The sequence below is a fragment of the Zeugodacus cucurbitae genome, chromosome 6 (genome assembly GCF_028554725.1).
Source record: "Zeugodacus cucurbitae isolate PBARC_wt_2022May chromosome 6, idZeuCucr1.2, whole genome shotgun sequence".
Taxonomy (NCBI): domain Eukaryota; kingdom Metazoa; phylum Arthropoda; class Insecta; order Diptera; family Tephritidae; genus Zeugodacus; species Zeugodacus cucurbitae.
In genome coordinates this window covers 17,017,049-17,089,137 of record NC_071671.1, presented here as the reverse complement: position 1 = coordinate 17,089,137, position 72,089 = coordinate 17,017,049, and the positions used below count along the sequence as shown (strand labels likewise).

At 35.2% G+C, this 72,089-nt stretch overlaps 2 protein-coding genes and 12 non-coding genes across 15 annotated transcripts; 9 read left to right on the top strand and 5 right to left on the bottom strand.

Moving 5' to 3' along the window:
- The first annotated feature begins 5,550 nt into the window (after nucleotides 1–5,550).
- On the top strand, nucleotides 5,551–8,558 carry LOC105213259 (integumentary mucin C.1). 2 transcript variants are annotated; one of them, XM_054233986.1, is made up of 3 exons: nucleotides 5,551–6,335; nucleotides 6,366–6,464; nucleotides 8,165–8,558. In XM_054233986.1, exons 1-3 carry the CDS (start codon nucleotides 6,170–6,172, stop codon nucleotides 8,455–8,457), a joined length of 558 nt encoding a protein of 185 aa, XP_054089961.1. In that variant the 5' UTR covers nucleotides 5,551–6,169; the 3' UTR covers nucleotides 8,458–8,558. The 2 variants fall into 2 exon arrangements, with proteins under 2 accessions (XP_054089961.1, XP_011184261.1); XM_011185959.3 differs by having other exon boundaries at nucleotides 5,573–6,464.
- A 15,331-nt stretch (nucleotides 8,559–23,889) lies between these two features.
- Trnav-uac (transfer RNA valine (anticodon UAC)) lies at nucleotides 23,890–23,962 on the top strand. Its single transcript has one exon. It is a non-coding gene; the product is annotated as a tRNA-Val (tRNA).
- Nucleotides 23,963–38,406: 14,444 nt separating this feature from the next.
- On the bottom strand, nucleotides 38,407–38,488 carry Trnal-aag (transfer RNA leucine (anticodon AAG)). The gene has a single exon. It is a non-coding gene; the product is annotated as a tRNA-Leu (tRNA).
- Nucleotides 38,489–40,441: 1,953 nt separating this feature from the next.
- Trnal-aag (transfer RNA leucine (anticodon AAG)) lies at nucleotides 40,442–40,523 on the top strand. The gene has a single exon. It is a non-coding gene; the product is annotated as a tRNA-Leu (tRNA).
- A 9,943-nt stretch (nucleotides 40,524–50,466) lies between these two features.
- Trnav-uac (transfer RNA valine (anticodon UAC)) lies at nucleotides 50,467–50,539 on the top strand. Its single transcript has one exon. It is a non-coding gene; the product is annotated as a tRNA-Val (tRNA).
- Nucleotides 50,540–50,832: 293 nt separating this feature from the next.
- On the top strand, nucleotides 50,833–50,905 carry Trnav-uac (transfer RNA valine (anticodon UAC)). The gene has a single exon. It is a non-coding gene; the product is annotated as a tRNA-Val (tRNA).
- A 226-nt stretch (nucleotides 50,906–51,131) lies between these two features.
- On the top strand, nucleotides 51,132–51,204 carry Trnav-uac (transfer RNA valine (anticodon UAC)). The gene has a single exon. It is a non-coding gene; the product is annotated as a tRNA-Val (tRNA).
- Nucleotides 51,205–51,393: 189 nt separating this feature from the next.
- Trnav-uac (transfer RNA valine (anticodon UAC)) lies at nucleotides 51,394–51,466 on the bottom strand. The gene has a single exon. It is a non-coding gene; the product is annotated as a tRNA-Val (tRNA).
- A 290-nt stretch (nucleotides 51,467–51,756) lies between these two features.
- Nucleotides 51,757–51,836, top strand: Trnal-uag (transfer RNA leucine (anticodon UAG)). Its single transcript has one exon. It is a non-coding gene; the product is annotated as a tRNA-Leu (tRNA).
- Nucleotides 51,837–52,604: 768 nt separating this feature from the next.
- Nucleotides 52,605–52,818, top strand: LOC114804112 (small nucleolar RNA U3). The gene has a single exon (XR_003752392.1). It is a non-coding gene; the product is annotated as a small nucleolar RNA U3 (small nucleolar RNA).
- A 1,395-nt stretch (nucleotides 52,819–54,213) lies between these two features.
- Trnal-aag (transfer RNA leucine (anticodon AAG)) lies at nucleotides 54,214–54,295 on the bottom strand. The gene has a single exon. It is a non-coding gene; the product is annotated as a tRNA-Leu (tRNA).
- A 2,052-nt stretch (nucleotides 54,296–56,347) lies between these two features.
- Nucleotides 56,348–56,427, bottom strand: Trnal-uag (transfer RNA leucine (anticodon UAG)). Its single transcript has one exon. It is a non-coding gene; the product is annotated as a tRNA-Leu (tRNA).
- Nucleotides 56,428–60,550: 4,123 nt separating this feature from the next.
- Trnal-aag (transfer RNA leucine (anticodon AAG)) lies at nucleotides 60,551–60,632 on the bottom strand. The gene has a single exon. It is a non-coding gene; the product is annotated as a tRNA-Leu (tRNA).
- A 6,888-nt stretch (nucleotides 60,633–67,520) lies between these two features.
- On the top strand, nucleotides 67,521–69,071 carry LOC105213252 (cyclin-dependent kinase inhibitor 1C). The gene is made up of 2 exons (XM_029040995.2): nucleotides 67,521–67,665; nucleotides 68,395–69,071. Exons 1-2 carry the CDS (start codon nucleotides 67,663–67,665, stop codon nucleotides 68,977–68,979), a joined length of 588 nt encoding a protein of 195 aa, XP_028896828.1. The 5' UTR covers nucleotides 67,521–67,662; the 3' UTR covers nucleotides 68,980–69,071.
- Nucleotides 69,072–72,089: the final 3,018 nt, after the last annotated feature.

Genomic DNA, 72,089 nt, shown 5'->3' with positions numbered 1-72,089 from the left:
TATAGAAAATTTTAGACAGAGATGGTAAATACCCGAAACTCTCTCGTTTACTAGAACGCTTCGATTTCCAAGAGAACAACAAGTAGTGTTCAGAAGGACAGAGAATAATAAAGGAGCGAATACTGAGCGACAGTTCAGTCTTAACCTATTTAATTAATATTTGATTATTCGGTGTAATACTGTTATAAATCAAAGCAAAAAAAAAAAAAAAAAACATGAAAAGGTTTGAAAAAATTAGTCAAAATCGAAATACGAAAGAGACCCTAACTAAACTCAGCTGGTTTTGAAAAACCTTATAATGAAAATTTTATTTTGAGCAGTGTTGCCACCTTTTTAATAAATTTAATTCTATTATTTTATAAGCTGAAGAAATATTACTAAATAAATTAATATCAAATTAGGGAGGATTGAGAAGGTTTACAGTGAAAGTTCTTTTTTAACAGGGTTGCCATATGTTCAATAACTATATGTATGCAACAAAGAAATTATTACAATATTGGGTGTTGAAATAAAAATATTTGAAAAGGCTTAAAGTTGATAATAAGAATTTTGAAAAAGGTTGCCGACTGTTTCAAAATTTTTTTTCTAACATAAGTTGATAAAATTCGCTAAAAATTACAAAAAGTTCAAAGAATAAAATTAAGTATATAGAAATGGTGCCACTTAAATGAAAATTTTCTTTAAAAAATTTTAGTACTTCCGTCGAAGACAGAAAGGCTTGTCCGCCATTAAGCCAAGTGTACTTGCATAAACCTCTTTCTGGTTTCATATTTTTCCAATAATTGAATTTTCTTCCTAGTTTTGTTCTAATGCTGCATCTTATTAAACCCCACGTACACCCAACTATATGTTATCCCATACATAAATACTCGCATTTCTTGCCTTCCAGTTATCCGCTAAAATAATATTATCTCTACACCATGTCTATGTCTCATCGATGTGGTCGAGTTGTTTTTACTCACCTACGCTTTTTGTACGCATATCTACACGTCCACATATCTTCCAACTAGATACTGTCATTTTGCCACTGATAAATGACGTGGAATTATGTTTCGCCGTGAGGCGCTTAATTAACTCATTCAACAGCAACACACTGGCAGCAAAATACACACAGGATACTCGTTCAAATATTCATACTCACATATGTAGGAGGGTAAAAGTAGAAAGTGGGAATATTAGTCGACGAAAAGCTATGCGGTTGATTGTAATTTCAGTATGTGCATTGTAGGTGAAGGTGAATGTCATTAGGTGAGTTGAAAGGTGAGTTATGAGATGGATATGAAAGTGATATCAGCAAACTGCACAAATGAACCATGTTTTGGTAGCATATCTAGAGGTGCATACAGTGGTCAGTTGGGGGTACTTTACTCTTAGGATAAAAGTAGTTCTATCAAAACATTTACATACATAAAAGCGAGGAACTGGTAAGGAGGGAATGTACATAATGATCAAGTTTATTGAGTAGGCTCCCAAAATCTTCACTCACTCTTAGCCAGATCGAAACGAACAGACAGTGATGTCGCTAATATCATTTACATATATTCCATATTAAACAGAGATATAAACATTAAGATTCGGCAAAATCATATCAAACGAAAAACGAAAATTTAAACGTTAACTTTAAATTTATCAAACCGTCTATAAGAAAGTGAGAAACATTTTATTTTAATACCAATCAAGATCTCAACGAACAACGATTAGCAGAAGTATGTTTTCAACTTACTTGAACTACAAAACACTCCACAGAATGAATATTTTACGACTTATAATGCAATTTTGGGGACGAAGAAATTTAAGCTTTATCTCCCAAAAGCTCCTAACTATAAACCCGAAGTCGCTTCTCGGCACATAATGAAAACCCCGACCTAGTTCATACATCTAGCTTACGATAAAAGTATTTTCTTATTCTATTTTAGATGAAAACCATTTCTTGGTTAACAACACAGCAGTATGTTCTAAGTACAACTAGGAATCGTTCGGTGCTGGTTTCCATCTCGTAGAAAATATACTACAAATAATCTCTGTCAGGCTTTAATCACAGACGGCCTAAGCTTAGAGCCTATCTTTTTCGGCTATCGTTGAGATTAATGAGTGTAAGCTCAACTGAAAACTTGAAGAAGATATTTTAAATAACAAACTTCATTAAAGATTTCGACCGAAAATCATTATTTTATTCGGCAAAATTTTGTAAAAGATGCAATTCAACACAATAAGGCACTTAAAACCACAACTCTTATAACTACACTCCAAAGAAAATTATAAATTTGTGGAACACAAAATTTTAATAAATTCCCTACTTTAGTTTTAACATTTTTTAAGCCGGATAACGGCAGCGTCCAGCTGCAAAGACACGTCCTTTGGTGCAGGCATATCCATGCACCTGCAACAACACCAACATAATGAATGTAAACCAAAGCAAGCTGTTAAGCCAAAATGAGCGATTATAATTTCTGTTTTCAGCGATGTTGTTGTGATTGTGTTGACTGCGGTTAAGAAGCATGTTGGCGAACCAAATGTTGTGTGCCACTCGATGAAGCTGCTGAGGCGGGTGCAGAATGGAGTTGCAAAAGGATGTATTGAAGTTGTAAAGGACGAATTTTTCGATTTTTTCCGCGTATATTATGCTCACAATTTTTAAATATGTTTTTTGTAAATTTATTTTTATGGTTTTTAACCTTTTTTCTCTATTTAGCACTTGCCACTTCACGTTTCGCTTTACAACTAATTGTTGCTTTTCGCTTGCCGTTTTCATTTAAATGCCTTTAGGCTGACTATAAGCCGTTAGCTGCTTGGACGACGCGCATTATGGACGCCGCACACCCCACCTTGTTAACTGTAACTAATGCGTTTACGACAAAGTATTTACGGGTTTGTATTAATGTGCTCCTTGCTGGTGCTTAATTAGAATTTCCACTTTAGCGCGATTAAACGTATTAACTATAACTATCGCATCCCAGGGGTGCTGTAAATCTACATACATATTTACAATGTTTTTTACAACTAACTTAAGGTGTGTTCAGACGGGGCATGTAAAACGCTTTCAAACAGAGTACTTTTCGAAAGTGTTTGCATTTGCAGACACACTTCGCATTTAAAGAACTTTTCAAATGTTGGCTGTTTTCAAATTTGACCCAAGCTGTAAATATATGGTATAGAAAGTAATTTAACAAACTGTAGATTGTATGTTCAATTAAGAAATAAAGCTTATGATTTCTCGAGAAAATGAGCCCTGGGTTATAGGGTGCAATAAAATGTATGCCAAGATGTAAAATGCTGAGTAATAGTACACAGTGGTGTGTAAGATACGATGCCTGTGTTCTGCAGAAAATAAATTGACTAAGAATATCTTCCTTTGGTTGCTATTAACTCGGAGGCTAAGTTTCGCTATTGATTCCAAATTAAATGATCTGCTTTTCAAAAAGTTATTGTCCAAGATATTGGAAATTCCATACGAAACTTACAACATAATCACAAAGAAGCCAAAATGTATGGTAAGTTTTGATGGAATGTATTGTAGGAATGGGAATCTTCTTCTAAATGCCATTAACTGATTGATTGAACCACTGATTACATAAATCAGGAATCATGTCAGTCCCATCATTATCGGAAACTCGTTTTCTTTCAATGCTTGTGTATTTCAAAATAGTGTTCATCGCACGAATTGGGAAGCATAATTGAAAACTTGGCATCTCAGCCTTAGTAATTCTGGAAGAGAGGAAGAGGGTCAAACCGGGATATATTGATAACATTTACCATGGGCGTCTCCATCAATATCACATCGTTAAAAGGCTTGGCGTATCGTATTGTCCATTTAACTAAGCAAATGATGTTGATATGCTGAATAAGGCTAAGTAGGGGTTAAGTTCGACAGTACTGTTACAGTCAAAGTATATTTTCGGCGCTTTTAAATACCCAAGAAAATTAAAGGAATAACTGAACTCAGTTAAATCTAATAAAGAGAAGCTTGGCTAAAATCCTAGATGAGAGGTTTACAAACAACACTATTTTAATAATATTTACTTCACTGTATTATTATCGAAACAGTATGTCAATAATCAGTTTACACACAATGATAATAGACACACTTTTTCACTTTCCGCAGCAAAATTGCTTTTTACTTCAGTTTAACGTTTCCATGTCTAAACTCAATGCAAAAACCAACAAAGTAGAACAAAAACACAAGTATTATTCAATCTTGTTAGTGTCAAGAAACTCTTTACATAAATCGTTTTTTTATTTCTTTGGCATGTGTTACACCGTTAACCGTACTTCACCGTTACGTATTCTTCGTAATGACATCTAAAATGAATTTGTCAATAAGTGGACGATTATCATATCTAAATACCCAGTATTGGGTAAAAACGTTAGAGAGATATTAGAAATGTTTTCTTTAACCTTTTGAAGAGTGTATAAAGTATAAAATCGGACAGAAATGAGGAAACAAAATGAAGAAAAAATTACTAGACGTGTCTAGGTTCTAATGCAAAAATTTCGACTATGCCTCTTACAAAGGAGTTTAACGAAGAGTGAAATATTCAAGACGACGACATAGACATAGTCCAGCGAATAAAAAGACAGCGGCTACGCTTTCTGGGTCATATTGTTCGAATGGATGAAAGTGCCCCAGCTCTGAAAGTTTTCGATGCAGTACCCGCTGGTGGAAGCCGAGGAAGAGGGAGACCTCCACTCCGGTGGAAGGACCAGGTGGAGAAGGACCTGTCTTCACTTGGTATTACCAATTGGCGCCAAACCGCCAAAAGGAGAGATGCGTGGCGCACTGTTGTGGACTCGGCTATAACCGCGTAAGCGGTTTCTACGCCAGTTAAGAAGAAGAAGAAGAAGAAATATTCAAGTGCCCCAGGCCATGCTACGATAAGATATGCATCAAGATCTGCATCAAGATCTGCTATCAGAAAACCATGACAAAAGAATAATACAGAATTTAGAGAACATATTGTTTATGGACCAAGGCAACAAAATATGAATTTAGGTAACCGATTTTTTTCGGACGAAATGAAGTATACGGACTTGGAAAAATGAGCTGTAGCTGGGTTGTTAAGCACATTTTTGGATTCCAATATACCTCTCATCGAGTTTTTTTTTTTTATTTTACATTAATGTTCCATGAAGCTATCTTTAAAATATTTTGATTTCTGGTCTACTTTTTGAGCTGTTTACGAACTTATTTACTATAAATAAGTTACTGTTATTAATCTTTTACTCAATCTCAATTCATACTCAGCCTTATTGAAGAACCCTTTATAGCAATCTACATTGAGCGCGTAATCAAATCGTGCTGATAATAATTTTCAGGGACGAAGCTGACTGACTATATAGTTTTAATTTTTTCTGGCGCAGAATCTATAAATATATTTATTAACATACATATCTACTCATATGTGTGTGTAAGTGTGAGTTATATTAAAGCTTACATGAGATTGAGCGCTTGATAATAAGCGTTTAAGTCTAAGTAAATATTTAAGTAGAAGAGTGAAACTGAGTAGACTCGCACTGACACTAGAGTGTTAAGTGCAACAATAATATTTCTGCTCAAGCGCAATATTGTGGTAAAGTGTTGGATTACAATAAAAAAATGTCGTAATAAAATAGATTTATGGTGTCATTTGCCATTCTTTAGAAGAATTGCTCATATGCAACTGCGGTTGATTGCAGGTCTCTTCGCTAATTAAAACTCAGAAAAAACCCCACTATTTATTAATATTATTTTTATACTTGTTCTGTGGTTGTTGTTGCTTTGTACTTTTCTTGCATCCTCCATTGCCTACTCACTAACGGAATTGCGCAAACTAAAAATAAATTTCGAAAACAAAAAAAATTGAATTACGCTTGTGATGATTAGAAGTGATGATTGTCCAAGCTGAGCGTGCAAACGGAATATTTTCGATCGGCGTAGATCAGTGCGAAAGTGACAGTTGATGGGAGAGCGTCGCGTCGAACGCAACACGGCACGGAAGACACAGCGAGGCAGCGAGTGGCGGTGGTGTGATAAACGAAAGCAAACACATGAAAAAATATAAATATTAACACGCAAACAAATACAAAAACAAAAACAAAAAAATACAATTTGTCTAAACAAATAAACAATATCAATTTCATAATAACAACAAAAATCAAGAAAAAAATATCAACTTACATCTGTGTAATTACAATGCTGTCATCAATAAAATCATCAGCATTGTTGTTGTTGTTGGTGTCGATTGCAACACTGCTTTCATTAGGCGCTGCAATGAAGTTACGGCATATACACGAAACAACAACAATAGCAACTGAGGCAGAGACGCTGCTGCCAATAACAACAACAACAACAACAACAAAAACGGCGAAGTCATCAAAAACAACAACAACTACGCCGAAACCGGCAACCACAGCGAAATTAACAACAAAGAAGTTGTTGCAAAGCAGTGCGCCGAGTCAGCAGATAGTCGAAGATTACGAAAAAAGCGGTAATTACCTGAAACGTTTAAGGGCATTATATTAGTATTTATTTCAATGTTTAGTTTTACAAATAGGGGTGACATGGAGATAGGGTGTGGGTATTGGATTTTCCTACTCATAAATGTCATGAGTTATTTTAGGAAAATGTTTCAAAACTGAATTTGCTCGAAATTTCAAACAACCGGAACTTAACGTCACGATTCAACGAAGAAACGTAAGCGTTCTAACATCAATACGGCTTAAGAAGTTTCTAAGAACAATCATCTGACTTCTAGTCAACTTAGTAAAGTCCATTAGTTCGCCTAATCATTTATTTGTCAGATCTACGCCGATCAGACTTATTTGTCAGAAGCTTTATTGACTATTTCGGCAGTCTTAATACAAAACGGAAACTCGATGTGATCACCCGGAACTATTAGATCAAAAAGTATCAACGAACATGTCAGAATACAAAATTCATAAAGTTCCAGGGTTCAACTGGAAGTCCGCTGAACATCACTCTACCAAAAACGCCATCCAAGACGATAGTAAACTTATCTCCAAGTTTACTTTAGCGAAATTGATCATACAAGCATGCGCCTGAAACAACCCCGTCTCCCGGGAACATCAAAAATCTATTTCTGAATTACATTGACTATTTCCAAGATCACATACATGGAGTCCGATGTCTAGAAAGAGTTCAATCATGGAGATATCACTAAAAGCTTCACCGAGTTTCTCCTAATTAATGTTGTCTTGAGTGAACAACACAGCATATAGTTGACAAGAGTTCAATTTGTACCCTCCTGAAATTACTTTCTCGATACCGTATGTCCAACATTTAATAAGTCTATATATAAACATTTAATTAATTAATATGAGCTCTTTGAATACCTCTTTTGATTTACTCGTAAAACACTCCATACTACGTCCCACCTTGTTCAAACTGGGTGTTTCCTTGACCTCCGGTTAAATTATATTGAAAGCCTTCCCTGATTACTTACCGCCAAATATGGTATATGAATCATTTGAAACCATTCAAATTTCCCTTCAATGATAGTATGAGTCCGGAACCGAAAGAACCCGGATTTGAACCTAAGCTGTCATCTCAGCAGTCACTGTGATTATAATTTTGTTCTACACATTTTCTGCTTTAAAATCAATACCTAAGGTTTGAGGTCTGGCAGCATTTAAACTTAAAACGACTTTGGTTGACTAAAAATTATATTTCCGATTTGAGGTTAACTAAATAGTTCTGAGAGTTCTAATGACCGCCTTACGAATTTTAGTATGTTCATATTTATTCATTAAATACTCCTTACTATGGTCCCACTTTATTTAAACTGGATGACCTTACGGATTTTAGAATAGTTATATTTAATAGCAATGGTAATGTTCCTGGTAATTCAAGACACCAGGAAACCAGTTGGCTTGATTTTTATAGATCGCTCGAATTTATTCGATGGACATAAGTATATTCATAGTTTATTGGTACCGAGGTGACATTGACAAATATTAGATCTTACATTTAGCGTGAGAAACGACCAGCCATTTCATTGATGTATGTGGAATCGTTCGAGCAATCAGTTATAAATTTTAACTCTAGGTTGATTTGGAGCTCACTTATTTGACAAATATCATAACATATCAATCATATCTATCACATCTTCACATAAAGATTGCGTTTCTTCAATGAACGAAATTAGTTCACTCTCATATTTGTTTTTAGGTAAAATTTTCTTCCCAACCAATAACGACTCCGATGAGAATAGCAAATTTGACGTTTATGGCTTGAAGACAACACCGCCACCAAAAAAGGACGATAAAGTCAAAATAGAACATAAAATGGCCACTACTGAAGCGTCCGTTATTGCGACGACAAAATCCGCCACGGACGCCACCAATTCAGTTTCGAATTCGACATTAAAATCTATTGACGACCGTTTGGGCATACTAAATTTGGCGCCACACTGTCCCGATGGACAGGTGGTAGTTAATCAGCGTTGTCATAAATCAGCTTAATAACAGAGCAAATGAGAAAGTGAAATTAAATACGTAATAATAAATACTAGTACTATATGTATATATATATGATTTTTGATTAAATTTTGAAATTAATATAATTTGATTTTTATTAATTTTAGTACAAATCTTAGGAGCACTTTAGGAAGCCGGACTTTGAAATATCAGTTGCTTTTATATCTGAATATGGCAAAACGAAAACCGAAGTTCCGCATTTGCTAGATTGTTGCATCTATGGTAGAGTCACAACAACTAACTGGGATTAGAGAACTTTAGAAATACAGTACTCTCTTGAAAAACCAAAATAACACTGTATAAGTCTCCCATCAGACCATGCTCTCATATTTGTAACTATCTATATGTAAACTATGCTAACAATCGATCATACGTTTTGAGATTCTTTAGAGAGAAAGACTCTTCATGTCACAAAGCTCTTCAAAACAATGTAATTATTGTCAGAAAGTGGTATTTCAAGTTTATGGTACAACGAACTGTTATTTGCGTCTCTTCTTTGTTATTTATATACTTAAAAAATGAATGGGAGTAGATCGGGTTTAATGTTATTAAAGCGTAGGCGTTGTATATATTGAAAACATTTTTTTATACATTTGTGTGTTTGTTTACTTGATTTGTTTGCCTTTTCAGCTTTCTTCTATTTTGATTTGCATACAATTACGGTACTCAAAGCATCAATTCATTGGAGCTCTTCTAAATTACTTCAACACTTTTTCGGCTTTTCTGTGGTCTAAATTTGTTTGAAGAGCAAGCCGCTTTCAGAATAAAAAAATCAAAATTTTTTTTAAATATAATTCTTATACAATCACTCTTCGGATTGATTTTTTAATATAAGATCCGAGACCCATTACATCGTATATGTTACTTATAGAAAATCGAGTTATGAGTATAATTCAAAAAATATATATTTCTAACTTTTTTACTAAAAAAATATTTACAATTTTTGATTCCGAACGGTTTTTATAATAATTTAGTATGTTTTAAATATAATCACAGCTTGTCTCAGAATATTTTGTTTCATAAAATAATAGTAGGAAATTTACTTCATGCAAATGGCAACCTCCCTCATTATTCAACCACTCACTTCACTCTCTTGTGACACCTTTTATTGGCCAAAATGAAGCCCTCCGGACAGTTTGGCAACGGTTTTGTCTCCAAGATATTATATGGCTTTATTAATGTGTCCGCTGCTGTAGTTTCCACCAAATTCAACTCGTCTGCAACAATTGTTGCCGCAGGCTCCGCGCTAACTGTTGTTACGTCACCATAGGCCTCGACCACTTCACCAGATTGATCTATCAGGTAGGCACTGCAGCCAATAATGAAGAGCAGAAGGAGATAGAAGTAAAAGAAAATCGCATTGACAGGCATTATCTTTGTAATTAAGCACTTTTTTATTTTTAATCTGAATTTTTGATTGTAGTTGCTGTGCTTTGAAAGATTTCGAAATGTCCAAAATATTAACGGTATTCTTTCAGTTTTAAAGTCACTCAAACTTAAGTTCAACTGCAAGCATTTAATTTGCGCTCTGCATATTTATAGATTTCTTAGCACAGAAATTGAACGCGCTTCCTCGTGCTCGCCTTCACCTTAACCCTCAAACCGAACTTGTGAAATTCTGAGATAATTTGCTGCGTGTATTGAGCATTTGCTGCCACACAGTAGCGGTGCGGTCAAGTGCAACTTGAAGTGGCATGCCGCCGTAAGACACTTCACTAGACACTCGAAGCAGTAGTGATTAGCACAGCTCTTCAGCGTGTGCTTGAGCGGTGGGCGCTTTGACACCGCAAACGCAAATCAAGTTCACTTGCACCTACAATCAGACAACAAAACTCGCAAGCCAAGTAGACCTTACATATTTATACTCCAATTTCATAGTTGAAGGCCGAGTTGAACGTTTTAGCCGGACGTGTGACTCAACACGGTCCCGCGCAAGCCACTTGTTCACTCAACACTAAGCTTTGAAGGTTCTCCGATTTGAGCTACCTGTGAAGTCGCGTGGGTCGATATTGTTTGAGTTCATACTTAAAGTTGCGGTAGGTCAGTGCATTTTTGAGTTGTTTACCATAAGTCGAAACATTTTAGATACTATCAGTTTAATTAGGTAAGAGCAAATGTCACATTCTATGCTAGAGACTGACAAATGTCGCGTGGATTTTTGAAGAAGTAATCTACGGCTCACTTATGAGTAAACAGGTTTCTTATTAACGGGATTTCGTGAAAGTAAAATAAATCAGTTGAAGATTCCTCGGTTCCTCGCGATAATGACGCTTCTCTCACTCTCTTACCACTGAGCTGGAAAAATTACATAATAAAAAGCGTCAAGTGATGAAAAATATTATATATTTAAAGGTGGTCTTAAATGTATATAAAATGCCGAATCTACGATGAAGACCTAAAGGAATTCAGCAGTGATCCGTAGCAAGCACCGTGGGAAGAACGGGAGGAACTATTGTACTGTACTGTTTTAAACCATCTATCCGATCAACCTAGCCTTAATGAATGTAATTTATTGACATTTTTTAGCCTTCAATCCTTTAGGATTTTTACACGATTTTGGACTTACCTGCTGTTGCTTCAAGTCCGACCAACAATAAATAGTCATAATTGACATAATTCGAGAAGCAATGGAAACCTCCGAATACATTTCAGATCCCTCCATTTATATGTAGATAGTGATCTAGGCGAATACTGCATAAGGAAGGAGAAGCTCGGCCAAGCATCTATAAACGATGAAAGCACCATCAGCGAAATGAATTTCAGAAATATTGGCACGATTTTTAGACGACTTACTTCAAGATTTCGCCTTTGAACCAAACATTTTATATTATAACGATAATCGAATCCGATCATTACAGAGAGCGTTAGATTCAACAATCCAATCAAGTTCACATTGCCGAGAGCATAGTTTTGCTAAGAAGACATAATGGGAGCGATAATTTAAAAGCGTCGGATGTATTTCCTAATAGCATTCGTTTTGAGCTATATGAGCTGAGAATTTGTTAATGATTTGATCCTATTAGGTCTATCCCGTCAAAAAATCTATTTTCTAGTCTAACCATATTTAACTCCTGGGCCTTAAAGATAGTGTTCTACAATAAAAAATTCTATAGAAACTGAGATTTTATGTAGGAAGTGGTACTGTAAGCAGTTATTAAAAAGTATATATGAAGTCTGGTCGACCGGAACTGAAATCTGATAAGAATACCGCTATTATTGGACAACCTTAAAAGCCAAGATTCTTCATATTCTTCTTTCTTCTCTCCTCTATCACTTTCGAAGTACAAACTATTTTCAATGAAAGCACAACACGTTGATTGCCAACAAATTACTACCATTCATTATTATTCATGAGAAATAAGAATACGGAAGTATCGAAACTTGTAAATGGCAACAACAATGCCCGCATAGATTCCACTGATTGCAAAACTTATCTCTATTGTTTATACAAAACGTTTATTGTTTTGCCTTTTGTTGCAAGATTTCTTAACATTTCCGATTGCTGATATGAAAATTGCTTGCCAATATTTGTCTGATTAAGCCAACTGCAAGCTGCAAGCGAGAACAATGGCAGAAATCTTAAAATGAAGACTGCCAACTGCAGCGAGAGAGAGAGTGTGGTGTAGAAGATAGGCGACTGATCACAGGAGTGTAGAAAAGAAACTGTATACAATGTTACTATGCATCAGCAATAAAGAAATATTACAAGAAAAGACGCTCGAAGAGAAAGGAAGTGAAAAAATAACGGGAAATAACTATTTACCGAAGTCGGCGAAAGAAGCATTTTGCTTTTACGAAAATTAATAAACAAAAGTGCAGCAACAATAATAAGCAGAAGAAGGTATACAATAACAACGATAACAATAAAAACCAAAAATAACAACAATAAAAAGCAACAACTATTGCATGCATACCATTACAATAAGCGCGGAAAACAATTGAAAATCGGAAATCAAAACGAAGAAGAAGACGAGAGAAACGAAGTCGTCAGCAGATAGGTGCGGACAGGAAGATGGTGAAAGCATCTGAAAGCTGTGCGGTAAGCTAAAGAAAGGTGTAAGCGCATTAATAGCGACTGCAGGTGTATGTGTGTGTGTGTGAGCCTTGTGTTGCTGCTCTGCCGGCAACGTGCAACACCGCTCGTAACATGCAACATGCAACATGGGAATTGTTTAGGTAAATCGTTGGATTTTTGCAATTCTGCTATTTTGCTTTCCTACCTAGTGCTTGATTAACTCTTGTGGTTTGCCAAAAAAGCGATGGATATGCTTGTGAGGGGAGATGAGCTGAGAGGTGAGGTGTGTTGGTGTTATAGCACTGTGGTTGCTGCAGAAATATTTCGATATTTTTTATTTGTTACTGCTTTATTTAGCTTTGCATTGGCAACATTTGGCGCTGATGGCTGCAAGAATTATTGTTGTTGTTTAAAGTTTTCTATGGAAATTGATGTAGTGATGTGGGAGGTGAGTCTCAAGTGACTGAAAAACTACAACGCGTGAGTTTTCGTTTCAATAAATTTCACTCGAATCTGCAAATGAGATTTTGATTTAAATTGTAGAAATTTCGTACATAAAACAATGTTTTGAGTCTAGAAAACAAACATGAAAAAACTTGAATCAGCTGAAGGCTTGAAATATATTTATTTTGTAAAAGAAAGATAAGAAATAATAAACTAGAACACTTTATTGCCAGTCCCACTAAATCCTCAATTTAAACCTTTCTTTGACAGTGCTTTTATTTCAAAAAAATATATCTACAAAAATATGCTTTTATTACCATCTCTCACCCTTCTTTTGTCCAACCCGCTCTCTTTCTATTTTCCATTACTATGCGCCCTTTTGCTTTTGCTTAATGTACCTTTGTCGTTATCATTTTTCAACTGAGCCCTGCCATTTAACCGAAATAAAAATGATGCCAATTATTGCTCTCCATAAGAACTTTAAATACTCTCTCACTGACACACTTTCCTTTTTTTCTGAACATTAAATGTGAAAAATATTGCAAAACGGCATACCGCAGTGTTGCCTTTATGACACCAGCTGTCAAAGCCTTTTAGCGCATTATTTTAATGTGGCATTCTGCATTGTCAAGCGGGTTCAGGCGCAGTCTTTACATACACAGTACTTTCTTTGCGTATAATTTGCAACAACCTTCTTAAAAAGCACATTGTCAAAAAATTTCGCCACCCAAAGCGAAGTCATTTACTTCATATAGTACTTATGTAATAATAAGTAGCTCATTTACTCCCACCACCTCAATGCTCTGCACTTATTGAGCGCCTTTTTCCGCCTTCCACCCCTACTTTGGTGTGTGAGAAAAATAGGAAATATGTCACAAAGGCAGTTTTTGTCTCGTTTAATTTGCGAAGCTTTCATATTTTGCAACCCTGGTTTGTTTTTGTTATTGCTGTGGCTTTATGATGCCTTCTTTATGCAGAGAAATTATGTCATTTCATATTGTGACATTTTTATGTTTCAATTGTCTTCATCGAAAAGCCTTTAAATTTGTTTAAATGGTTGAGAAGGTTATTTTAAAGGGTATCCCATGTGCAACTCATTTTTAAAGTGTAATTTCTGAATTGAAGCCGCTTGACCTTTCAAAGCAACATCGCTTCGCTCTATGGACTCTTGAAAAGTTCAATGAAGATCCGACGTTTTCGAGACAAATTCTGTTAAGCGATGAGCCCAAAAAGCAAAATTGTCACATTTGTAACGAAGAGCAAACTGAAGAGATTCAAGAGCTGCCATTTTATTCAGAAATAAAAACTGTTTGGTGTGGTTTGTGGGCCGGTGGAATCATCGGTCCATATTAGATGCCGGTAAATGAAGCTTGTGATCTCGGTGACATTTGGTTCCAAGAAGAAGGCACCACTTCCAACACATCGCATCAATCAATGAATTTATTTAGGCCACCAAGATCGTGTGATATTATACCGTTAGACTATTTCCTGTGGGGATATGTAAAGTCTAAACTCTATGCGGACAACCCTGCTTCGACTCAGGCCTTGGGCAAAATATCAGTCGTGTCTTTCAGCAGTTACCAGCCGAAATGCCGAAACGCGACCAACTTTTGCCAGAGATAATCTTTAAAAAATAAATACCAAAGCATTTTCTTTCGAATGACAATAAAATAAATTTAATGGAGAAAATTTGAATTTTGTATTTTGTACGTTCTTTAAAAAAGTAGGGAAATGGATCATCCTTTAGTTCAGGTTTTTTCAACTGAATATTTTACGCCTGGAGGGTCTTTGAACTAGAAGTTAAAAGAAACGTACTACTGCTCACTTTTTACATATTTACTTTTCTGCCCGAGTGTCTTCACAGAAGAAGAAAGAAAGTTAATAGAAGAATCTCTAAAAAGTCCATACAAGTGCTTTCATGCGAATTTTCTTTATTTAGAAAGACATAAGTACATATTTAAGTACATTTCCATATTCCGTAGCAAGCAATGACTTGCCACTTTATGATTATTGACATGTTGCACTGAGACAGTAACATGCAACATAAGCACTTTTTTCCATGCCAAATGAAGAAATGTCAACTAATGACTACGACATGGAATGTAGGCATTTCTATGCGGCTAATAGGCGTGTAGTGATAATAAAAATACGCACATAAGTGGCTTTAAGAGAAGAAGAAGAATAAGAAGAAGAGTGCTGGTAGAAGCAACACCAATGTGCATACCAAAAACACATTTTCAACAACTGCGTGTTTGTAGAGGTAAGAGTGTCACGTGAGTGTGTGTTGTTGTTGCAGTTTCAGCAAATTGAGTTAAAGACAGGGGGAGGGTGTTACTGTGGTGTGGAGGTGGTGTTTTGCCTGACACGTACATACGTAATCGAATGATAAGTCTCAAGGGGCACAAAGCACAGGCATATGTATGTTTGCATGTGTCTCTCTATGTGGCACCATCGCATTTTGTTGCGACGGAGGCAGGTGTTGCCGAGTTTCCGAGCTCAGTTTGTTGTTGTACATGTTGTTGCCATTGCAAAATGAGTCCCCAATGAGCACACTTAATTTATTAACAATTCATGTGGCATACACGTACGCACGCATGCACACTCATATAGACACCACCTCCACCGCCAATACACAGCAGCGGGCGAGGTCAACCATCGACGCTTTTAATGGCCATCAAATGTACGAAAGGTTCGACAAATAAAAATAAATGAAAATAAATGTCGCATAGCAGAAGCAAAAGTTTTCTACAACAAAAACAACAACAACAGAGAAAAATCTAAAATAAAGTAAATAAAAGAAAGAAATCAAGTTCAAGTCTTTTGTTTCTACGCTCGAAATGGCGCACTCACAAAAAAGAACTTGCAACATTTTCGATGGCACACAGTGCTCATCATCATTAACGGTATCGAACGCAAGCAAAGTGGTCATTAAAGGGCCACAGCACTCACACACGTGAAATGGAACAAAAATCTACCAAAAATTACTTAAATAATATTGACGTAGCAGCCAATGACAATGGAAAATAGTATCCAACAACGAGAGTAAGCTCAGCAATGGTAATTGCTCGTCTTCGCCACAGATGGCAATCGATGGAAATTGATGTGTTTGCGACATGTTTCCGGCGCTTAAAACTTTGTGGTGAGGAACAAATAACGAAAAATGCTCTAAAGTAACACACAATTTTTGTTTTTGCTGTGCGATTGAAGCATTGACTTCAATGGAGTTGAAATACTTCTAATAAAGCTTTCACAGCAACAATCAGAAACAGTAATGATAATAGTAAAGAGAAGAGAGCTTTAGAGACAAGACAGAGAGCTTTCACAAAAGTCAATCAGTAAAGATTATCAAAATTTAATCAGTGATTTTGATTTGGAGCTACAAAATTACGAGCTTTTTGAATTAACCCGCTAGTTTTTTGTTTTAAAGGCACACAAAGAAGCCTTATTTCAAAATAATTGAAAAGTGTTTAAGAGCTTTTTGAATTCAGCAGCGAGCTTCACGTTTTAAAGGCACTCAAAGAAGAAATTTTTAAATTTTTAGCTTTGTAAAACCATAAAAAATTATGTTTAAAGTATTTTTTTGAATGTGAAGCTTTTGATCCTTATAAGAAATGTTTATTTAAAATTATTTAAATATCTCACTCATTGCTTTTTATCCGCTAAAGTTACGAGGTAATAAAATTAAAGCTTTTGTGTCAATTATAAACAGTACTTATAACATGAAATTTTGAAAAATGTTTAAAGAGCTCGAACAGTTTTAAATGTAATGACTGTAAAAGCTTTTTACCAAGTTAGTCTAGCCTATTAAGAAAGCTCGAAAAGCTCAAAGCTTAATGGGCTTTTAAAAGTTCATATTGTTTTTTAAGTTAATTAAAACTTTTCAATAAATGAAAATATTTAAAGTTTTGATTTAACCCTAAAAACCTTTTAAAGGCTTTAAGTATTTCAAATCGTATTAAAAATCGCAAGAAATGTTTTAGAGGGCAACAATATTTTATAGAGCCTCCGAAGGCGCATCGAATTCAACTTAGAGAAAGCTTCCAAACTTAAAATTTAATTTTGAAAGCTCTTCCGAGCTTACCTTTAGATATTACCAAATGGCTGAAGAAAAAAATGTGTAACAAATTTTTAAAAGTTCATATTGTGTTTTTTAAGATAATTCAAACTTTTCAACATATGAAAATATTTGAAGTTTTAATATAACCCTAAAAAGCTTTTAAAAGCTTTAAGTATTTCAAATCGTATTAAAAATCGCATGAAATGTGTCAGAGGACAACGACATTTTTTAGAGCCTCCGAAGTCGCATCGAATGCAACTTAGAGAGAGCTTCCAAAGTAACAATTTTTTAAAGCTCTTCTGAGCTTTTTTAGCTTTTTTTTTTCTTTTAAAAATGTGGCGAAGTTCTTCTGTATAGTATCCCAACTAAATATTTATATATATATACATACATACACACATACATAAATATATAATATTAAGTTGTATGAGTCTAAATCTGTCGTAAATGCTAATGCACGTCTAAAATTTCAAACCTTTTTGCCACAAGCAAATACGATTAAATGTGTGGAAAATTTCGCATTTGTTGCAACACAAAGGATAACACTGGAATTGTAAGAGCGGCAATAAAAACAAGTGTGCCGTATTGTGGCAAAAAAGCAGCAACAACTTTGCACACTCATACATATATGTATGTGGTATAAGCTCGCAATAATACCTCGAATATGCTATGAGCACCTCAGCGCAGCTAAAACCAATCCACTTGCACTCAGGAAGACCTTTTGGCAGCCTTTTGGATTTGCGGCAAATGTGAAGAAATGCACACAGGACCCGCACTGCGCCTTCTTTCATAAATGCGCTCTCATGTGTGAGGGTGTGTGTGTGTCTATGAAGGTGTACTGCCAGCAGTGAAGGTGCGAAAAGCTGCAGCTGAAAAATAAAATTACAAGTTTTAAGGGAATGTGCGCCATGTTGCAAGCAAGTGTGGAAAGGTGTGCGTGTGTATGTGCCGATCACCCGTTGTAAGGATATGTGTAAACAATTCCCTTGGGCTCAAGAAGTTGCAACTTCTGACAGCTCAACCGACAATTCTCAACAAATGCAAATGCAAAATACAGTTATTGCGGCAACGCTGGCGTTGACGTCAACGTCGCTGACGTGTGGCATGCCTGTAGCAGTGGCAGCGTGCAGATAAAAGCAGGCATCATATCTTCGTTCGCATGTGTATATAGTATGAGCGCATTGAAGTCCTTCTATATAACCTGTGTCGTCTCCCAATGCAATATGCAAAGTTTTGTGGCTTCCACTCGGCAGCTTGTTGCAACACAAAAATGCTGTAAAATTTTGCACAAATAACGAATGTATGAGCTTTTTCACACAGCTCCGCAATGGGAGAGGCAGGCGGGGTCAAAGGTTCAAGTGCGGTTAGTGAAAGAAGGCAGCGTTTGGGTGCAACAACTTTGATTCGTTGTGGCAGGTGGCTTTAAGTAATTGGTTGGCTCAGGCTTGAAAGCTCAGATATTAAATTTTATTTTTCATATATCATATTTCTGTATTGCGAGTTGTTTCGAGAATTACGGAAATTGTACTGTAAAAATTCGTTTAATAAGTGATCACTCTAATTCTGATTGATTGTTGACAGCAAGACTTTTATTCCTTCAGAGCTTTTGAGTACTGTTAACAATATTAAAGATTTTTCACAAATATTTTTGCATATCAAAAATTTCATCAAAATAGAAACGATTTTTTAGATTTTGTGCTACAAATAATGATTCTAGAAGCTTTAAGCTACTAAGGTTTTGAAGAAGCTTTTTATGTAAAAATACATACGATTAGAGCTTTAAAGATATCTATAGGGAACATAATTCATAAAAATTAGACCAAAAAGATTTAGACTTAGAATATTGGTACCAGAAGCTTTAAGCTCCTTACGTAGCTTACGAAGAGCTTTTTTATGCCAGAAGTACAAACAAACCTTTTCGACCGAGCTCCAACTGAACTTAGAAAGTTTTAGTAATACATCAACTCCTCTAAAGAATACCTTTAATTTGGTGTGCTATCTCCAATATCTAAGACGCGTGATGTTAAAGTTTGCTTTCGATCTTCGAAATATCGAAAACAGCTTTGAAGCTCAATTAAGCTCCAAAACAGATCAAAAATAAGCTTACAAACGATTAGTGACGAGTTTCAAAGTAGTAACTATTGTTGACATCGTAAAAAAGGTTGTTTTCCAATTACTCAAGAGATTCAGATGGAAATCGATCCAGTTTTATCCGTTGTTTCGAACTTAAAAAAGCGTTACTATTATGAAGTCTGTCAAATTCATTGAAGAGGTTAGAAGTCTTGTTTGTAGGATAGATCAAATCTACCACATACTTATTAAAACTTTTCGTAGCCCTTCGTTCCTAAAAAGATCGTGATCCTTATCTTCTTCTTCTTGACCGGCGTAGACACCGCTTACGCGGTTATAGCCGAGTCCACAACAGCGCGCCACGCATCTCTCCTTTTGGCAGTTTGGCGCCAATTGGTTATACCAAGTGAAGACAGGTCCTTCCATCGGAGTGGAGGCCTACCTCTTCCTCGGCTTCCACCAGTGTGTACTGCATCGCAAACTTTCAGAGCTGGCACGATTTCGTCCATTGGAACAACATGACCTAGCCAGCGTAACCGCTGTCTTTTTATTCGCTGGACTATGTCTATGTCGTCGAATAACACATACAGCTCATCATTCCATCTTCTGCGGTATTTGCTGTTGCCAATGTTTAAAGGACCATAAATCTTCAGAAAAACCTTTCTCTCGAAAACTCCTAGTGCCATCCCATCGGATGTTGACACCGTCCACGCTTCTGCACCATAAAGTAGGACGGGAATGATGAGGGACTTGTAGAGTTTAGTTTTTCTTCGTCGAGAGAGGACTTAACTTTTCAATTGCCTACTCAGTCCATAATAGCACCTGTTGGCAAGAGTGATTCTGCGTTGGATTTCAAGGCTGACATTATTATCGGTGTTGATGCTGGTGCCAAATTATACGAAATTATGTACAACTTCAAAGTTATGAATGTCAACAGTAACATGAGAGCCAAGACGCGAATGCGCTAACTGTTTGTTTGATGACAGGAGATATTTCGTCTTGTCCTCGTTCACCACCAGACCCCTTCGCTTCGCTTCCCTATCTAGGCGGGAAAAAGCAGAACTAACGGCGCGGGTGCTGTTTCCAATGATATCAATATCATCGGCATACGCCAGTAGCTGTACATTCTTATAGAAAATTGTACCTTATCTGTTTAGCTCTGCGGCTCGTACTATTTTTTCCAGCATCAGGTTAAAGAAGTCACACGATAGCGAGTCTGCTGTCTCCTTATAGTATTGGATAATAGACTATCCATATATAATATGTATATAATATCTTACAAGGCGAACCAAACCATATGTTTTTTTAATAAATCACCATTTACACATTATTAACCGTAGTGGGTCAAAATGTTGAAAATTTGTGGAGGACTACTATTATTTGTGAAATATTTCTTCATGGTTCTAGGGAACTAAACAGCTTTCGTTGTAGTCTTCCTCCTTTTGATCGCCATTTATTTGAGATATCGATTGAAATGAAAGCAAATCCACTAAAAGCTCTGTTGGAAGTAAGAGAACTACCCCAAAGCACGCTCTTAAGTACGGTTTTTTCAAACTATAAACTACTTTCTTCAACTGAATTTATTTAAAGTTAAGGTGTGTGTCCGAATTCTAAATTATATATCTCTCTATCAACCCTTCTATAAAAGCTACCACGAGCTTACTAACTGCAATTATCGAAGTTTGTCTTTTAAAATTAGTAAGTATAATTTTAACTCCTCTCTTAGAGCCACCATTCCATACCAAATGACTTAATGACAGTGGACACTTAGTCCATGTACTTCTGCCGCTCTAAAGCACCAGCAATGAAAACTTTTAAATCAATCAAGTCAAGAACATAAATAAAACCTTTAGACAGCGTATTCCCTTGTTTTGGCGAAAACTTTGAACTTTTTTTTTTTTTTTCAAAAAATATAGTCACACTAATCAGAGGGTAAAAAAGAAGTGAAACGAAAGACTTTAAAAGAGGTATAAACGTCTAAAAAACCAGCAATGACAATGACTGCAATGACTGGCCTACCGAGAGTGTCAAGTTGTTGAGACAGCAAAAAAACTGACGTGAGTAGTAGATGTAACGGTAAATAGTATGGAGAGAGAGAAAAGAGATTTACCGCTTGGGGATAAGTAGTAAAATTTTAGTAGAGACGCGAACCACCAATGACACATCTTAGTGGTAAGCAGGCATACAAAGTTGAGTGGCAGCGCCTGAGGAGAGGGTAGCTTAAGTTGAGACACATGTAGAGAGGGAGAGCGCGGTGCTGCTAGTTAGTGGCGGCAGCTCAGTAAATTAGAGACAAAGTTAAGTAAACTTTTACAAACGTGTTTTGACTCAAATGTTTGTTTGTTGGCATTGTTGTTGTTATTGTTGCAACTAGACACGACTCTAGATTGGTTAAACTGGTGGGAATTCGGTTTGAAAGGTGCTATCGATGTGAGGTGAATACAAGTAGTAGTTTCTGCATTTTTTCTCTCTACTTTGGGCATAACGGTTGTTTTTTTTGGACTTTGTTGCAAGGAAGTGGCTTGTGCAGCCAGCGGAAACATGGCTAACAGCAGGCGGCCTTCGTTAGTTTATGTGTGACACATGTGTAATTTAAACTTCAGGTAACAAAGTGGCACTCATGTGGCACAAAACTGGCAAGAAAAAATAAATGCCAACAAAAGGTGAAACCGAATTCGGAAAAATTCGACAACAACAACAACAAACAACTGGACGATAAAAAACAGCGCAGAAAAAATATTTGGAAGCAAACTAAAAAATAACTGTAAAAAAACCAAAAAATTAAACAAAAAATACAACAACATAAACAACATGTCTGTTGCAGCGCAGTGGCAAGAAATTAGAGATTTGCAACACGCGCAAGCAAACGAATTTTCGTTGGCCTTTTGTTAGCGTGTCAAAGTTGGCTGATTTCGCTGTTATTATTGTTAGTGTTGTTGGTTTTCACTGATTTCATTGTTGTTGTTGTTATTATTATTTTTAAATTTTTTATTCGCTGTTTACATTGTTGTTTCTGTTGTTGCACGCCGCAATTGCATATATAATTGGCAGTGTTGCATGCTCGCCAACTTCTACTTGTGGCACGTATGCGGCAGTATATTCGTGCATGGTGTATTTATGCAACGAGCGCCTTTGTTGCAACTTACTTGTCAGCAAAGCGAATTATTAAATGTTGCAGCCACATTTTTTTTTGTTTTGAGTTTTGTTTGCGAAATTTCATAAGTAAAAGCTAACGGTGGCGTGTAGCAAAGTTGCACTTTCCAAAATTCTGAGAATTTTGTGTTTGTATGGTTCGAGGCATGGCAAACTGGCTTAAAATATATACTCTCACTCAGCAATCGTGAATTTCCGGCGCCCTTATTCATGCCACTCACGTTTCTGTTAACGGTAAATGCATTTCGGTACTTGCATTAAAGAATTTAGTAGCTTATATTAATAAAACATATTTTGTAAGCACTCAGACATAGTTGGGGAATAAGGAATTATTTAGATGTTTTCTGGGAAAATAGAATTCACGTGTTGCACTATACTATAGATACTATAAGTTCCACGAAATAATACTAGGTTTAACCGAATCCATTCAGTATCGCTCATTCTTTGCAGAAAACCTCTTTCAGTGATATAAGTCTCTGATCTCCGATTCCGACCCATCTCTGACGTAATAGTAAACCATAGAGGTATGTTTGCCATGAATAATCCATAAGATAACCTCGTTGCACGTAAAATTTTATACTCCGTAACCCCGGCGAAAGTTATTGCCATACTAACTAAAATACATATTGTACAATTCGAAATGCCTACAGATTAAAATAACAAAAATACAGCAAGCAATAAATGGCAAGTAATGCATCCAAGTTTACCTACCCTGGAGATTCTGTTCACCTACCCAAAAAGATTTCAAATTGTAATATAATATGTTCAAATATACACGACATCCATATAATCTTCTTCAGTCGCGTTCAGTAACCTTTCCTTTCCAACTTCTATTATATAAAAAAAAAAAAATTGCTAGATTTCGTTCCGATGCTTTCACCAACGAATCTCTCATAGATTCTAATAACTATTCTCAGTTCTATAGACTCAAAACTTATATGACCCTCTCTTTATCATATAATATTAAACGGTGAGGAAGAAGAGAAACGAGGTTTACGAAATAGGTTGTCATACAGGGCCTTCTTGGTAATTTAAGGTTGGAAGGCTAAATTTCGAAGCAATAATTATACGTTTTTTTTCAAAGATGTAGAAATTTCGACTGTTACAAGAATTTCGGTGTTATCTATCTCTAGAATTTTACGTTCCATGAATTATCATTCCGGCAATACTTTTATCTGATGTATGAAGTGTTAAAGAAAGCTCTATGGAAAGGTTCAGTCAGGATACAAGTTGCCGTTGTCGTAGATTAATAATCTCCATCAACAACTTTCAGCAGTATCTAACTGTTTACTTGGTGGCCATTGACGTCGAAAATTGTTGAGTTAAAAAAAAACAATTATTTACAACGAAATTGTGAGAGAACCCAAGTGTAAAGGGTAAAACAAATTAATATATACATAGTCGATAGTTCGGCTACATAAATTCTAAGTGATGATATTGTATTTTTTATTTCTAATAGCGAAAAAAATATTAAAATTCAACGGAAAATAAATATAATTACATTTAATAAAGTTAAGCAAAATTAAAATGAAAATTTAATAAAAAATTATTAAAATTAAATAATCAAATAATAAATTAAAAATAAAATAGTTAATAAAAAATATCACTCATTTCACCAATCAATCACTCACTTAAGTGACTAAAATGAAAATTGCACTCTGACAACCGATAATCACATGGTTCCATAGTGTAGCGGTTATCACGTCTGCTTTACACGCAGAAGGTCTCCAGTTCGATCCTGGATGGAACCAGTTAAATAAAATCTTTTGCAGAAATCCACTCTGTATTTAATTTCGTTTTTTTTTTTTAGAATTATTAGTCAACAAAATAATATAATAATTAAACTAATTAAATGCCTGAATTATTTTACAAAAATTAATATGCCATTCGAGCATTATTTTCCTTATACCAGGGTGCTTACTCTGTATTGCGATGCGAATGAAATAATGTTCACATTCGCAAGAAAGGTACTATGTAATGCGATTAACGCATAGAAACTTTCCCTCTCGCATTTGTTGTATTTTATAATTCTAATGAATTCTATATATTCTATAATTCGATAAAATACAAGACCGAAGCTATCGCACATACAAAATATAAGTATTATTAATTTATATAGATAAAAAGTCATATTAAACGAGTAAGGAAGGGCTAATATCGGGAGTAACCAAACATTTTATACTCTCGCAGTATATTTTTTTAAATTGACCCATATACGCATTACTATATGCCGACGTAATTTCTGCATCGATTTCACTCATTCTGGCCACAAAGCTTCATTATATCCAAGATTATGCGGTCACTTAATTTTGCTAAGATATTTCACACCATATCTGTGGTTGTAATAACAACAGTGAACAAGAAACACGAGTTTGATACATTAATATATCTCAATTATCACTCAAGTTATCGTTGGTACGGTCATACGGACGGACAGACAGACATCCCGAATTCAACTCGTTACGTTATCTCCATCTTTTTGGTATATATAACTGTTATTCATACCATTTAATTTAGGTGTTACAAACAACCGCAATTATAAAAGGAGTGGTTTGAGACAACGGTCGCTAAAGAAATGGTTAAATGCAGCTAAACACTGAAGGAAACCCTTCTATTCACCTAGAATTGCAAATGAGTATTGTTATGGGACCATCCATAACTAGATTAAGAGACTCACTAGAGTTTGGTGCAACACAGACTTTGAGAATCCATCCATAACATCACAGAGTCCATTTTCCAAAACCAATTGTTCGAATTAACAATAATGTTCACAAAGCTCCGGATTGTATGAATTTTTGTGTTTGTTTCGATTTTTCAAAGTTTGATCAGTATTGCCTTCTTATACAAAATGAGTCATGCAAAAGCAAATGATTATCGCATCGCATTTCATTTTCGAATCGCATCGCAATACAGAATAGACCCCCAGGCTTTACTGCCATTATTTAATTAACTAATTAATAAATTTTGGGTAGATTTAACAGCTTTCGTAATCACCGTACCCAAAATTATCGTAATCGCAACTAAGTTTGTTACTGTGAACACTGAGCTGTGTTTGATACTTTTCGAACTGCTATTGCTACAGTGATCGAATTAGAAGTACATCTAACAAAAATTGCTATTTTCAAAAATTGATCACAGTTGCCATATGTGATTTTTCAATAACAGTAAAAAAAAATCAACGGTAGTGAAATATCGCTCATCACTACTTTACACGCAGAAGGTATCCAGTTCGACCGTGGATGGAACCAGTTGTTTAAATATTATTTTACGGAAATATGTAGACTTATAACAGTTATGTACATATATAACTTAAAGCTCACATTTTCACATTTCTTTACTCAGCTTGTAAAAACATAAGCAAGCGTAATTGCTTTGAAACCAATTTCTTAATGGTTACAACTTTTGCTCGACTTTCACTATCTTGAATTATATAAATCGATCACTCAACAGTCAAAATAAATGAGTTTCTGGGTAAAGCTTTTACAGCTCAAAAATAACACTTTGCATTTAGATATTGTGCATAAGGGGAATTTCTATAATGTGACTAGCAGTTTAGATCGTAAGTTGCGGCGATCTGAAGATCTAAGCAAAAGTTCTCATTTTATTTTATTTTAGCTTTCACATTTGTAAACATTAAAGAGCTTTAAGCTCCAGACTTTCTCACAGAGCTTGTACTATTTATTAAGTTTTTCTAAACCACTCTTATCCAGCTGATTGGCCACAATGTGCGCATTACATAAAATTTCCATCAATATTGATATGATTACATAATATGAATATCCGATTGTAATTGAATTTCAGCACTTGTCTGCAGCACCTACAACGACCTTCAAAGCTAAGCGCAAAGAGAGGGACCAAAGGCGAATTAGAAAATTGCGCATTGACAATAAAGTGACAGGCACATCCACCAACACCTGTCAACACGTAAAGCAAACATGCAGCGCTGCATGGCAAATGCGACACTGCGCACTCATACACCCAAAATGCAACGCTCTGCGGGTGCAGCTAGTAGCTAGCTGAGCGCAGCTGAGAGCATGGCTGTCAATTTGCTGAAACAATTTGCATGCATATGAAATTTTTTACCAATTGAAATTGCGAAATTCTGCAAGAATTTATAAGCGTCGCTATTTAACCGTTATCTGAGTGGTAGCGAGCGCATAATATTTAGAGTCGTGTCTAAAAAGCGCTGAGTGCGCCAGACGCTCAGGAAGCGCCGGGGGAGCAAAAGTGTTTATGCAACATTTCAATATTGTCATATACCGTTATCTAACGGTGCCTTTAAATATGTAAATTTGTGCGTTTGCTTTTTTTGTTTTTGTTGCATATAAAAATGTGTACTTATGGCAAATAAATGTGTGTAGTATATGCAACCCTGCCACATTTGGCTGTAAAACGCTTTTCGCACTTGACTTGTGGCAACATGTGTGTATGTGTGTGTGTTGCCACAATCGCAATTACTGTCATTTAGCGTTGCTCGGCATTAAATTATGGCAAATTGCGGTTGAATGGCAGTGCGCAATTTGTGTGCACCAAAAGATTCGTGCAACATTAGCACACGTGCGGGTGTGTGTGTGGCAATATTATGTGGTTGCACGGTGTCTATGGCTGCCTTTTTTGGTTGCCGCTGTTGCCCCGGTTGGTGGGTTTTGAGTTTTTATTGTAATTTTCGCGGTTTTTTTCGTTTTGTTTTTGCTATATTTTTGTTTTGTTGTTGTTGTTCTACAGTTTTAACTGTTGTTCTTTTTGGTACTTTTACATACACTACATAGGAGTCATGTTGTTGTTGTAATGCCGTTTTGTTGTATTTTTGTTTCCTTGTTGTTTTTGCACTGTTTGAAGCACTTCAAATGTACTTTGTTATTGTTGTTGTTGTGCGGAAGAGACACTTGGAAGCTGTCAGATTTTATTGCCGAAACGTGTGTGCGCACATTCAGCGTAGACTTCGTACCGCCACCCTACCTTGTCTACGCCCGCATATTAAAAGCACTTTCGGCACTCTCCTGACTGGCAACGACGTGCGTGGCGCGTCTTCGTGTGCTAGCGAAAGTGCCGTTATGCGTGTAATTTTATAGTTTCCTTATTTCATTTACTTATGTGCTTGTAGTAGTTGTTGTTGGCTTGTGAGCACCCTTAGTTACCTTTAGCTTTGACTCTAGTTCCTTGCTGCCTGCTGCGACGGCTTGTTGCAACAACAGTCATTGGCCGCACACGTGCACCGCGATTTAAGTGCGTTCGCGCATTAAGCGTAAATCTTCCGAATTGTGCCGTTACTTCTTCTGTCATTCTTAGCAATTTAGTTTCACTACAGTTGGTCATCAGCCAACAGCCAGCAGCCACTTACTGCCAACTAGTTGCACACGAACACACACAAATGACTTTGCGCAACTTTAAGTGACTTTTGTGTTGAGTTTTCGTCGATTTCTTCTTCTTTTCATTTCTTAAATTTTTTTCTCCAGCTTCTTTTCAATTCTGCCATTTGAGCTCCTTGCGTACAAAGCCTCACTGCAGCGTTGCATCCGATGCCTGGAAGGACTTGCGTTGCGCTGTCGAAAATCACTCGTTGCCTCTAATGCCGTTTTGTTGGTAATTGGCTTACAGTCTCTGGCGCGTCGCCTGACTTGACTGGTGCATAAACTTTCGAATGTATTTATAACTCTGTACAATGAAAAACTCGCTGAGGTACGTGCTGGCACAACTTTTTATTGCACTCCTTTGTTAATGGGGGGCAGGTTTATATATTGAGAAAGTAAAATTTAGAAATAAAATGTATAATTTTTACACTCAGATGCAATAAGTGTTGTTAGGAGATGAACTAATAGATAGATGACAGTGTAAGGTTATAATAAATAAAATATAAACTTTACTTTGCTCAAGGATGCAGTTTAAATATAGCTTTAAGAGAGAGGTGAGAGCGAAAGTGAAGAGCTAGTGAGAGACAACGGCGCTGCACGATAGATACATATCGAGCGCAGAACAGAGAGTGTGACACAATTGCGGACTTAAAAAGAAAATTTTATGAAAAGATGCAGCTACTTACAGAAGATTTCAATTCTCGTGTAGGAACCACGCAGTAATCTGGTCACTGTTCTCCAGGGTATCTGGGTTTATGGAAGGAAAACCTCTCCAATCTGCTGAATGGCAATGAAAATGCAACATCAGGAGATGACGAACCCGATTCCCCAATCGATGACGATGGAACAGATGTTCCATTGCCTCGTTGAAGAAATTCTGAAAGAAATTACCCGCTTGAAGAACATAAAAGTGGCGGGGGCCGATAGATCGCCGGCAAAGCTATTTAAATACGGCGGCGACGATCTGATAAGGTGCATGCATAAGCTTTTTGCAGAATATGGTCGAACGACAGCATGTTCGTCGATTGAAACCTAAGTGTGATCTGTCCAATCCTTAAAAAGGGGGACCACACAATCTGCGCCAATTGGTCTGTTGGTGAATTAGGATAAGACGAAATATCTCATGTCATCAAACAAACAGTCGGGGCATTCGCGTCGTGGCACCCACATCATTGTTGACAGTCATAGTTTTGAAGTCGTAGATAGTTTCCTCTACTTAGGAACCAGCACTAACAACACCAACAATGTCAACCTCGAAATCCAGCGCAGGTTCACTCTTGCCAACAGGTGATACTTTGGACTGAGTAGGCAATTGAAAAGTAAAGTCCCCTCTTGACGAACCAAAATCAAACTCTAACAAGTAAGGAAGGGGTAAGTTCGGGTGTAACCGAACATTTTATACTCTCGCAATTTATTTATTTAACTTTATTTATATTATACAATACACAATTTGACCCACATATTCGTCATAAATATTGTATAAAGTCCTTTGAAAGTTGGAAACCCTAATATTAGGTTAGAAGCACCGAGCTCCTCATATTCGATATATGGGGCCTTGACAGCCTATGGTCCGATTTCGACGATTTTTAGAATGGGGCTGCCACACTATAAACGTAGTATTTGTGCAAAGTTCTGCACTGATATCTTCACTAGTGCTTACTTTATATATTGTAAAGTAAACGATTCAGATCGTCTTCAAAGTTCTGGTATATGGGAAGTAGGCGTGGTTGTGAAGCGATTTGGCCTATTTTCACAACATATCATTGGGATGTAAGGAAACTATTACAAACCAATTTTCATTGAAATCGGTCGAGTAGTTCCTGAGATATGGTTTTTGACCCATAAGTAGGCGGCGCCACGCCAATTTTCCATTTTTTAAAAAAATCTGAGTGCAGCTTTCATCTGCCATTTCTTATGTGAAATTTAGTGTTTCTGACGTTTTTCGTTAGTGAGTTAACCCACTTTTAGTAATTTTCAACCTAACTTTTGTATGGGAGGTGGGCGTGGTTATGATCAGATTTCTTTCATATTTGAACTGTATTAGGAAGTGGCTAAAAAAACAACTGCAGAAAGTTTGGTTTATATAGCTTTATTGGTTTGCGAGATATGTACAAAAAACTTAGTAGGGGGCGGGGCCACGCCCACTTCCCCAAAAAAATTGCATTCAAATATGCCCCTTCATAGTGCGATCCTTCATACCAAATTTTATTTCCATAGCTTTATTTATGGCTTAGTTATGACACTTTATGTGTTTTCGGTTTTCGCCATTTTGTGGGCGTGACAGTGGTCCGATTTTGCTCATTTTCGAAAGCAACCTTCCTATGGTGCCAAGAAATAAGTGTGCCAAGCTTCATCAAGATATCTTAATTTTTACTCAAGTTACAGCTTGCACAGACGGACGGACGGACGGACGGACGGACAGACAGACATTCGGATTTGAACTCCACTCTTCACCCTGATCACTTTGGTATATATAACCCTATATCTAACTCGTTTAGTTTTGGGTGTTACAAACAACCGTTATGTGAACAAAACTATAATACTCTCTTTAGCAACATTTGTTGCGAGAGTATAAAAATCGCTTATCATTCCCGTCCTGCTTTATGGTGCAGAAGCTTGGCGACGTCAACATCAGATGAGACGATACTAGGAGTTTTCGAGAGCAAAATTTAGCACAAGATGTATAATACTTTGAACATTGGCAATGACGAATACCACAGACGATGGAACGATCAGCTATACGAGTTATATGACGGCATTGACATAGTTCAGCGAATAAAAAGACAGCGATTATACTGGCTAAGTCACGTTGTTCGAATGGACGAAAGCACTCCAGCTTTGAAAGTGTTCGATGCAGTACCCGCTGGTGGAAACCGCGGAAGGGGAAGACCTCCGCTCCGTTAGAAAGATTAGGTGGAGAACGAACTGATTGCGCTTGGTATTTCCAATTAGCACCATATTATATGAAAAAGAAATAAATGCCTAGCGGCAGTTCCGTGGGCTGAAAACAAGCAAGTACAATATATGATGTACTTTCAAAAAAATGTGTGACCTCACAGACCCGTGTCTCTCCTGTCTGCGAAATAATTTTGTAACTTCTAAATTTGCATACAAAATTCTGACACTTCAAACTTTTTCGTGACACTTCTGGCATTTCATTAAATCGCAACTCCTAGCAGTTACCGTTATTTAAGCAGCCGAGGTAGCAGAGGGTTCTCAACAAGCCACTACAAGGTAACAATGACGACTGGTGTGATTTTAAGTTTTGGCACCTTTTAATTGTGCCAGAGCAATTAAAACTGCTGCCACGGCTGAACCACAGAGGAATCGCACAACTGCTGGCTGCCAGCGCTGATTTTATTGTTTCTGTTTTTGCCATAATAACAGTTGTTCGCACTTGTCGTCTGTTGTCGTGTGTCCACCTTTGCCGAGCGGCAAACAACTAACGGACACGCCTGTTAAACACGGCAAACTACGGCAAGTAGCTGAAAGGATGAGCGCTAAAGCCAAGCCGAAAAATGGAAACAATAACTAACAAACAAAATAATAACAACCATTAGGGTGCCAGAGAATAGAGGAGAGGAAGAGAAGTTAAACGAACGAGTGCTGCTCAAGTGAAAAATTTCTGCTGCGCCGAGCACAAGTGGCGCCAGCTCAAACCAGTCAGCCCAGTCGCCCATCATGCACACCGAAGGAGGTAAAAAGCGTTAAGTTAGTGCTTGAAGCTTTTCATTGAGAAGGAGTTGAAAGGATGCCGCCGCCACTATTACTACCGTGCAACAGCACAAATTGCAACAATTATTGCATAACTTTCAAGTGGGACCCAGGCGAAAACCACTCAACGAAGGCGAGGCCTAGAAAGGTTTGGCACTTAACAACTCGTACCTGCCGAAAAGTACAAGCAATCACACACACACGCTCGTACTTGATCACTGACAAGGCGTGGCAATTGAGTCAGAAACTCACCACACACCCTCGAAGGTCGTCTTCTCCTTCCACCCTTGAGTGCTTAGCAGCCCTTGTAGTGGAGCCATTCGCACGTGCACGTCCGTTTTTTGACTAACACCTCTTGTGTTGGTGTTTTAATTGAGGCACTGCAAAGTTAAAGCGAAAATGCCACGTTCTTATTGTGGCACGTGGAAAATAATTAAGTGGAATTTTCATATGAATTTCTGAATTGAAATCATAATGAGCAACTCTGAAGATGTGCGTGGGTGAGAAAGGAGTGATAGAGTGGTACAAACTAAGAGCTTAATGAGCAAAGGCGGCATGCTATTTGGTAAAAAAAGTTTTAAAATATTATGGTAGTGGTAGTTTGGTGAGTGGTGCTTGAGTGAAATTATGTTGGGCGATTGAGTTAATGAGTAAGTTAGCGGTAAGTGGGCGTTAATTGTTCTATAATGAGTGCTGGCGAGTGTACTTTGCATAAAACCTAAGTGTGCTTCATGATTAGTTACAGTTATTTTGGCGATTTTTCAAAACCGTTCTTTTTAATTGAAGGAAAATATTGTGGAAAGTGAAGTTAAGAGTATTCTGATCATAATCAATAAAAGAAATGAAATAATGTATGCCCTGTGAATGTAACTGAGATCGGAGTCTATGCTTTCCGATTTACTTCAGGATTGGACAAGACACGATTGGCATAGGTCTTTAGTTTTTTTCACAAGCAGTTTATTCTTGTCAGTATTCTCACTACCATTAATTATTTCTTTCTTCTGTCATTACTTGTTTCTTTTGAACTGAACACATCGTTTACATGCTGAGTAATTTCTGATCCATAATTAAAAGTCTCGTCTTTTCTGGAGCGTCCGAAAATTGGTTTTGAGCCTTTCATCATTTAAGAGAAGTGTAACTTGGTTAAACACGATTGGTTAGGGTTTTCCGAATATTTTTTTCGAGAAGTATTTGCTTCAAAATATTCATGCATTCATTCGGTTAATAACTAACTCACATTAAATGCATACTGTGCGATTGACTGACTTCGAGGGCTATATTTTTTCACTCAGAACTTGACTCATTTATTTATACTGTTATTTAGAGTAAAATACCGAAATTCCAAGTGGAATTTCTAATGGAGTACCACGTTTGGCAGATGAGGTCCTAATGCATATCTGAAAGACTCAAGGCTTTCCACATCTTTTGGCCAAATTTAGTTCAGTATTCCCACCAGTTTAGTATTCCAACGATTATGATATTCCTACGAGTATATTTTTTTCTGGATTGCTCTGCCCAATCCATAAAAAGGGATATCCCACAATCTGTGCCAATTACCGTGGGATAAGCCTCCAAAATATCGCATACAAGGTTCTATCGAGCGTACTGTGTGAAAGACTAAATCCCACCGTCAACAAACTGATTGGACCTTATCAGTGTGGCTTTAGACCTGGAAAATCCACCATGGACCAGATATTCACCATGCGCCAAATCTTGGAGAAGACCCGTGAAAAGAGGATCGACACACACCACATTTTTGTCTATTTTAAAGCTGCTTTCGACAGCACGAAAAGGAGCTGCCTTTACGCCGTGATGTCTGAATTTGGTATCCCCGCAAAACTAATACGGCTGTGTAACCTGACGTTGAACAACACCAAAAGCTCCGTCAGGATCGGAAGGACCTCTCCGAGCCGTTCGATACCAAACGAGGTTTCAGACAAGGTGACTCACTATCGTGCGACTTCGTTAACCTGATGCTGGAAAAAAATAATACCAGCTGCAGAGCTAATAGAGAAGATACAATTTTCAATAAGAGTGTACAGCTCCTGGCGTATGCCGATGATATTGATATCATCGGAAGCAACAATCGCGCCGTTTGTTCTGCGTTTTCCAGACTAGATAAAGAAGCGAAGCGTATGGGTCTGGTGGTGAATGAGGACAAGACGAAATATCTCCTGTCATCAAACAAACAGTCAGCGCACTCGCGTCTTGGCTCCCACGTCACTGTTGACAGTCATAACTTTGAAGTCGTAGATAATTTTGTATACTTGGGAACCAGCATCAACAACACCAACAATATCAGCCTCGAAATCCAACGCAGAATCACTCTTGCCAACAGGTGCTACTTTGGACTGAGTAGGCAATTGAAAAGTAAAGTCCTCTCTCTACGCACCAAACTCAAACCCTATAAGGCGCTTATCATTCCCGTCCTGCTTTATGGTGCAGAAGCGTGGACGATGTCAACATTAGATCAGACGACACTAGGAGTTTTCGAGAGGAAAATTTTGCGCAAGATTTATGGTCCTCAGAACATTGGCAACGGCGAATTCCGCTGAGGATGGAGCTGTACGAGTTATATGACGACATTGACATAGTTGAGCAAATAAAAAGACAGCGGCTACACTGGCTAGGTCATTTTGTCCGAAGGAGTGGCGCGCTATCATCGATTAGGCTATAACCGAAATAACTCGAAATTGGTATTTCAGCGTGTAAGATAGCTTAAAGCATTTGATATTCCAACGAGTTTGGGATACCAACAATTCTTTATTACAACTTTTATCATGGCTTAGGTCAAGTGCATCTTGAGGAATCCCAATAAGTTCATTTTTAATTTTTCTTCTGAAACTAAACATCAATAATAAGTAACATTCAGAGAATTTTCATACCAAAATGGCACTTAAGACTGAAGCGCCGAAAATGTTGCTATTATGCATGCCAACTAAGTACACCAACAACTAAAGAAAAGTGAGTGAGTGTGTGCGAGAATTTTTAAATTTATTGATATCATTTGTGCTGTGACGGCAAAGCCAACACAAAACTCCGGATATGCGAAGGAAATTCATGTCACCGAACATACGAGTGCATGCTTATAAGTACGTAAGTTCCTAGGAAGCATTTTTATTTCTAGGAAATACTGCAGCATTTGAGCGTTTGCGACGCAATAGACGCCAGCACACTAATTTTATTTTATAAATTCACCAAAGTACAGTACTAAGAACAGTTATGTGCGAGTGTTTATATGTACTCACATATGTGCGAGTGTGTTCGTGTGTGTCTCTCCTCCCGCACGATGTCTATGCCATCAGTTGCAAATGTTGCTTAAGCACTTTGTATGCGTAAGTTGCTCGTCTATTGCCAGCAATGGCAGCTGTTGCACACACGTCACGTGATGTTCGCCGTACACGGCATTCACGCTGGTGTGCCCCACGAAAAGGTATGAATTATGAATGAAATCGCCACGGCAAGGGAAATGCTGGCAAAATGGCAATGTCTTACAATACATTTGCACAAGTCTTCGAATGCTTCTGTGTATGTCAGTGTGTGTGGATAGCGGCACTCCAAAGTGCTGCTCATCGCCGTATTCATGACAGCCATTCCGCTATGGTTGCTACATTTGATAGTCGTCGCATGTGTGTGTGTGTGTGACGCCACCATTTCCATGCATCGCTCTCATCGCCTTCACCTTATTGCCCCCTTTGCACTAGCCGCCGTAGCAAATGGCAATGCATTGGCTTTAACAGCCCTACATGTCCTCGCTAGCCATACACTTCCTTAATATTATATCAACGATCGTTCGCTTGCTCCTCCATCTTATTCTAGCTATTTCGGTAACGTTATGTCCCGAAATGGTTCATGTAGGTTTTTATTGTTGTAGCACAATTGCGCCTTTCGACTTGATGTGCTTGCAAATGCAACGAAATGCTGCTCATAAGACAAACAGCTCTACGTGAAATAAATTGTTGCCGGTGGTGTGCTTAACCACTGCATGTTGTTGTTGTTTGCAAGCGGTGTTGGTCCGTATGTGATATGTGGAGTGTAGGAAAGTTAGTACTTTTGGGTTCAAGATGGTTTCATGTTGACTTTGTTAACAAAAGATAGCATATATTGGATGAAAAAAACGATCTTATCGATATATAGTATATGAAGAACAGAGAGAAAAGATCAGATTCAAATCAAAGCATTATAAATAGCTTTAGATTCACAACTAAGTCTTTAAGAGAACTTACAAATTATTTTCTGGTTCATTTTAGATGAAATCATGTGATGTTTTATTATTTCAATCAATGAAAAGAGGTATTTCATAATATCTCAGGATCAAATGTTAGTTTACATGATGTCATATAATTGGCATATGAAATCACATGATAATTTGACATAAAATATATCTCAGAAAAAGTAAAAAGAAAATTAATATTATTGTGATGCGACATCCGCATGATTTATAAGGCCAAACTTCGATGTGATGTGGAGATGATGTTGTGATGAGCTATCATATGTTGTACCATCATGTCAAATTTCGTTATTTCGCTATAACATCGAATCATATAAGGTGGTGATGTGCTGATGCATCATATGATGTGCAATCATAGATCAAAGATCTTTGGTCGTTTAATGAAATATTATATATTATATGTGACAAAACGATCTGAAAACAAGGGATGTCTTGATATATATGATAAAATACAGTGTTATGTAATATTGTTTAGAATCAGATGATATGCTGATACGATCATATCGATAATACGAGGATCATATCACATCCTAATTCTATATAATTTGAAATCACATGATTAATACGGTGTGATACGGAATCGCATGTCCTTAATGTGATCTAAAATGAAATCTGACGACCTCTCGATATTGCATATTCTGACCTTAATCTGATATTATATTATATCACATGACCTCAATGCAATGCGATGTGATATCACACGAAACGAAAATGAGATCTGTAGTTACATTTTCAACGATATGTGAGATCATGTTATGTTATGATAAACGATGTGTATAATAAGTAAAAAACCGAAGAGAACTAAAATCATGTGACAAAAAGGCGATGTAATGTAAAATCAGTTGCTGTAAATTCTGAATAGTTATGATGAAATGGCGGCAGAGCATAATTTTTAAGGAAATCATTTAATGAACTGTTGAATAGAATAGGGATATTTTTATAATAAACAGAAGAGAACGGAAGGTGGGTTTCACGCGCATTCTTCTCAACAAACAAGACACATGAAGATCACAAAAATTCTATAATCAAACAAGCAAATTAGTTCCATGCAGCTTTATGCGCCTTAGGGTAGGCAATATTTTTTTATTACTATATGAAATACATCTAGTTTTTACAACTACAATACTTCATAATGTAATTAAAATCAAATTGAGTATATTTTAATTGCTATATTATGTCTTCGACTGATATAAAATGCACAAACATGTTTACCACAACACGTACTCCTCAGCAGGGTTGCAATGATCCACCGCTAAAAAAGCTAAATGTGTGAAATTAAATAACAAAACTTTCCACTTGATTTATGCAGGCCTTTATCAACCGATGTTTATGGTTTATGGCCCATTTAGACAGCTTATCTGCAGTGTTAAACAAAAAATGTAGAGAAAAATTGCTAGCTAAGGGTGCAAGATTTCACTGCATTGAAGGCATAAGATTGAGCTGTTTATGTTTAATAAAACACACCGACGGCCACAAATCTGGGAAAATTTGTGTGCGGTTGTAAAAACAAAGGATTAACTTCTCCTTGAGCAGAGTGAAAAATCATAAAATTTGAAATTACAACAATCGGAAAAGCCGGTAAAGTCAAAAGTCAGTGGGCGGCCGGTCGAACATGACCAGGCAACACATGTTTATGGCCACAAATGAACGAAATAGCCACGGCATAGAACAGATGTTAAAACAATCAGTGAAACAATGGTAGCAATAAAATAACAACAACAACAGCAACAATAGCATTAAAGTGTATAAAAACAATAAGTGAAGTGCCAGCTAGCTGAGGAGTGCCCCGTAATGAAAGGCTTAAGTTGCAAGAAGCGGGTGTAGAAATGTGTGCGAAGCTAAGGGTATATGCAGTAGTAACGCTATAACGGTAAAAACATGAAAGCTATTAAAATTTTATTAGCTTGCTCGCCCAACGCTTACTTGCAAAGCGTCTCTAAGCATACTTTTCGGCGTGCTGACGTTAGACATTTCAATGCTATTACGAAAATAAGTTGAGTGTTTGTGCCGCCAGTTTTTTTTTTTTATTTTTGGCTTGTAAGCATTTCAACGCCGCAGCTAAATTTATGAAAATCATAATTTTTATTTGTTGCAGGTAAACATGGCTAATTTCTTTTTTTTTCTTATTTTTTGTCTATCTGGCAAGTGTTGCCGCCGCATGCAGATGAATTACGCACGTGAGCTGCAAATAATTTTCATTTTAGCGCCACACAAATTTGCATTTATCGCATTATTCTAAATCAAACACCTCCCGCCTGAACACTCTATCACCCACTCGCCACACTTGTGGTCATAATAAATTCAGGGATCACATAAATCTCAGCTAAGGATGCGTTGAAATGCAATAAAATTTTCCAAGGAAATATGCTTACAATTACGTTTACTCGCCTGCATTAGACTTACTACGTACATATATAGTCGAAGCATAGACCTACATGTATGTACGTGCCTAGGTAGATGAGTAGAGTTGCTAGTAAATGTAGCTGTGGCGCTGTGTGGACTAGAATAATGAAGACGGAGCTGGTTGAGCGGTTGCTGCGTTAGATGAAAGTTTAAAGTACAATACTTTTATAGAAAAATTTACTTTGGAGGGTTTTCTAAGGGAACAAACAAACAAAAGATTTCAATAGTATTACATCAAATCATTTAGTATAAGTTAGACATCAACAACCAGAAATCCAGACCTTGGATTATACATTATTAGATTAATACCTTAGAACTACTTCTATGTATCAAAACTCTCAAAAAACTATATCAAGATAACTTAACAGATAATCACGGCTTCGAAAACGATTTATAATAATAAAATATGATTTATTTAATTCGATTTCACCAGCTCCCCACAGTGGCATAAATGAAATTTTACTTCTTTAACAAATTTTCAACAAAAAATATATCTTGGCAGCGGTGGGATTCGAACCCACGCCTCCGAGGAGACTGGTGCCTTAAACCAGCGCCTTAGACCGCTCGGCCACGCTACCGTTATATTGATCGTGTGTCGCGTGTCCAAGCGACCAGACAACAGTTGGGGCCAACAGAAGTGAGCGGCAATCCATAAAGTCATGCTGCTTTATATACTCCTATTCGTACTTATATACATACTTACTATTGCTACTTTTCTTCTATATACACTTATCTAATTCTCTGGGAGCTAATAAATATGTAAGCGCTAATGCTAGAACAAGTATCTCGTTCGCAGTCGGTTCGTTGGTGATAAGCATGTGGTCACACATTAGACGATCGCGTGCATTTGTCAATAAACAGTGGTTAAATGTAATTACATACATACATATATTTATATTCGAGTAGATACATATTTGCATGCAAATCGTGTATATTGTCGCTTTAACATTTTTTACTTACTTTCGTTCGTTTGTAATTATTTTTAGGTATTCAATACTCCACATAACCTACAAGCATACATATGTACAAAATAAATAAACTAAATAAATAGATAAATACCGTATTTTCGTTTGTGGATGACATCATTGCGACTATGGATTAATTTGATTATCTGAGCTATCAGCTGATCACTTTGGTATATAGTAATAAAATTATAAATTGTTAATCAGATTAAACCGAATAAAATTTTTAAGTGGGAAACGCTTTAATCCAACAATCGCAGATAAAAACAATAAAATGTAGATAAATCATCCTAAATTAGTATAACCAACTCGAAATAGCTGTATCTAACACAAACTAACCTCACCTTACCTAATTTTGCAAATTTAATATATTCTAATGTATTTTAATCTTGTCCAATCTATAGTAACCACACGTAATCTAGTCTAATTTAACTGATCTAAACCAATTTAACTGATTTTAAATTAATTTAAACTAATACATTCTAATCTAACCTTATCTAATATAGTTTTAATATAAACAAAACCTAATTTAATCTATCTTGATCTACACCTAACCTAATCAAACCTAATCCATTCTATTTTATTTTACCTATCTTAGTGTAAAATATCAAAAATAATCATCTGACCTAATCTAATGTGACGAAATTCAATCATAATTATCTCACGTAATCTAATAAAACCACAACTAATATTATCTAATATAACCCAACCTAAACAACAGTTGATCTTATCCAATATTACGTAATCAAATCTTAGCTGCCCTAAAATTTTCTCACCGTACAATATTTTCAATCTTAATCGAAACTCAAACAATCAAATTGAATCTAAACTAGTTCATTTTAATCGAAACTGGCCCAAAGTTGACCTCATCTAATCTAATCTAACTCAATCTAATATAGTCTACCCTAATAATCACTTGACCTAATACAAATTTGACTGAAAATTTACATAAGTAATACAATTCTGAAGTATTCTGAAGGATTATCTCAACTAAAATTTAGTTTTTCTTTATGACAAAGTACGAAAATTTAGATTTCCTAACGCACCCAACTGAGAGTTCTAGTTATTCAAATTTTCTTCTTCTCTGAGTGATTCCCTGGTCGCTTCGCTGAGTCGTTATTAGACCCACTATTTTGGTATAATTCAGATCACCAATACATATCTCCCTTCCCACAAAAATCATTAATTTCCTTATTTAATCATCACATCGTTGAATCCACGATATCTGTCGAAAAAATATTATACCCCATGCCAAATCGTAACCATGCCTAATAGTAGACCACGTTTTAGTTTATCATCTTATAACTTATAACAAATGAAATTAGGTCTACATTTAGGGTGTTGCTACATAAATATTGGTAGTAAATTCAAAAATCAAAGAAAAGGCATCCCAAATTATATTTTTTATTTCGAAAACTGTAAAATTATATTAAAGAGGAATATCAATGCTCATTAAGCAATACTTTCTTGAAAAAATTATGTGAGAAATTGCTTAAGATATGAAAAATAGTTCCTTAAACAATGCTTTCTCGGATTTTCTTTCAAAATTTATTTCTATACCGTTATAACGGTAGCGTGGCCGAGCGGTCTAAGGCGCTGGTTTAAGGCACCAGTCTCCTCGGAGGCGTGGGTTCGAATCCCACCGCTGCCAAAATACTATTTTTGTACAAATGGTATTGAATACCTTAAAAAATAAAGGTCGGGAAAATTGTAGGGATAACTAATTACATCTATTTATAATTGAATTCTTCAAAATATGAAATACCAGTGGGTGAAACTGGTGGTCCTAGATTCGCAAATTTCTTATTATTCTCACTTCTACTCCTATTACTTCGAAATATTAAATAGGAGTACCTACCAGCTTTTAATAATACTATTACGAGTACTTCTTGTACTGGTATGATATCGACTACTATTACTAAATCAACTATTCGTTCTTAAAGTACTACGTTTTTTAGCTCCAACATCGATTTCAGTGTCCAATTTTGTATTTAATATGAAATAATTATTTTGAAATTTTAATGTTTATTGCATACATCAAAAATTAAACTTTCTGTCTCTTAAACAACTCTTAAGCTCATAAATTAAACTATTTTTGCCGCAATACTATTATTCCTTTGACTAATTTTAGTATACATTCCCCTCCACAAACTCGAGTTTATAGGTCATATTATTCAACATCCCTTTACCATCATTTTTATATTTAACACTAAAAACTTCTTAAACTCTGAATTTCTTAATCAAGCGACTGTGCTCATAAACTCGAAATTGAAGCTTGAGTTTGTTCTTCAATATACATCGCCAATTTCGATGTTTAACACTAATTATGAATATATAGTTTATGAAATAAAAATCTAAAAGTAAGTAGCATAAAGATTATTTTAAGATTAATATTAGGTTAGATGTATTTGTAACTCTATTGCCTCAAAAATATAAAATTGAATTTATTTTTAAATTAAACTTTTAAACTCAACTTAAATACAATTTTTTTGAGTTTATGGAGAGGTATGTATGTATGTATGTTGGCGTATAGCCGGTTATAGCCGAATCGAATATAGCGCGACATACCTCTCTTTCATTCGCAATTCGGCACCAGTTGGAGATCCTAAATGTAACCTGGTCGCTCTCCACCCGGTCCCTCCAACGGAGTGGAGGCCTTCCCCTTCCTCGGCTTCCTGCGGCTGGTACTGCATCGAACATTTTCAGAGCTGCAGTGTTTTCGTCCATTCGGACAACATGACCTAGCCAGCGTAGCCGCTGTCTTTTTATTCGCTGAACTATGTCAATGTCGTCGTATAACTCGTACAGCTCATCGTTCCATCGTCTGCGGTATTCGACGTTGCTAATGTTCTAAGGACCATAAATCTTGCGCAAAATTTTCCTCTCGAAAATTCCTAGTGTCATCTTATCGGATGTTGACATCGTCCACGCTTCTGCACCATAAATAAGGACGGGAACAATAAGCGACTTGCAGAGTTTGATTTTGGTTCGTCGAGAGAAGACTTTACTTTTCAATTGCCTATTTAGTCCAAATTAGCACCTGTTGGCAAGAGTGATTCTGCGCCGGATTTCGAGGCTGACATTGTTGGTGTTGTTGATGCTGGTGCCTAGGTATACGATATTATCTACGACTTCGAAGTTATGACTGTCAACAGTGACGTGGGAGCCAAGACGCGACTATTTGTTTTATGACAGGAGATATTTCGTCTTGTCCTCATTCACCACCAGACCCATTCGCTTCGTATCTTATCCAGGCGGGAAAAAGCGGTTGTTGCTTCCGATGATATCAATATCATAGGCGTAAGCCAGCAGATGTACACTCTTATGAAAGATTGTACCTTCTTTATTTAGCTCTGCAGATCGTATTAAGAAGATATCATAGAATAAACACAATATTTTCTGTAGCAACTCATTGTGTTCATTGATTTGAAACCTTAAACTCGAGTTTATCGAAAAACCGAAAATTACAACTCGTACAAGAATTTATTTTTTTATCATTTTTTTTTTTCAAATACGCAACTTTCTACAGCTAAATCTGCACGAATCTAAGCTTGTTCCAAATGAGCAGTTATTTAAAAAGGGGGAGTGAATACACCCTCTTGTGGCAACAAAAAAAATAAATGCGTACCAAATTATACCACGCCGCATAAAAGAAAATGTGGTTGCCATTTCGTTATTAATTTTTTAAGATCTCTTTTTTTCATAAGTTTTCAATATTTTTCATATTTCCTCGTCTATTTATTAAATAAACTCAATGAAAATAATGCACAAAAGGCCACTGAAATGCGACGAATCAGCAATGATAAAGAGGAAATTTGCATTTTTATTGTTGCAACATGCGCGCAAGTCGATAAAGAAACCGGGAAAATAGCTTAGCATAACCGTTTTCTTATATTATTGTTGTTGTTGTTATTGTTGTTCCGCTTGATGCCACAAGCAATTTTATCAATCAGACTCCAATGATGCCACAAACTAAATGAGTGCCGAGGCAAAACAAATAAGGAAGCTAGCAGCAGCATACGAGGACACAAATGCGTTTAAAATTCAAATGAAAGTGCGGCACTTGAGCGCCAACAACAACGTTAACTACAATTACTACTCCGCCAGTGCACAAACAATTGCGAATTTATGCGCGGCCAGGCAGTGCGTATAAATTTTGCAAGTGCTACCACTCACCCCTCTTTGGACTAGTGTAGTGCCTTTATTGGTCTACATAAGGGGTTCCCGTTTCGCACATATGGTTGTAACCGCGACGCAGAATGCATGTGTGACGTGTACGCCAGTTGTAGTGGTGCCACATAAGTGGTACGGCTGTTGTGCCACCTTTTTATCGTTTATTGTTGTTGTTGTTCGTTTTTTGTATAAATTCATATAAATGTTTGCGCATCTGCGCCGGGAGTTGCTGTCGTGGCGTAACGCTTGTGGCAAATTGCAATATTAGTGAAATTCCTGCAAAGTAAACAAATTTCTAATGCGGTTGCACAGTGGGTAGGAGTGAGGAGAAAATGTCAGAAATATTGTTTTTATTCAGATTCCAAGAAATTGTCATAAGCAGCCTAAATGTAGGCAACATTTTACGTATTTAAAAAAATGTGGCCTACCATTTGGCGCATAACTCAATTTGAAGGAATAAGTATATAACCTATAATGATGTTTTCTTAAAGGCACAGAATTGGTCCAAGTTAATAAGTGAACTAAGGAGGACCAATTGAAAACTCTTATTCAAAGTCCTATGCTCCTTCCGAGAGTAGCATGAACTAATATAATATATATTATTAGGCAAGGGAAATATTGTTACAAAATATTGTCTTTAGAAAGTTCTATACCTCTAAGGAACACCCTTTCATTATTATAAAACGTTGAAGTTTATTCTATAAAAAGCAGACCACTGTGGTCTTAGAGCGAATAGAAAAAACTTAACCGCAAAATTGTATTCTCTCAAATCCTCTTCTGCAGGGGCAGAACTCAACGCCAGCACATAACTTTAAATATAATACATTTTTTTATACAAAAATATATTAATTGATACCACTGTGCCGTTTAACCCTTACCTTTTTACAACAAAAATCGTAACCAATAAAATTGTACCGCAATGAAATTAGAAATTGTAATATAAACCTTCAACGAAACCGCCGCTCCAACAACTTTTATAAACATACATAGATACTTGTAGTTCTCATATGTATAGAAAGGGAGAATGTTTTAACAAGAATTACACTGTTTTGTGGTTTCATTTAAATACCAAGAAACTAGACGCTCCGCTGGAGCAGTACAAATGCATGCATTCTGTCACAGAATTGTCCCAGTTGAAGAAGGTTGAAGATGAGGAAGAGATTGCACTTGCAGTTGAGGTTATACATATATAGCAGGTTCAATTAAATTTAAAATACCGCCGCTGGTGCTCAAAATAATATAAGGTGTCTTCGATTCGCCAGCTCGTTGCTCACTAAATTTTAAATATGTTCGCTTGTCTAAATATTTTTAGAGTGGTTCGCTTTTCCATCTATATTTGATTCAGTTATTTGTTCGATTCGCTACTATCGAAGTTTTAGCGAAGTCAACTCCTTTCGAAAGTACTTGCCATCTTAATTAAAAGGCGAGTGTGATTTAAGGACTTATATGACATAAAAAAAAAAAAACAGAAAAATAATTAAACCATTAACTGTCCTTCAATTGTGTTAAATATTTAATTTTACTAATTTATAATTTATTTTATTGCATTTGCCATCACAATTTAATCAACTCCACAATTTGTGCTTAATAAACTCAATTACAGTTACAATTTGTATTCATCGGCAGAGAATCCGTGATATTTATGTATATTATATTTATGATTGTCATGTAAATATATCGATTTAAGTATAGCAGAAAAAATTTTAAAATTATAAAAAAGCGCTAAAAATAAAACTTTATTCATTGGGCAACACCATTAATATCGTCGGTCATCTGAATGACAATTTGCGGTCTATAGGCCGATAATCACGTTCGTCGCTCGACGCGACTGGCTGAATGAGATAAAAACACCGTTAATGTAACGGCACTTAATGAAGTGGAAAGTGTCAGTGGGAACAGGGTGTGAATATTGAGTAAATAATTAAATTGAAGATATTTATATTTGGAGAAAAAGTAAAAGTTTTGATGAACAAGTCGAGCTAAATAAGAATTAAAATCGATTGAAGTTATAATGCAAAAAATTATATACTAACTTAGAGAGCTTTAACTTTGACACCCTGTATTTGAATAATGAAACAACTGAACTAAAAAAAATTTTAAATATAACCCAACAAGCAGTAAATGTGTGAGTCAATCAGCTCAGCTCAGAGCTCTGATTAGACTCTTAAGATCCAAAAAACTAGGAAAGCGTTTAGATGATTACTCCTGAGCAAACTTTCTGATATATTTTAGCCCATTGCAGAAATACAAATTCTTGAACATATTATCGATTCCCTCAAAACAGTCGAGTCGAAGAGTTCTTTCTTTGTAGTATTGGTTGGTTGGAAGATTGAAAAGGGACTAAAAGATCCATTGTTGTCCCATATTTTCATCCCTCTTCATAGATGACTCCCTATTTTCGTTCGACAAAGTCCATGTTTAAATGTTATTGAACAAGGTGCTATCTATAAAATGAACATGGAGGCAGTAGTTGGATTTAATTCTGGACGATGAAAAATTACCATTAATTGATTTTTAATAGATCCATATTACTGGGACGATCATACAGGGTTTGACTGAAGATTGAAGATTCTCTTAAACACTCGAACAAAGACATTTTTTCCTTTAAGAGTTAGTTAACTAGTCGTATGTGGTTCTCACATTTCTGGTTTATCGGTCTGCTGAGGCGTATGACCATTGTTGAAAACCTTGGACGAATCGAGTTCTCTTTTACAAAGAATGGCTGAACTCAGTTTTGAGAAGAACCTATATAGAGGAAATTTCGAACACGACAGTCGCCAAATCTTCTGAAGCATTCCTTGGAGTGTTCGCAAACTTAATCGGACACAAAAATCTATGATCGATTACCTAGTAACATTTCTTGGTAACGAACTCTTGAATCCGTACAACTGGAAGGGGCTCGATTATTTTCACACATTCTTCATTGTTTTTTTAAAGATCTTAACAATTGGAACAAACAAAGCAGTTGGTAAGACTTAAGGTTTACTGGGTTAATATTAAATATGTTTATGAAATACCCTCTACATAGTATATATATGTATGTATGTACATATATTTAGCACACCGACGATTAAATGTGTATCACATTACACCTGTGAACGCACCGAAGCATCACACCGACTGACAGCAACGCCAACAACAAACAACCAATGAGGCACAACAGCGGACGCAATCAGGCCAACTAGATTGGCAGAGCTTCAGAGCAGGAAAAGTGCTTAAAATCAGTGCGGACTGTCGGTAAAACACCGACTGTGTGCTGGCATGCAGTGAAACCAAAAAAAGATTGCGCGTTAAACAGCAAAAATGCACAATAAAGGCAATTAATGTTGCGTGAGAATGACCAAAAGCCAAGCGCATTAAAACGGACGTCGGACAGGAAGGCAGACAATTTAAGCGAAGAACAGATTGCAGTGGGCGGATGTGGTATGAGTTAGAGGTGCACAGCTCAGCTGCTGCCTGAGTTCAACTGGTGTGCAAAAGTGGCTGGATTTACGGGGAATGCCGGTCTTGTGGTACACCTGTGTAATATTCAGTCAGTCAGTTGGAAAACCCGTAAGCTTGCTGAGCAGTTGTGTGTGTCTCAGCGCTGGCAGCTGTATTCTCCATTGCTGGAGAACTCCTGAAAATTCACACCTATTTTTATTTGTATATAAAATGCACAAAATTTAATTAAACAGAGGGGAAAATGTGAAAATGCTTTGATGCCTTCTAGACTTCAATTCACATGAGTTAACAGTGCAAGCGACGTTCTCCATATGGAGTTGCATTTAGTAGATTGGAATTCCAACAAAAAATTCGGTAAAAAATGCACAAAACAATTTAATAATAGACACCATAGAGAACAATGGGCTGACTACCAACAATATGGCATGGGAAAACAGAAAGGATTTCATAAGACCAACCAAACCAAATATATGGAAAGATGTCGCCAATGATCACACGTGAGCCTAATTTATAAAGCTTGTAAGTGACATTTACCACAGATCCTGGAGATATGTTGTATGCTGAACCAATACCAGACGACAGACAGAGTCATAGTCATACAGCTTCATCACGATCAAGTTAATGCCGATTAAGACTCGGAGATACAATAAAACCAGTCGTTGTTGTGGCCACTTACTTGAAGGGTGATGACTTCGTGCTCCATTTTAGGAGATCAGCCTGTTCCTATCGATCTACGAGAGTCGACTCTACGAACCGAGTCGAACCCGAATACTATCAGAATGTAGTCCTCAGAGACTATACTATAAAATCAGTAGTAGTAGGACCTCTCCGAGCCGTTCGATACCAAACGAGGTTTCAGGCAAGGTGACTCACTATCGTGCGACTTCTTTAACCTGATGCTGGAAAAAATTATAAGAGCTGCAGAGCTAAACCGAGAAGGTACAATCTTCTACAAGAGTGTACAGCTCCTGGCGTACGCCGATGATATTGATATCATCGGAAGCAACAACCGCGCCGTTTGTTCTGCTTTTTCCCGCATGGATAAGGAGGCGAATGGGTCTGGAGGTGAATGAGGACAAGACGAAATATCTCCTGTCATCAAGCAAACAGTCGGCGCATTCGCGTCTTGGCTCCCACGTCACGGTTGACAGTCATAACTTCGAGGTCGTAGATAATTTCGTATACCTGGGAACCAGCAACAACAACACGAACAATGTCAGCCTCGAAATCCAGCGCAGAATAACTCCTGCCAACAGGTGCTACTTTGGACTGAGTAGGCAATTGAACAGTAAAGTCCTCTCTCGACGAACCAAAATCAAGCTCTACAAGTCGCTTATCATTCCCGTCCTGCTCTACGGTGCAGAAGCTTGGACGATGTCAACATCAGATGAGACGACACTAGGAATTTTCGAGAGGAAAATTTTGCGCAAGATTTATGGTCCTCAGAACATTGGCAACGGCGAATACCGCAGACGATGGAACGATGAGCTGTACGAGTTATACGACGACATTGACATAGTTCAGCGAATAAAAAGACAGCGGCTACGCTGGCTAGGTCATGTTGTCCGAATGGACGAAAACACTCCAGCACTGAAAGTGTTCGATGCAGTACCCGCCGGAGGAAGCCGAGGAAGGGGAAGGCCTCCACTCCGTTGAAGGGACCAGGTGGAGAGCGACCTGGTTAAACTTGGGTTCTCCAACTGGCGCCGAACTGCGAAGGAGAGAGAGAGGTGGCGCACTATCGTCGATTCGGCTATAACCGGCTAAACGGTTGCAACGCCAATCACATGCATACAGTTTTGGCCACTTACTTGAAGGAGATGCTACTATTCCTAGCGATCTGTGTATGTGTATTTATCTAGCGAATGTTTACCATCTGCTATCGATAAGAATTCCAGATACCACTAGATCAAGAATTAGATCTTTCCTCTTTCCAAGAAGCAACCCCATGCCTACCGCAGATAATTGTCAATTGATTAGTGTGCAGTTGATGACCACTGACGACCACTATTGGAACGAAAAGCAACAAAGACAATGCCTTGTTGGATAAAAGAATTACTCGACGAAACTATTTTGCTGGAAACCCACCAGCAAACAACAACACAACTTTTGTGTGAACGCAACGAATGAAAGAACCAACCAAGCGAATAGTTGGCCAACCAGCAAGAAAAAACATTAAAATAAAGAAAAGAAAGCATTTCAATTTGCAGCATAGACAATGCGGCCATTCAGCGACCAGTCCTCCATGTCATACATGTCAACAAATGAATTTCACGAGCACCGGCAGCTTGTGGCAACCCCGTTAGCACTAATTCCCCCACAGCATGACATGACATTGTAGTTGTTGTTGTCCTCAACACCGTAGATGCGACCCTTCGCTGTCAACTCTAAAACACTGACATTCTCCTTCACACAATGCAGGCGCACCGCTCGCCACTCGCTCGTAAACAATGCGCGCTGCTCCATTGCATTGTTGTCCACGTACAAATGAATGAATGAATGCCTGAATGAGTGCATAGATGATTGAATGCCGGCATAACTGTGCAAAATTGATGGAGTTTGCAAAATAGTTGCGTTGTCATTCCGCGTAGTTTTGTTGCCTCTCGTCGGTGTTGTTGTGCCGCTGGCGCTTGCAAAGCCTGTCGTTCGTTCACTTCATTTTCTGACCTCATTTTGGTTGTTGTTTAAAAGCCATTCATTCATTTGTACACTCTTCGACTCGATAACTTTCAATTATTGTTTTCTGGAACATTTTCAAAATCCAAAACAATTCGATTTGAGGTGAAACTGCACTGCGTTGTCGCGCTGGAAAATTGCCCGTGTGGGCTTTTGATCATGCGGCAGGCGGAGGAAATAATTTTGAAAACCAATTTGTGGCATTCTTCGGGATTTCAGAGACTTTATTCAATTAAATTTGTTTTTTGTGCATTTTGTTGTTGGATTTTTTAATTAATTTTCAAATTCAAATTCAAATTCAAATTCAAATTAAAATTAAAAGTAAAATTAAAATTAAAATTAAAATTAAAATTAAAATTAAAATTAAAATTAAAATTAAAATTAAAATTAAAATTAAAATTAAAATTAAAATTAAAATTAAAATTAAAATTAAAATTAAAATTAAAATTAAAATTAAAATTAAAATTAAAATTAAAATTAAAATTAAAATTAAAATTAAAATTAAAATTAAAATTAAAATTAAAATTAAAATTAAAATTAAAATTAAAATTAAAATTAAAATTAAAATTAAAGTTAAAATTAAAATTAAAATTAAAATTAAAATTAAAATTAAAATTAAAATTAAAGTTAAAATGAAAATTAAAATTAAAATAATTTTGGAAAAAAATATTGAGTTAGAAAAAGAAAATAAATAAACAAATTTTATTGAATTAAAAAAAAATATATTAAAAAATAAATTTATGAAAGAAAACAAATAAAATGATAAAACTTATTTAAATTACATTTATTTAATTAAAAAAACCAAATAAAATTAGAAATGTAATATTTTGAATTTCCCTTATTAAAAAATAAAATAAAAAATTTAATAATTTTAAATACTGCTAAATTAACATTTAATAATGATAGTTGAGAAATTTATTAAATAGAAGAAAAAACTTAAACTTAAATAAAAATATAAAATAAATTACATGCAAGTAAAATAATTAAAGAAAATTAAACTAAATTCAATGCAGTAATAAATAAAATAATCTATGTTCTATATTTTATATTTTTCTTAGATTTGTATAACTGATACATTGAAATCTCAATTTAATTTAAAAATATAGTTAAATGAAATTTATTTGATCTCTCCTTTCTCCAACTAATCTTAGTTCATTCAATTTAATTTGAGTGAAACTCTTTTTAATTATAAATTTAATTGCAATTAATTTGCTAATTTGGTGTTATCACTCATTTAACGAATCGATCACTCACTTAAAGAGCTCGAATGAAAACATCACTCTGGCAAAGAACGATCATACGGTTCCATAGTGTAGCGGTTATCACGTCTGCTTTACACGCAGAAGGTCTCCAGTTCGATCCTGGATGGAACCAGTTGAACCTAATTTTGTTGCAGAAAAAACAATGCCATAAATTTAGAATATTTCAGAGAGTTTTTGTTTGAATAATAAAAATATTATTATAAATTCATGCAATTAATATACCGTCTAAAATATTTTTTATATGTCTTTAGAATATTTGTACGGCTACGTGGAATGCAACTCTGTGGTTTATTCCAATATTTTATGAAGCCACTTTAGCAATGAAAATCAAAACACCTGCGAATTTGTTAATGTAGTTTCAATTTTAGGAAATTACCTTGTGTCATTCTCACAGGGTTGCCATGTGGTTCCATAGTGTAGCGGTTATCACGTCTGCTTTACACGCAGAAGGTCTCCAGTTCGATCCTGGATGGAACCAGCTGATTGAATATTTTTTTGGAAATTAATTTAAATGAAAAAGTACTTAAGTACAAATATCTAAGTTTTCAGAAAGTATACTTCAACTTATTTGCCACGAATTATTCTTACCAGATTAATTAATATACATAGTACGATTTAGAATTTCATTAAAATTTCTATATTGTAAACCAGAATTTAAATTAAATAATTTTGAAAAGATAGCAAGCCACGCCCAATTAACATATGGTTCCATAGTGTAGCGGTTATCACGTCTGCTTTACACGCAGAAGGTCTCCAGTTCGATCCTGGATGGAACCAGTTGAACGACTTTTTTATGAAATTAATCATTTTAAATAAATTTTTGCATGTAAAGGATATTCTCTCCGTTAATTATATATTTTTTTGAAGCTCCGATTTAATTACCGATTGTATTAATTTGTACTTCACATAATAATAAACATTTTTCGAATTAAAAAAAGAATAAAAGAAGTACAAAAAAATTTCAGCTGGTTCCATCCAGGGTCGAACTGGAGACCTTCTGCGTGTAAAGCAGACGTGATAACCGCTACACTATGGAACCACATAACAGTATTTCAGACAAATTGCAAACTAGAACGCAACGGCCTTCTGTAGAGGTACGCAAACTAATAAAGATATCGCTTAAGCAAGTGTGACTGGTAGGGGTTGTGCAACTTTCAATTTATTTGTCAAACAACAGTGTGACTTATTTATTAAAAAAATAGTTTTTAATTTTATATAGACCTTAAATAGGTGCTAATCTATATAACAAGCTTTGTGGTTGTAAGAATTTTTAATTTCGAAAATTCGAACATGTGCATATGAGTGTCATTTGTCTCACTTTGGGATGAAGGCAGCGTGGCCGAGCGGTCTAAGGCGCTGGTTTTAGGCACCAGTCCGAAAGGGCGTGGGTTCGAATCCCACCGCTGTCAATAAAATTTTTTAAAACAAAAGATCTAACTTTTTAAAGATTTAATGAGGCGTTAATGAATTACTAAAATTTAGTGTTGTGTTAATGGTAGTGTATGCTGTTATGAAAGATAATTGAATAAGAAAAAAACAATTACCAGATAACATTACGTACAGTATAAACTGGTAATGACAGCCGATATTCAAGGTTAAAATTGTCACTTGTCGTACAAAATCTTAAATAATGAACAAAATGGTGTTGTATTTGAAAAATATTTTTATTATTTAAAATATTTTTGTTATTTAATCGTTCTTATATTTTTTGAATAGTATTTGCTAAGTTATACCCAAATATTCGTGATTTCTAATATTTTTTGAATAAGAACATGCATTATTTGCGATTACGTAACATTTCCAACTGTGTGTCTACATGTATTTCTAATTCCATCGCGTTGCTATGTACACACACATGTGATACGAAGACCATGTGGTACTCGGTGACAAATGAATCATTCATACCTAAAAATGTCGAAAGTCAGCACATACCACCACCATACCCCTCAACAAAGTAGACGCTGTTGCTACCTACTCGTCGATTGAAACACATTCATTCATACTAAGTTACCCACTGACTTGTGTAGACGACGACAAAGATTATACACGCTTCTTCGCTTATTTTAGACATTTTCAATTGTTTATATTTTTCTTTCGTATTTGTTTCGTTTCTCTAAATTCTCAACCATTTTATGTGACTTTGCGATGAAATACTCTGTCTGTGCGGCTGAAAAGTTAAGACTATACTTCACAGGATCATTTCTGTAGTCAGTCTTCATTTACTTTCTTTGCAAATCGAAAGTATTCGAACCCGCGATGAGGAGGTATATCGTTTTATCTGACAGCGTGAGGTTTATGAACTTCATTTCTAATTTTGTCTTATGGCATATTTGAAGTGATGTTTCTTCGATGATCGCTCGGTTACAACGGATAAAACGACTTCTGAGTGGTTCTTTTAAATAATAAATATCAAGGTTTAAATGAAATAACTAAAAGTAAAATTTTAGTAGTACTAAATAAAGGGCAATGATTAACTTGGAAATAAACAAACGATACGGACTGTCAAATTGCATGATAATTACGGGACTATTTTCGTACCGACATGATATTAGTTCGACATTCGTTCTTTCAAACGCACTCATAACAGTATCAGTACAGAATATTCGCTATAATAGAGTAAATCAATTGTCGTTTACCAGACTTTTACGAAAAACTCCTATCCTTCCACACATATCACAAGACGAAATTTTGTTAAAATAATTTATTCTGAAAATTAACGTATTTTTAGGTTCTACACCGGTAGATTTATTAACAGTTTCGAAATATGATTGCTAAATATAGGAAAAATACAAATTAAATATTATTCTCCCAAGTTATTAAATTATATAAAGAAAAAACCTAAAGAGTTTTCAAAGAGTATTGACTAATGTGTTTTCTTAATATAAGTAAGTTCTTTAAAAATACTCCTTTCACAGTCCTTTCTTTCATTGAATACAAACATCTTAGTAAATTCGAACCAATTTCGTATTCGTACTTCTAGATGGTGCTTCTACTACATTATTTTTTGTTAGAATCCATTGTTTAAGACATGTATGTACACAAAACTTCCCAAACAGTTTTCGAGCAATGCCACCTAATTGACAGTCCTAAGCGTAGGAAGACACCGGATGTATAGACTCTGAGCCTGGATTAGCATCCCTCGTTGCTTCTGATTTCATGTATTCCTTTACTATATAGTAACTGACATTTTTCCCTGATAATAATGTTTTTGTTTCTTCTACTATGTTTTATCAACACGGGAGAAGTGGTAACTAAAGTTTAAATATTTTACAAATTTTAATTTGCACAGATATTTCTTGAAGTACGTAGACAATTTAATGAAATTATCATTTCGGTTATGTACATATGTATATCGCTACGAATACTCTATACTCCAAAGTCTCAACGATAAATATTATATTATACCTGAGTTCCTTTAGCAAAATTTCCGCTTCTCTTCTTTTCTTTCGGCTGGAATCGTAATAAAGTAATTATGAGGTTAGGTCAGATTACACTGCCATCTAATCTATTCTTCATTATTTTTTTAATACACAAATACGACTATCATTCCAAATGACATGGCTACGAGCAGTTAAAGCAAAAAATTATGAATCAACTTTTATATGACATCACTAAGAACGACATTTTTCGAAATAAATCAAATACGAACGAAATAAAATTCAAGAGATGTATTTAAAATATTAGGCTCCTCGAGTAAAACTCATACTCAAAGCAATGTTTAATTTTATATTTAAATTTTAATTTATTTATGTTATAAAACCCGAAAAAAACAAAAAAAAAACTTCTTGGCAGCGGTGGGATTCGAACCCACGCCTCCGAGGAGACTGGTGCCTTAAACCAGCGCCTTAGACCGCTCGGCCACGCTACCTACATCCACGCTTATGCCAAATGCGTCACTTCAGTGTAAGGAATTCGTTTTTAGTAATAGATTTAATTAGTTCAATTACAATAGCTTTAAATTAATTACAGTAGTTTTCCGAAATAACGAACACGTTAATTGGCAGGCCTGTACGTTACATCGAATTTTTCATTAATTCGAGTACTCACTTTGTGGTATGTTTTACAATAAAAAGTTAATTGCATTTGTTAAAAAATATAAAAACCGTAACAAGACAACTCAAATGTTGCCTTAAAATAAGGTAAGTGATTAAAAAGCAAATTCACGTTATACGAGAGAAAATATATTTTTCATTAGTAATACTCGTAAATTTCTATAACTACAATTGAACGTCTATAACTCGAACTTCTTTAATTCAAAGTTCACTATAAATCGAACTCTTGAATTGGCAATAGAAGTAAAATTTCATACAAATTACCTTCCGTAACTCGGAATTTTCTCCAACTCGAAGTTTTTTTTTGTGGATTATGGTGATTCCAGTTAGGGAAGTTCAACTGTATTTCAAAACTTAATTAATCGTCTTTCGTTTCGTTGGAATATGTAGATTATATTTGATGTCTTCTTACTGAACTTCAATCAATACAAGCAAGTCTTGCGAAATTGATATTGTTCTTATTTACTGCTCTTAGACTTTTTGTGGCACTTAAATTACAGCATAAAAGGACATCCATTCCTTTCTTGGATATTTTTCTCCCTGACGCTCTGCAGAGTATACTTATACTTTATCAGCCAGATCCCAAAAATGGTCCATTCACCAGTATGAACTATTTCCTTTTTGTAGCAGCATCTCAAAGGTTTACCTTATTTTTTAATAATTTCCTCTCATTGTATTTCACTATATTCCACAAAATTTTCTATGGAATTAGGATCCGGGGATTGCGGTGGCCACTCCACCATTGAATTTGTTGACCCCAAACCGCTCTTTTGTACACTAGCCGTGTATTTTGGGTCGTTGTTTTAATGAATTATTCGCCTAAGTGCCATATTATCTTCAGAATACTGTCTTATATATTTTTGGAGTATCACAACCATAATCCGTTGTCTTTATAGTGCACTTTAAGCTATGGCAAGACCCTAGACCGTTGTATGAAAACGATCCCCAAAATATAATTTTGCCCGCCACCATATTTAGGGGTTTTTTACGTGTACTTAGAGTTTCAAACTAAAATTTTCGGCTTTCTTATACGATGAATACCTCGTTAAGAACTAAGTAACCTTACATTTCTTTTGTCAGATTGGGGACATTAATGTAATACGATTAATGTCTAAGCACATGTCCTTCAGCAAACATTAATGTTTCTTATGTTTGATGGGTCAACCTCAATATTAAGATATGTAATATTTAATCTGTATTGAAGATATAAATTAATTATTCTTATCACAGTGAAATAGATTTTTTTGACATAAAATGATATTTTGTCTTCCTATCGCGTGTTTCAATTTTTGTTCCCCTGTAATGTTTTGTTTTTCAAACCCCTGTAATGGCTTATTCAATCATTGTTTTGTAATCTTAAATTAAATTTGGTTCAGGTTCTAATTGATTTATATGGAAACTTAAAGTATTCTTCTTACATTATTTTTGAAAGTAATCATGTTCTACTAAAAAGACTTTCGTTATTACATTGAAACGACAGGCTGTCCTTCGTTTCGTTGGAATACATTTTTTAGTGAATACTTTTAGTGAATACTTTTCAGTCAATACTTTATGTTTTATGTTATAAATTCTTCGTTAATAAATCTGTTTCGTCAGCATTGAATACTCATCTTTTGTTAGGTTATTAATTTTATTTTTTAATATTTTTATATTCTGCTTTTATGCCAAATATTTTAATTCCATTATAAAAAATTTTTAAGTAAAAACTAACATACTAATTATAACTAAGAACTATGTATTTAGAAACATTATAGATTTACTTATTGCATGAATGTAATTTTAATATTTTTCATTGCAACCCTGTCTACAAATATGCATGTGCATTTATTCTGATTACACAACATATTTTAATGGCAAAAAAGTTTTGTTGACAGCGGTGGGATTCGAACCCACGCCCTTTCGGACTGGTGCCTAAAACCAGCGCCTTAGACCGCTCGGCCACGCTGCCTATATAGAACACGTGGCGAAAAATGCGAAAAAAATATTATTCACTGGCAAAAGTTCTAAGCTCTACGTGATACAAGCCATTTATTGCTAATAAAAAGTGTGAAAATTAGTACTGTGATCATACCTACAGTACAAAAGCCATAAAAAAACAGCAAGTGCTTAAATAATTTGCAAATATGATTAGAAAATATACAAGGTTCGTCTTTATAAGGAAATGACAATTGTCTAAATAATAATAGATCAGAAATTTGAAACCTATCAGTCACCTCTTGTGAATTTGTGAGTGTCGTAAAATATCGTTTAACAGCATTGACAACATTGTGAAGAGATCGACGAATATCGAATAGGGTATTCACAGTTAGAGTTTAGATATATTTTATTTGTCAATAGTAACAGAAGCAAGTAAGGAAGGGCTAAGTTCGGGTGTAACCGAACATCTTATACTCTCGCAATTTATTTATTTAATTGTATTAATACAACATACAATTTGACTCATATATTCAGCTATATATGATATAAAATCCGTTGAAAGTTTGAAAACCCTAATATTAGATATATGGGAATGGGGGGAAGTTATTGCCGGATTTCACACATTTTTGGCACGGAGGCATATTATTAGAAGAAAAACGTTCCCTCTGAATTTCTTTAAAATATCTGAGAGACTTTCCTATATTTTCGGGAAAAAATTTGTTAAAAGCACTGAGTTCCATGTTCAATATATGGGGTCATGAAAATTTAAGGACCGATTTCGGCAATTTTTAGAAAGGTGATGCCCCATTTTAAGTGCAGTATTTGTGGAAGGTCCAATATATTCTCTGGTGCTTATTTTATCTATTGTAAAGTAAACGATTCCGATCGAAATCAAAGTTCTGGTATAAGGGAAGCAGACGTGGTTGTAAACCGATTTGGCCTATTTTCATAATATATCATAATTTTATGAACCGATTTTCATTGAAATTGGTTTAGTAGTTTCGGAGGTATGATTTAAGACCCATAAGTGGGCGGAGCCACACCCTTTTAAAATATTGTATACCAATTTTTGAGTGTACCCTTCTCTACCATTTTTATACTCTCGCAACAAAGTTGCTACGAGAGTATTATAGTTTTGTTCACATAACGGTTGTTTGTAACACCAAAAACTAAAAGAGTTAGATATAGAGTCATATATACCAAAGTGATCAGGGTGACGAGTAGATTTGAAATCCGGATGTCTGTCCGTCCGTCCGTCTGTCCGTCTGTGCAAGCTGTAACTTGAGTAAAAATTAAGATATCTTGACGAAACAAATTGGCACAAATATTCCTTAGCACCATAAGAAGGTTAAGTTCGAAAATGGGCGGAATCGGAATATTGCCACGCCCACAAAATGACGAAAACCAAAAACACATAAAGTGTCATAACTAAGCCATAAATGAAGTTATAAAAGTAAAATTTGGAATAAAGGATCGCACTAGGAAAGGGGCATAATTGTAATTTTTTTGGGGAAGTGGGCGTGGCCCCGCCCACAAATCGGTTATTTGTATTTAACTCGCAAACCAATAAAGCTATATAAACCAAACTTCTGCAGTCAGTTCTCTTACGTACCCCACCACACACCATGAAAATAGTTGAAATTGGATGATAACCACGCCCACCTCCCATACAAAGGTTAGGTTGAAAATGACTAAAAGTGCGTTAACTCACTAACGAGAAACATCAGAAACACCAAATTTTACATAAGAAATGGCAGAAGGAAGCTGCACTGAGATTTTTTTACAAAATGGAAAATGGGCGTGGCGTCGCCCACTTATGGGTCAAAAACCATATCTCGAGAACTACTCGACCGATTCGAATGAAATTCGGTATATAATATTTTATTGACACCCTGATAACATGTGTGGAAAATGGATGAAATCGGTTCACAACTACGCCTATTTCTCATATAACTCAATTTTGAATTCCATCTGAATCCTTCACTTTATAATATATACATTAGAAACCAATGATGATAGCGAAATAAAACATTACACAAATACAGTTTTTGTTTTGTGTCATCACTTCTGAAAAAATTGTCGAAAACGGACTATAACTTTTCAAGGCCCCAGATATCGAACATGTTGAACTCAGCGCCTAAGGTTAAATTTTAACCGAAAATATGGGTAAATCTCTCTGATACTTTAATGTAATTCAGAGGAAATTGTTTTCTTCCAATAGTGTGTCTCTGTTCCAAAAATTATTAAAATCGGGTCACAACATCTCCTAGCTCCCATATACATAATTATAGGTTTTTCAAAAATTCGTTGGGCTTTTTTACGCATATATGTATTGGTTAATATGTGATATGTCTTAGCAAAATTAAGTGAGCGTATAGTATTGGATATGGTGTCCCTTGCTGGTGAAATTGAATGATCGGTTCAGGAATTAACTCAGCCCTCATATCTATATATGACGATTTTCGTTATTCTATTAAACTTTATGTCGAATTTATGGGTAAATTTGTGCGTTATATTAATAAAATTTCTTCAATGATCGGTTACACCCGAATTTAGCTTTTCCTTACTTGTTATAATAAAATTTATGGTTTCTGGTGTTTTTTCTTTTTGAAATCCCTTTGTATGGGATATGGGCGTGTTTATAATCCATTTTCATTTTTCGATTCTTAAACTGTATAAGGAAGTGCATAAAGAAAACGACCCGATCGAGTTTGGTTGATATAGTTTTAGTAGTTTACGAGATATGTACAAAAAACTTTGTAGGGGCAGCCCACGCCTACTTTTTCAAAAAATTTACATCCAAATATGCTCCATTCATAACTTAATTTATGGCTTAGTTATAGCCCTTTAAAGGTTTTCGCCATTTTGTGGGCGTGGCGTGACGTGTACCAAGTTTCATTAAGATATCTCAATGTTTACTCAAGTTATTGCTTGCACGGACGGACGGACAGACAGACATCCGGATTTGAACTTTACTCGTCACCCTGATCAACTTGATACTCATAACCCTATATCTAACTCGTTTAGTTTTGGGACTTACAACCAACCCTGGGTGAACACAACTATTATACTCTCTTAGCAACTCGTTGCGAGTGTATAAAAACTAGTCTATATTCGTGAATCGGAATCAAATTTAATAAATTTATTTTAACTATCCTATCCTATATCTTAAGCTTTTTCTCGTTGAGCTGTTGGATCCTTATATGGTAAAATTTCGTCTAACTCTTAATTAGGTGTCTTCTAAATTTAATAAATAAGTGAAGTGAATGAATCTGGCAATGTACGTGGGAATATTTATGATTGTTGTCCTTTCTTCTTAGTCACCACGGCTTCACAGCTAAAAATTGCATGATAATATAGCTTGAGTACGAAATCAAAATTTCTCGACTTAGAAATAATTGAAATATTTTTGGTGGGTTGTTAACAGCATGCATAGGTTTTACTTGAGATTTCACTTAAGAAACGAAAGTTTTAACTGATCCAATATAATTTTCTGCTGCCTCTTTTCAGTATGAGCCTACATGAAACTAATCATATTAAATTTTACTTATTCCAACAGTTGTTGTAAGAAACCCTCTTCTAAACCGAAGAAACTGGCTCGCAAATTCTGCTTCCTCCGCCACATTTCATTAGCCTCAAAAAATGCTTGCGAAATGCATTAAAAACTTTTTAGTTGCAACGATGATGGAAACAAGTTTTATTGAAAACGGCGAAGTGAGTTTTCTTTGGGCAATGTGCTTGAGAAAGGTTGTTGTATTAGTTGAAAAATATCGCAAATAAAGCCTTAAATATGTATATAAATGCATATGCACATGCATGTGTTTAAATTGAATGGTGTTCCTTGCCAAAAATATTGCTTTTGAAGTTTTGAACTGTGTGCAATTTGCATACCGTGGGAAGATATATGAATTTCTTTGCTTCTTAGAAAGACTCCTAGTTACAGTTTTGGAAAGTTACATTACTATATGTATACATATGCATATACACCTAGTATATATTATAAAACATATAAATACATTCTTACTCAGTTGTATGAGTATATGCTTTCTTGAATAACTCCTAAGTCTAATTTCATAGCATTAACAATTTAATTGCAAAATAGATACATATATATAAAAAAATATAAAAATACATAAAAGTGAAAAAAAACTTCATGGCAGCGGTGGGATTCGAACCCACGCCTCCGAGGAGACTGGTGCCTTAAACCAGCGCCTTAGACCGCTCGGCCACGCTACCCATATTCTACATTGTGCCAAAGTCCACATATAATACGGATCGCTGCTCTTAATCAGAAGTTTTTGTGGACCGCCGCAAACTTTTGCATACTTCCAGGCGTGCACTTAATATTAACGGTCTATTAATTAGTGCGATGTAATAGCGAACAGGGTGGTATGAATAAAACAAAATAAAATAAAATAAAATAAAATAAAACAAAATAAAATAAAATAAAATAAAATAAAATAAAATAATATAATATAATATAAAATAAAATAAAATAAAATAAAGTAAAATAAAATAAAATAAAATAAAATAAAATAAAATAAAATAAAATAAAATAAAATAAAATAAAATAAAATAAAATAAAATAAAATAAAATAAAATAAAATAAAATAAAATAAAATAAAATAAAGTAAAATAAAATAAAATAAAATAAAATAAAATAAAATAACATAAAATAAAATAAAATAAAATAAAATAAAATAAAATAATATAATGTAATATAAAATAAAATAAAATAAAATAAGATAAAATAAAATAAAATAAAATAACATAAAATAAAATAAAATAAACAAAATAAAATAAAATAAAATAAAATAAAATAAAATAAAATAATATAAAATAAAATAAAAAAATAAAATGAAATAAAATAATATAAAATAAAATAACATAAAATAAAATAAAATAAAATAAAAAAAAAAATTAAATAAAGTAAAACTAAATCAAATTAAATTAAATAAAATAAAATAATTTAATTAATGTAATTCATAAACTCCTTTTGATATTAGATGTTTTGTATTCACTGCGAAATCACTCCGAAGGCCCCTGAAACATGTTTTCTCTAATTACCAGTGCTTGATCTCCAGTTACAACAACTTACACTAACTTTAAATATAGAATATTAATGCTGATCCAATCTGTAAAATAAAAAAAAGTGTATCATTAATTCGTTAAATTTATAAAACATTCTTTATTAAATAATTTACTCCGAAAACACTCCGAATTACTTGGAAATTATTTAAATGTATTTTAAACTTTATAAAACTCATATAACAAGTATTTATTTATTTATAAAAAAATAACATTTCACATGTACTCCGAAGAGATGTTTCAACCATTTAATAAATTCCACGCGCACAAACAGCACCTAACGTGATTCTTAATTAACTCACAACAAAAAAGAACATTTGTTCTAAGCTTTTACTAAATATTTGAATAGCAAATTTGTTTTTCTCGGGACACAACTTAGCTACAAAAGCATAAGACACGCAAACTAATATTTTATGATTGTTTAATGGCTTGCTCTTATATTCTTAATTTTATGCAAATATAATCAATCGACGTTGCATATTAATCCGTGTGGCTGAGACCGGCCGTCTTTAAAGTGTTTGAATATTAAACGGGTTATGTAATCGGCAGAAATAGAAGATAAAGCGGTGCAGACTGTTTGCGAAAAAGTCTAAAAGCCGGTAGACCTATGAACTATTTTAGGATTTTTTATGATGTTTTATTGTTAAATATTAATGAGCTAAGAAACTGAAAAGACTAATAAAAATTAGATCATTTCTAAAGAAAAAAACAATTCTTGCAGATTATCGCTTCGTGAGAACAATCGTTGATCATCAACTTTAATCTTTTTTATTTTCGTTTTTTATATCCGCTACCCTTACTTTTTAGACGCGTCTACCATAGCAGTGACCCTTACATATTAAATTCACTGTCTCGCCCCACACCATCTCCACGCCTGTTCACGCTAGTGACGCATTCCTGCAAGCGAGTACGTAATTTATTAAAAGCACGTACGTGATATGAAAACGTAGCGAAAGTGTACAGAAATTTACTTTATGTGCTTTTAAAAAAGCTTAAGTATGTAATCGTATTAAAGGTTATAAAAATTCACTTTATCCACTGCACTTTGTAAGATTGTAAGTAATTACAGTTATATGACTTACAAGTCGTAAGGAAGGCATTGAAATGGTTAAAAAGTGTTAGAGCTGGTAGTAGTTTTAAAGTACTGCGCTGTGCGACTAGCTAAATACTCTTTTTATAGTTTTATTTTTATATTACTCAAAACTTGAATAGCTCCTTGGATGTATGTACATAGCTAGGGTAGAATTTAACATAACACAAGTTCCACACAATATATTTAGCTTAATTTTTTATAATACTAAGAAAAATATAAGTAAATATTATCAGGAAAGATTCTGGAGGTATTACAAATTTTTCGGAGAAATACGGAGTTTTTTCGGAGTTGGTGCTAAGTGACTCCGAAATTACTTTAAATCGATTTTGCCAAAAAGTATGTTATGTTATGTTTAAATTACTCCGAAAATTCACAAAAATTACTACCTTATGTTCGATACAGTCGTAAAATTGAGTTATAGCTGCTAAAAAATACTTGAATACTAATTTAAAGGTAAGTTCAAGACTTCAGAAACTGTTACCACAAATAAGATTTTTACTGAATGTTTGGAATTTCAAACAAATTACATTCTGTAACTCGGAAGTCTCTCTAGCTCGAAGTTTTTTGTGGATTATGGTGATTACGGAAGTTCAATTGGACTTCATACATACATACATATGTATATTTCTTGTATGTTTACTTGCTTACGTATATAGATTATATACTTGTAGACTTGATAAATTTGCATGATTTTGTTTAAGAACTGGTCCTTTCTTTTACATAACTCGCCTTTCAGTAAAAAAAAAAACACTTTTTAAATACCACCGAACCACTAACCACTGTGCTACTCTTAAAAACATAAAAAATCGATTAATTTTAATTTTTGAATTATTTTATAGATTTTCGGAGTTTTCGGAAACAACTCCGAAATTAAAAAAAAATTAATGTTTTGATGAAAAAATGGTTTAGATACAGTGGCGCATAAGATCTTTAGGCTTTTCGGAGTTCGTTAACTAACATGTAAGGTACAGAAAAATAACGTATGATGTTATATAAGTGTAAAAACCTATTTTATATGCAAATACATTTATGTTGTTGCTTCAATTTGCAAGGCGTTATGTATTTTTTATTCTATTTCACCTTCAACTGAAGCAAAGTAATTTATTTTCGAAAATCTTCAATTATCATAATAATTTTCTCGCCTCTAATATTATCTCTTAATAAGTAAACATTTCTAAACTTATAAAGACTTACTGCACTCATGACATTTTCCCAAATATATTTTTTGCCCATTTATTAACAAGTTTCCACCTTTTCGCAGTGAAATAATGAAACTCTCCAACAGGGTATTATGCGAGTAGTGTAAAAAACAAATTTTTAATAAAAACAGCTTGTGGTAATTCCACAAATCTCGCACTGACACCTTTGGCTTAACTACACAATTATCCCACACCCGCTTCAGCCACCCATTTACATTTCAGTGATTCCGAACGAAATCCCTTTAATTTGTAAAACTCTGGCAGGGCCGGGTTTTGTATTTAACATGTTGAACTTTGCTGTGTTGCAGTGAAGGCCATTACTGTCTGCAAATCCTTTCTACTTTGCTGCTCATTACATTCTCGAAATTTCACTCAACATTTCAGTGGCATTTTCATTTCGTTTTTATTAATAATTTTCCTTTATGATAATAAAATTTTGTTATTATTCCAATCGTAGTGCCGAGCAACATGTCTTCGGCGCGTTTTTGTTGTTATTATATTTTTGTTTTATTAAAATCCATTCACTTCGCTGGGCACGCTTGGACAACCCGCTTCAAAGCGCTGACTTTCATTACCACCTGGTTTTACTTTTTCTCATACTTTTTTACTTACTTTTTGCACACACCGCCTTGGCACGTCCATCCCTCCCACTGCCATCTTGATCTTAGCGCAATTTTATTATTAACACAACAACATTTCGACATCACCACCCACCCCATTCGCACAGTTTCCACCACTCCTGTCCAATTTCACTTTAATTTCACTTGCAAATGGTTCCCAAGCGATTTACAGATTTAACTGTTAAACAACTGTATTATTGTAGGGTAGTTGTTGTTGTTATTGTTGAAAAATTCATTTAGTTGTAGCATTTCAGCATCTTCAACTTTTCATCAACGCCACTTTTTTGCTTGCTGTTTTTGTTATTGCATTAGTTAAGAAAATCATTGTGAAAGCTATCAAAGTGCAACTTTTAACTTTTCTTCGTTGATTTGGCAACCGAAAATTACTTTTAAGTAGTTTTGTGGCGAAACTTCAACTTTAACCAACAAATTTGTAGGCAATTGTGGTTGTTGTGGTTTCGTTTTGTTGATTAGCTGGTAGTAGTGGTGCATATGATGAGTATGATAGTAAAATTGGGCTTAGTGTGAGATACTTGACTATAAGTCTTTATTGGTAGACTCAAAAGTCTAAAACCGTCGAGAATAACGTCATATAAGCGGAGAGGTTTTCGATTTTTATCAGTCCAAGAACTGTTAACCTGACAGCATGATTTGAAGAATGAAAGAAATATTGCTAAAAGATTACATAAAAAGGAGAAGAAGACCTTAGTTCAAGAAGAGTTTGGAGCATTTTCAGTATCAAGTGCTTCGCTATCAAGATCCTATCCTAAGAAAGTACTACTTACCTTAGCTCTTCTAATTTGAAATTAATATAATATCGATACTTAATAAAAGATACTGAGGCTTCTATTAAGTATCGAGATTATATTTATAAAAAGGTTTAAATTCAAACTATGTCTTGAACTATGAGGTATGTATATTTCGACATTTGTAAACTTAACTTGAAAGGTTTTATCAGTCGAAAGAAGCACCTGACGTCTTTCATCTGTTATCTAGACTAATCTTTGAATCTAAATAAGAATAATTGTTATTTCCCTGGCTCCTAGGCCCAAAGAAAGTTCGGTTCAACAGAGAATAATAATATTTGTATTATTGTGATCTTCTCTAATAGGCAATATCACCTAACCGGTTTAGGTGGTACTTTGTTAAGTTTTACTTCTATCAAGGTCGAACTGCATCTGCTAGTGATAATTATTATATGAATATGTATTATATAGTAGTTGTATTTTGTGAAGATCAGAAAAGAAAATACCAAAAAATAAAGCTCTCTGTTAAGTCATCATTGGTGATCACAGGCATTATTGATTATGTAGAATTTAAAACATTTAGAAACTTCGAGTTTTTATTAAAAAATAAAAGCTTTTACTATACTTCAGAGTTGCTATTAGATTTTTCAGCTTTTCCGGTCATATTTTTATATTTAAGATTTCAAAATAAGCTAAAAGCTTTAAATTTTTAATCACTTGGAGCTTTTACTATTCTTCAGAGTGCTTTTTATGAGCTTTTTAAGTTATTTTATTATATTTAATTTGAATTTAAAAATAAACTAAAATATTTAAGTTTTTTAGCACTTGGAGTTTTTATTATTCTTCAGAGTACTTTTTATGAGCTTTTTGAGCTTTTTCAGTTACATACATATATGGATTACCTTCGAAATTGAAATTAAGATACAAGCTTTGTGCTTTTTAAACACTCTCTACTCCTAAAAGCACTTTTTTAACTGTTTGGGTGATATTATTTTGTCCAGGGTTTTGTCGAACATAATTGAGTCTTTTTAAATTTTTAAGTGCTTAGTATTATTTTGATATACTTCAAGTTTTAGGAATATTTAAAGTCTTTTATAATTCTTAAGCGCTTTTTATGACCTTTTTTAGTTTCGTAGGAGATATTATTTAGTAAATACTTATCTTTTTTTAGAGAATTTGGAGTTTTTCATGAGCTTTTGCAGTGAAATTTTCTATATCTATTTAAATTTTTTACTTTCCAGAAGTTTTTATGAGCTTTTTATGGGATATGGTACATATCTACTTGGAGTTATTTTAATAAATTTTCTACCAATTTCCAATACCCAACTGCTTTTTATAATCTTTTTAATATCTTCTGCTATTCTTTCCTATAATATGATTTTTGTCTCCAGCTTCTATCATCTTCTTTCAATATTTATTTTCTCTTGACTATTATTAGATGACTTAAAAATAAACTTATTAGATCGATGATTGATTGCAAATCACATTGACTACTTAATTGCCAAATTTTGTTTGTGATTTAAAGGCCAAGGCTGAGTAGTTGCATTTTTTCACTCATAATTAGTGGCGTTGAGACGGATTTCGAAAACGGAATTTCACAAATAAACAAAGTGATTTAGCAAGTCATTTAATAATTATTGCTAGTAGAAGAGTATAAAAGAAATTAGAATAACTTGCGTTGAATATATTTAGATTTATGCTAAACTGTCGCCTATATACTATTATGTAACATACGTAAGCTATAAAATCTGCTGCTTTTAAATTTTATAGGAATATTTACATAAACTCGTTTGAAGTTCTAACCAAATGCGATTATTTTATTGGCTGAGTTAGCGAAAGAAAACGAAAGGTTAACTAAATTAAGCAACACTTAAGTCAGCTAGAGCTGTAAGGGCGCTGCCATCTGCGCGGGCAGTTGAATGAACTGCGTGGAGATGAAGCTTGGCTAATTTCTATGAATTTCAATTAGTAGTTGGTGTCGAAGATACGTTTTGGATCACTATTATTAGCAGTTGTTATGTGTTTTTAGTCGCTTAGGTTCATGCTAGTTTAGTGCGTTAACTGAGCAATTAATCTTCGCCGTTTCGACGCGCGTCTATGTTTGGGTTTTTTATGACTTTTTTTTACAAAATTTTGTTGATTTTATTTTTATGTTTATTTTTGCGTGTATTTTTCCTATATAGTTTTGGGTTCATTATAAATTCTTATCTTTTATTGTAAAATCTTTCTTTTTTATTTAAATTCTAGCGTTGGTTTAATTTTAAGTATTTTTATAGTTAGTTTGGGCAATACCGGTTTCATAAAATCGTGCAGTTTTTATCGTAGGCATTATGTTTTGTAATATTGGACCTTCAAACTGGTTTGCTTTCAAAATTCTAAAAGCTATTATTACGAAATGAAGAGACCGATTAAAAATTGGCTGAGTAGAGTGCGTAGTAGGGACTATAAAAGTCTAGTAATTGGCGTAAGGTAATCAAACGCTTACAAACCGTGAACGGAGTCAGCTAAACATATTACAAAATGGTAAATAAATTTTGTAAAATAATAAAAAAATATTAGTAATAATAATGTTAAATTAATAAAAATTATTACAAAACTAGTGCAAAAATGAAGTGAAAGTAAAGTAAAGAAGTAATAAAAGTGTTTTAAAGACACTGTGCAAAGGAATTATACTCAATTGTATATCTAACTCGGGAAGAGATTATTAATACTAATAAAAAATTACGTTAATATGTTTGGAAATTATTCAAAGTTTTTAGTTTTTTAATTTTCCTTCAAATTTATGTACTCCGAATTTTTCGGAGTTATCATATCTTGTTGCAAAAATTCCCAAAAGTTGTTAGAAAATGTTTTAAACTCAATAGATATTGTTATATAAAAAATTTTTAAACTCCGAAATATTCCGAAAAAATATTTTCGAATGAAAAAGTTGTTGAAAATTCAGAATTATTATAATTTACTTTAAAAAAAGTTAGTTATAGACCTCGTGCATGCTGCTAAATACTTGTAACTCCAAAATTGTTAGAAATAAGATATTTTTGCAAAAAAGTTGGAGATGTAATGCCTTTACATAACTACTTCAAAGCCTACAACCAATGTAACAATCGCGATTACTCCTAAAGTTGTACAACTACTTCTAACCATCCCATAGAATTACCTAAGCAGTCTTAGTTCCGTTACATTCCTAATTATTTATCAAAATAAGTAAATTCGGCATCACATAACTAAATCTTTCTCTCGCCTTCTTTACAGAAATTCTTCCTCGTTGCTTTTGCCGCCATCCTGGCTTGCGCCAGCGCTGATGTCTCTGAGTTGGGCTACAACTACCAGGAACCCGCACCTGTGTCATTCAATGTTCCAGCCCCAGCCCCAGTACCAGTTGCTCAACCTGATCGCACCTACGTGCCACCAGCACCAGCACCAGCACCAGCTCCAGTCCATGTCCCAGCACCAGCTCCAGCTCCAGTCCATTTCCAAGCCCCAGCTCCAGCTCCAGTTCATGTTCCAGCCCCAGCTCCAGCTCCAGCTCCAGTCCATATCCCAGCCCCAGCTCCAGCTCCAGTTCATGTCCCCGCTCCAGTTTACATCCCAGCTCCAGCCCCAGCTCCAGTTCATGTACCAGCACCAGCCCCAGCTCCAGTCCATGTCCCAGCCCCAGCTCCAGCTCCAGTCCATGTTCCAGCTCCAGTATATGTGCCAGCTCCTGCCCCAGCTCCAGCACCAGTACATTTTGCTGCCCCTGCTCCAGTTGCTCCACAAGAGCAAATCGAACATCATGCTGAAGATGGTTACCGTTACAAGACTGTCCGCCGTCGCGTCTACAGACGTCGTTATTAATTTTGTTTTATTTGGATTGATGTTGATAATTCTATCCGTTGAAACAAGAGTACACTTAACAAATAAAGAAGAGTTATAGGTTATATTGAAAATATTGATTTTTAATTTCGATAGTGTCAGACTTCCGTAGCTTCAACGACTTATGAAGGTATGGTTTGACTGGAATTGGTGGAGACCGATGGACTGGTGGAGACCGATGTATACCGACTGGATACAAAGTTCTGTCGGAAGTAGATATCGCAGGGCTTGATAAATATATGGCGTAGTTGAAACTCAAACATCTCCTCCCACCCCATTATATCGCGTAAAGAGTTAAGAAGGCGTCAATAAAGAAAGTCCGAAACTTCTTACGAAAAGAAGTTTAACAGCTCTACGAAGCAATAACGGGGTTTTTATAGTTTGTCGGAGTTTTTATTTGAAAAAAGAGTCTGAGAGACTCTCAATTGCTATAACTAGGAATTGAAAGAAGGTGCTCAGCAGTACGTTTCATGATCTTTCGGTTGCGTAGACCTTCTATCGGGTTTACGCAAACAGAACGAATTCGGACTTATATCCTTCCGAGGTTTGGAAACTTGATTCCACAACATTAACATTATTTGGGAAATTTTCAAGGTAGGCTTCTAAGAATTCATACCATAAGTTTTAAACAGATTTTTTCCCTGGCGTCTTTCTGATCAATTTCATAAATAAATTATGTGGAAATATTTGCAACTGGAACACTTGTGATATGCAAAATTGTCTAACTTCTTTTAAGCGGCCCCTCAAAAATCATAAATTATGCATCCTCAACTTGCAACTTTGTGGGAATTTAGAATAAAGAAGAACAAAAACTTCGAATTTCAACTTTATTTGAATAAATTCTTCAAATATTTCCAACACAGAAGCATTAGTTAAATATTTAATTTCAGCTAAAAGCCATAATCTCATTAAATGCAAACGCAGCGAATACTTTCAGGGAATGTTGCAAGCTGCCGCCAACCGCGCGAGAGCCGCTCAGCGAAAGAATTGAATGCAATCGATTGCAGCGCGGCGGTAGAAATGGCGTTTGCTTGTAAATTTTTAAGAGAACTAAAGCAAAAGTCGCTGGCGGCATACAAATCACAGCGCTGGTTCATGCCACATGCCATTGGTGGCAAGCATAACTCCTGGAAGTGTCTAGCAAACCACTAAACTCATACTAAGGCAAGTTGCATGCCACGAACGCGTATAGCCTCTGAGTTCAGCAATCCACTTACAACTATGAGTGTGTAAACACCGTTAAAGGTTTGGCAGGAAGTAAATATTACTGTTACCTGCCTGTTGCCGCCTTACATCCCGTTACTACTTGCGTATTGTACAGTTACACGGTAGCAAAAAACTTTGAATTTAACGAGAAAAAATTTCCACATCATCAAAGCTCATTCCAGTCGATAAATTTTGTGATAAATGTACGGCCTGGACGCATACATTTAGGCGCAAGAGCATATAATCAGGAATACACACACTAAAACACAAGCGTGGAGTTCGACAGACAGGCATTTGTACGAGGTACTTAGCTAAAGTAGCGGCTATTGAATGTGAGTAAAATTTGTTTTTGTGTACCGGCGTTGCCAGAAATGGTGGTATAAGTATAAATTTAGGCGCATATATGAATACTCATGTGCATATACTATAATATTTACTACTTTTACTACTACCCGCTTTTCTTTCGAAAGATTAGTAATTTCATAAATTTCTCTCAAAAATAGAGCTCCCTTGTGTGTCGATAAAATCAATATTTTGTGCAGCTTTTCAAGTTTCACGAAAAATTTTCAATTTTCTTTAAGTGGACTTTAAGTTTAATTGATGGAAGGGCTTGCTGATTACATTGAGATTTAACTGAGTTCCAAAAAACAATGAAAAGTTTGTTAAGGAACTGAAATGTTACAAGTAGTCTAATCGATTTAGAATATTCTAACATTTCTACATTTCTCTCTCATAGTGAGGGAAGGAGCGACATATAAAGATAAAAAGAGTCATATGCAAAAAAATAAACCGAGAGATAGGCATCTATGTAGTTGGAGAAAAATAAAAAGAGACAGATACGGATGAGAGAGTGCGAAACAAGAAAAATATATTTTAATTACCCCATATTTCAAGTTCTCAACAGTTTTTTTTTATAATTTTTAAAAAACCTAGCGTAGTATGAAATCTCAATATTGGAGGGGTTACAAGAGGCCAAGTTTGTTTGCAATTTTAAAGGTAACCTGAGGTCAAGTGTGCTTATAATTGGAGGGGTAACTCGAGGCCACATTAGTTTACATTTTGAAGAGTCACGTGAGGTCATTTTGTTCGCAATTTGCAGGGTCACATTGGGTCAAGCTGGAGGCTACGAGAGGTCAAACGAAGAGTGAAGTAAGAACAAACTAGGTATTAAGAGACCTTGTATGGTTAAGTTAAGTTAGGGGTCTTGCGTTATGAAGGGAATTCAAGATAGACGTCAAGGAAGGCTAACTACCTTCCCTAAATAAAAGCGTTAGCGGCAAATGACTGTTAAAAAATCAACAATGTCATACAATTTGTATTTAGTTGGATATATATTCGATTCCGCTCCGAATAGTGCAAACAATTAACATAAAACACAAATAAAATTTCTAAATTTTTGTAAACCAAACAACAACAAATGTATACAAAACCACAGAGAAAATTTAAATCGCCGCCAATTAAACAAATAAGCCAAAACCAATTGCGAATATTAGCCACAGAGGCCGGGAATTAACTAGACGCGGCCACAAATTCGCGAGCGCGCTTGGTCAGTGTTGGTAAACAGCGAAGAATATAAATACGAAACTTTCAAAGATAAATATAAATATACGCGCAATAACTGTCAATAAACCACGCACCGCATCAGTCGGCGAGAAGGCGCTTTGTTAATTACATTTTGGTCAAATATTGGCAGCTCAATTAAATGAATTAAAATTGTTGCAGCAGGGAGGGTGTAGATGGCGCGTTGCTGCTTGGTGCGTTATGCCGTTGATAGAGCGCTTGTTGAAATTTTCAGTTATTATTGCTATTAAGCGCTTATGTGGGCGTGGAAAATTATATTTTTTGGCCAACTGCATGCTCAGCGCCTAAATGTATGCCAATGTATA

Excerpts from the sequence above, each read along its gene's own strand:
- LOC105213259 (XM_011185959.3), top strand. The coding sequence starts at position 6,170 with ATGCTGTCATCAATAAAATCATCAGCATTGTTGTTGTTGTTGGTGTCG. Across the intron at positions 6,465-8,164 it reads CGAAGATTACGAAAAAAGCG|GTAAAATTTTCTTCCCAACC; the intron begins GTAATTACCTGA and ends ATTTGTTTTTAG.